General features: G+C 40.5%; 1 protein-coding gene, 1 long non-coding RNA gene and 1 pseudogene across 2 annotated transcripts; 2 read left to right on the top strand and 1 right to left on the bottom strand.

Moving 5' to 3' along the window:
* Nucleotides 1–12,956: 12,956 nt before the first annotated feature.
* Nucleotides 12,957–54,489, bottom strand: LOC147462503 (uncharacterized). Its single transcript, XR_015184451.1, has 2 exons — nucleotides 54,142–54,489; nucleotides 12,957–13,252 (listed from the first exon to the last, which is right to left on the bottom strand). It is a non-coding gene; the product is annotated as an uncharacterized LOC147462503 (long non-coding RNA).
* LOC147462504 (uncharacterized) lies at nucleotides 22,435–23,930 on the top strand. Its single transcript, XM_086484176.1, has one exon. It carries the CDS (start codon nucleotides 23,195–23,197, stop codon nucleotides 23,921–23,923), a length of 729 nt encoding a protein of 242 aa, XP_086340302.1. The 5' UTR covers nucleotides 22,435–23,194; the 3' UTR covers nucleotides 23,924–23,930.
* On the top strand, nucleotides 23,990–25,021 carry LOC147462505 (uncharacterized; annotated as a pseudogene).
* Nucleotides 54,490–72,089: the final 17,600 nt, after the last annotated feature.

Consider the following 72,089-nt stretch of genomic DNA (forward strand, 5'->3'; position numbering starts at 1 on the left):
GAGACGCACCATTGTAGACCCTTGGTTAGTGCTGCATACTCAGCTTCATTGTTAGAATGTGAATCTAACAAATGGCCAAGAAAAAATACCTTTACCCCTTTGTCATCAAAGACCACTATGCCTGCAACAACTGCTTTGTCGGATGCTCGCTTGTAAGCTCCATCAAAGTAGAGAGAGTGTGCTCCTTCTACCATCGGTGGTATTGGAAGTGATTGAACTTCTTCCCTCTTAGATTGCTTCTCTTTCCTCTCAAAGCATTGGTAGGTCATGAGTCCTCCCAAGCTTGCCCTTGTCGTGCTTTCCACTTGTACTGTGTAGTCAAAATCTTGCATACGAATTAGCCACTAAGTAATCCTAGCAGACACATCCATGTGTTGTACAACATAGGGAAACATCTCATCCGTGGTTAGAATCACAAATTGCTTAGGCAGCAAATATGACCTAAACTTTGTTGTTGCAAAACTAAGAGCCAGGACCAAGTGTTCCATATGGGTGAAACCTTTCTCTGTTGCTATCATCATTCGACTAGAGAAGTAGATTGGCCTCATGAAAGATGTAGTTGTATCTTTTTGGAGTAGCACAACTCCCAATGAGTCATCACCCACACTTGAGGTGACATAATTTTTCATCCCACTTAGGTGGTGAGGTAGTTGGCAGGGTCGCTAAGACCTCTTTCACCTTGTTGTAGTGATGTTCGCTTTCCTCATCCCAAATGAAAGTTGATTTTTGAGTGAGCTGTTGCAGCGGTAGAACAAGTTGTGATAGAAGATGTATGAATCTACTCAAGTACCTCACTTTTGTAGAAAAGAGACCAATTGTCGTGCGGTTGTTGGTTAACGTAGGGCTATGAGTGCAGATACCTTACTTGGATCAAAATTGATACCTTTTTCTGAAATTTCATGGCCTAGTAAAATGACTTAATTACTCTCCCCAATGTGGCATTTGTCCACATTTAATTACCCACCTAGGCTTTGCAACCTGGCCAAATCTTCAGTTACCTTTTCTAAGTGTGAAATGCAAGAGCTATATATATAGAAATCATCAATGAACACTCTTATGTATGTTCCAAGAACGGTTGAAAGACATATGTGACATATCTTTGGAATGTGGCAGGTGCATTTGTGAGACCAAATGGCATAACTCTATATGCAAAACAACCCCATGGTGTGATCAAAGTGGTTTTTAGCTGATGTAAAAACCCGCTACTTCATTCAAAATTTCATCCAAGAAAGGGAGAGGAAACTGATCTCTCTTTGTAGCTACATTTAGGGGTTTGTAGTCAACGCAGACCCTCCACTTACCATTCTTTTTAGGTGTCACTACTATGGGTGACACCCACTCTGAGTTTTCTACAGGATAGATGAATCCTACTTCCAAAAACTTCCTTACCTCGGCCAAGAGTGCCTTTTCTTGTATGACTCCCCAGTCGTCGTAGCTTTTGCACCACTGGTTTAACCCCTTCCTTCAGCTTAATATGATGTTCTCGTCACTATGTTGAGCACAAGACAAGCAAAGTGGGGTGGATGACAGAAGGGCAAGGTAGGGCAACCTATGTGTTTGTTTTTCTCCTCCCATGTGTCTTTCTGTCTGCCTACGTGAGGATCAAGATATTCACGCTGCCTTTGTCTGCCTCGTCAATGGAGAGTGTAATTAGTTATGTTTGAAATTGTGCATAGTACGCTTGGCAGAAGGTAGGCAGGCAGTGACACAAGGTAGCATGGGAGTGTGTGCTTCACTGCATCTGCTAGTATTGTGACTATGCACACAATGTAGATGGAGAAGCCGTAGGAGATGGGCTCCCATGCCTTTTGAGGGGAAGGGCATATGGTGTAGCTGGACCTACACACTAAGGAATGGGAAAGATGGCGCCCTGATGTGGACATGAAGGAAGGAACTTGCACCCTCATGCTGACCAATCCATGCATGTTGCTTGCACATGTCAGTCATTGTGTGTAGGGGTGTGTGGGAATTGGTGGATTCATTGGAATCTAAGATGTCCAAATAGATTTAAGGTATCTTCAGAGATTCCAGGTAATTGGAGAGTAGAGCCAGTAGGTGTGACAAAAGTTTTTTCTGGGTTTGATTAACTAGAATCTCACTAGATCCTACTATGCATTTGGGGGTGAAAAGGGGGTGTATGGCACATGGAAGAGAGAGAGAGAGAGAGAGAGAGAGAGAGAGAGAGAGAGAGAGAGAGAGAGAGAGATGACATAATTCAATGCATAAGGGTGATCATAGGACGGTGTGTGTTGAGTTTGTCTCTTTCCTCGCTAGTCGTCAATGGAGGTTGTGCCTACCTAAATGTGTGGCCAGTTTCTGCACTAAGGAGTGAAGAAGGCCTAAGTGGAGAGAACTAATTTCCTATCATGCAATCAATCCTACTCACTAATAAAATGAGAAATTTGCAAGCTGACTCGACTAAGGCATCGCAACCATGTGGAGCAGAGAGAGACACATTGGGAAGTGAGCAAGGGTGATGGCTTGGGGGGGGGATGAAGTCCACATCAAAATTTACTTTTCTTTGAAATTTTTAGTAGGTCTCTGGATGATGTCATGGCTCGGCACGAGCATGGCAAGTCCTTGTAGTTTTTTGGGATGATCAATATAATTCACTCACAATTGTGAGTTTTGCTAAGAAAATAAATTATAGTAGGTGGGCTTAGGAGCAACGTTGTGGAAAACAAAAGTAAAAGAGGAAGGTTACGTGGAGATCACGGGGAGCCAGTCAGGGGGAAGAGGACACATGAATGTGAGCTAGATAGTGGAGCAGGTGCCATAGTTATTCTTTTTAAATTGAAACCACCGACTCTCTCTCTCTCTCTCTCTCTCTCTCTCTCTCTCTCTCTCTCTCTCTTGTGAACGATGCAGGTAACAGGAGGTCTCTGCTTGTCACGTTCGATGTAGGGACGTCCCTCTAATCCCTCTCTTTCGCTTTGCCTATCACTTTCCCCATCCAATTAGCTTTCATCCTATGGTGGTGTGGTGCCTTTGCCAAAGGTGCCAATGGCCAGTCTGCATCATACTCTCTCTCTCTCCCTCTCTCTCTCTCTCTCTCTCTCTCTCTCTCTCTAACATGTAAGACCCCTATGGCGAGCTTGAATCGCACTATTTGTGTCTCTCTCTCTATGTTGGTTACCCTTAGAAAATGTTATTGGATGGTTTGAAGCTTATTAAAAATAATAGAGGAAAGAAATGGTGAGTTTAGTAGATGAGAGAGAGAGTGTTAAAAAATAAGAACTCTCCAAAAGGATCTGTGCCGGCGCAGATCCCTTGAGGAAGTTTTTTTTAAAAACACAATCTCTCTTTTGAATAAGCTTTGATTTTACAATTCGATGTGTTTTTAAAAAAAAACCTCCCAAAGAGTTTTCAAAAGCTAATTTGCAATTGGTACAAAAGGAAGGTTTTGTTTTTACTGATCAATGTGTTTTAAAAAACCTCTCAAAGAGTATTCAAAAACAAATTTGCAACTGGCACAAAAGGAGAGAGAGAGTTTTTTTTAAAAAGACGCCCTCAAAGGATCTGTGCCGGCACAGATCCTTTGAGGGAGTTTTTTTCTTTAAAAATCTCTCTCTCTCTCCCCCTCTCTCCCTCTCTCTCTAGGGTTTCTAGAGCTACTCCGCTCACGGGTATGCTGCTTGCGAGTCCTTGTCCTCGAGGGTGCAAAAGAAGGGTTCTACGACAGGGCGAAGCTTGGGTGGGGTCAACTGGAGTCAACAGTATTGGATGCGTGGAGGGCAACGGGCTCTGGGGTGAGCCATCGGGTAGCTTCGGCCCTTTTATCTTTTTTTTAATGGTAGAGGCCACCCCTCCAAGCCCTACGAAGGGCGCAAACAGCGGCTCATCCTATCTGTTGCACAACAACAAAAATCTCTCCTTGCCTCTCTAATATGAAGTTGCACTATGAAGAGGATGGAAACACTTTCTTTCACCTACATCACAGTTTTCCCGAAGCAAGAAAAGAGAGAGAGAGAGAGAGAGAGAGAGAGAGAGAGAGAGATTTGCCTTTTTTTTAAAAACATTGCTATAGCCCCTGCCCATAGCAATCTTTGCACTTGAGGATGGTGGTGGCACTACTGGATGTGGATGTGGTGGTGAACAGTCTTGCTGAGAAGGGGTAGACTCTTTTTGTGTAGGCTACATCAAATGAATTGCCATAGAGTCACCAAAGACATGTTGCACATTTGTGTGTGTGTGTGTGTGTGTGTGAGAGAGAGAGAGAGAGAGAGAAAGAGAGAGGTTTCTTAAATTCAAAGAGAGGGTCTAGAGTCTTTGTTTATTGCATGCACTATGAGAGAGAGGGGGGATTAGAAAAAGTGGGAACAAAATCTTAATGATTTTTTTTTTGTGTGTGAAACTCACAATGGTGAGTAGATTATATTGCCATAACCAAACAATTTACAAGGTTTTGCTATGCTCGTGACACACCATGCCAACTTTACGAGGTCTTAGTTACATCGGCTGATTGGGGAGCCACCCCATGACAAGGGGTGAGCCCATTCCTTTACCCAAACAAGGTACCCAATGATAAGGGACGAGCCCACACTCTATTCCTGTAATCCATTCAGTACAACGCCAAGGCCCTCTTCCACTTATCAAAGTTATTCTATTTTCCAATGGCGATGATCGCCTCTTGGCTTTCTTGGATTATCTCCATAATGTAACAGTTTTCATGATGCTCTCAAAAATTCGACAATTCCTCGCTTTCCAAATATGTTTGAAGTAGTTAAATCTCATGATTTGTGTTGAGATAATCATTCATTGGCTCTCGAACACCTTCCCTCGTAAGAAGAGATCGTTCTTGAAGAATCCTATTCTAAAGGTGTTTTGCACCCATTTGAAAATCTTCCTTGCCATACCACATATCCCCGGGCATTCATTAATTAGGTGAAGGAGGTCTTTGCTATCCATTTTTCATTGTGAACATCTATCCAAGACAATTCCACCAGTGAGAACCTTCACCCCAGTCGATAGGGCTCCCCATAGTACTTTCCATATAAATACCTTCATCCATTAAGATTCTCCCTTTCAGGATTTTCTCAAAAAAATAGTGGCTACATACTCTTTATTTAGTTTTTTTTTTTTAATCTCCATCAAAAGGGTCTCGCTCTTTTAGCTACACAAAGAGACAGAGAGAGAGAGAGCTATCGTGTGGATTTGTGGGAAGCTCCCCACCTTCCCTTTTTTAAAAATATTTGCCTCAGCCCCTCGCATTGGTGCATGGGGAGGTGGAGAGAAGGGGGGGGGGGGATAAGTTGCGATCCCCTACGACTTAGCCGCATTGAATATCACATACAAAATTGTATCCACTAGTTGGGATCCTCTTTGAGATGGATGGTTCCTTAGTTGGAAAGAGGCAAAAAGAGGAAAAAGGCCAAGGCCAATTGACCTCTTTTTTTAATAGTCTAGAGGGAAAACAAGGTAGAAATTGAATTGAGGAAGTAAAGTGCATTGATGGATGCGATGACCCTAGGTGCATCCCACCCCATTAGCATTGACATCAACAAATAGGTGGCGGTCTCAATTTGCAACACCCTAAAATATTCACAATAGCCGGCTACTAAAGTTTCCCCATGAGCAAAGTTGAAAAATACTAAGGCTTGCTATAATTAAGCAAAGAGTTGAAACATATTGAAATATAGTGCAAAAGTAAGAGTGGGGGGGGGGGGGTGTCAAGGGTTGCCCGTAAGGTTGAGCGGTGATGCATAGGAAGGCCTACAAACAACATGCTAGCAATGTTAGACTAGTGTTCGAGAAAAATGATCTTCACAAACAGGATCACTTTGGAGATGGAAAATCTACAAGGTTTCTTTTACTTGATAGAGAAAAATGCAAGAAAAAACAAGCTCAAGAGTTATCCAGTGTCAAGATTGCTAGCAGGTACCTCTTGCTTAGCATAGCCTCTCTTTAATTTAACCGCCATCTTTAGGAGGTATAAGGCCATTTTGTCTAGCCTCTCTTGAGTGAACAAATGAGTGACTTACAGGAACTCTTGGCTATGTGTGTTTTGATAAAGTTCCTCTCATTAACTCGCTCGATTTTATCATCGCTCAAAAAAGTTCTCTCGGAGTTTGGGATTCCTCCCTTCTTTGAGCATAGCTTGGGCATGCTCTACAATAACTCTATTCTTTCTCTCAACCACTCCATTTTGTTGTGGAGTGTAAGCACATGTGTATTGCCTTTGGATTCCATGTAGCTAGAAAAATTATTCAAACTCCTTGTACTTGAACTCCCTACCTTGATCTGATCTAAGAGTTTTAATAAATCTTCCATATTCCTTCTCTACCATTGCTTGAAATTTCTTGAAATAAGAGAACAAATTAGATTTTTTACCCAAGAAGTAAATCCATACCTTTCTTGACATATCATCCACAAATGTCAAGAAGTAATGAGATCCTCTAATAGATGTGTTTTGAATTGATCCCCAAACATCCGTGTGTAAGAGCTCCATGGTTTGTCTTGCTCTATAAGTGCTATTATTGAATTTGGTTCTTTGTTGCATTTTGAATTGACAAGATGGACAAGGGTGTTGCTCATCATGGACTTGCAAAGCTAATAAACCTTCCACAAGTCCTTCCTTCTTCAAATGCTTTATGCTTTGAAGACTACTATGACCTAGTCTCTTGTGCCAATGAATAAGAGAACTAGATAAAGAATGAGAGTTGAAATTAGCATGTTCAGAAGCATTCAATTTCATCTTGAAAAGCCTTCCATTCCTCTCGCCATGAGCAATGACCTTACCTTGGTCATTCTCTACATAGAAACTTTGCTTAGTGAACTTCACTTCATAACCTAGAACAAGAAGACCATTTGATAAGTCCTTCACTTCACCTCTTGATATTTCCACTGAGATAGTTCCCTTTCCTTGAATGGCATGATGTGAATCATCACCCACGAGGGCTGACCTTTCTCCTTCAAAATCTTGAATTGATTTGAACCAATCATGATGATGAGTCATGTGGTTGGATGCTCGTAAGTCAACAAACCACTTATCTTCCACTTCTTCTTGAAGGTGAGCCATGTAAGTAGACAAGAAATATTCCCCTGATTGATTTGAACTTGAAAATGCATAATTAGATACGTCATTGTTGGATGGTCCATTTGTGATTTGTGGTCTACCATTGGTTTGATTCCTCCTACAATCCCTTTACCAATGTCCGACTAGTGACAATTGTAGCAATAACATGTTCTTCTTCCATTGCCTCTTCCTCTTGATCCTTGATGGTTGCCTCCTCCTCTCTCAAATTTCTGATTTGTTTGATGTGTTTGGGATGTATTTGATTAAGCCATAAATGTTGAGTTGTTGTTGTGATAAACGCTTCTTTCATGTCCTCCACGGCCTCTACCATTGAATATTCCCCCCTCTATGCATCACAAGGGTTGATTAATGATTCCTGTAAGTTGAATTTTCTTCACCAAATCTCTTCTCTTCTTGGAGTAGAAGTGAGGTGAGATACTCCAATGACGGAAGCTTCTTTCTTGTTGGAAGGGAAGTGACAAAATGATTGTGCTACATCTTGATTCCTTAGAGGATTGCTTGAATCATATCCTTATCCTTGAATTCTCCTCCAATGGATGCAACATCATCTTGAATGTTCCTAGGCTTAAGCAAGTACTCACGCACACTTTCACCTGACTTTTTAGTAGATTCATTTAGCTTTGCCTTCAAATTCATGACCTTAATGATACTTTTACCTTCAAATATCCTTGCAAGGATTTCCCAAGCTTCTTTGGTTGATGTAGAACTTCTCATGTATCCAACCAAACTATGCTTGACGTTGATGTTGATGAATACTTGAGCTTGAAGTACTCTGCTATCCCAATCATTCTTTTCATCACCATGCATTGGTCTTGGTTCTTCACCCATCACCATCTTCCACATGTTCTTGATCATCAAGAGCGTTTCCATCTTGAACTTCCAGAAGAAATAGTCATTTTGGTTCATCTTTCTTTCATCACCAAGAAGGGTGATAGCACTTGGGGCCATTGTGTGTGTGTGTAGAGAACACTCTCTCTTCTCTTGATTATGATATCTCACACTCAACTAGTGTGGTACTTACAAGAGCTAGATCAATACCTCTAGGATCTCAACCCATTAGCTTAAATTCTATCATCAGCCGAATAACCTAGAGCTCTGATACCATGTTAAAACAAATCTAGCACAAATCATAAACTAGATGCACCTCTCATGGTTCACTCTAGCTGTATGTAAGTTGTCATAAAATATAATATCTAACCAACACAAATAATTTTATCATATTAAGTTGATCATTTAATGTGGGAGAATAAACAGGAACAAGGGTTAGAATATAGACTTGTGCTTACAGATCTATCTTAACACAAGGCCAATGGTGAATGGATCCAAATGAGAGATGGTCTATCAAAGAGAAAGGCTAGCTAATGGAGCTTAAATACCCCATGGTTAGATTCATCAAAGACCTCCAAAGGGTATTGGTAAAAGTCCTGTGGCCTTAGGCAATCTAGGGTTGTGCTTGAGGTTGAAAATCTGGCCCAAGCTTGAGGTACTTGTCGTGCTTGTTGACTAAGGTACTTGAGGTGAATGTCCTTCTTGTTGCTGACTAAGGTGCTTAATGACTAAGGTTCTAATGTGCTCCATGACTAAGGTTCTTGAGGGATTAAAGTGTTCAAAAAGTTAATAAATATCCCTACAGAAGGGGGGGAGGGAAGGGGGGGGGCAAGACCTCATTGTAGGATCTAGAAAGAGAACACACACACCCTCACATAAGGCAAGGTTGGTACAAAGAAAGTATCTAGGACACTTGTCAAGCTCCTCCTGATGTTGCCCTCATGGTATGCCTAAATCATATTGGTTGGATTCCCAAGGGTCCAAGGATAATTTAGTTAATTGTTTATGCATTAATTAAGTTCTCTCTTTCAAAGGGGAAAGGGGGACACTTGTCCCATGGCTACCCTTGTTGCTTGATATGCACTAATCATGTGATTGGTCAGGCTTGCGGAGGTCCAATCAAGTGCAAGATAGTGCTAGAAGAGGGGGTCAACCAAAGCAAGGAGGGGGCTAGCTAGGGGGGTATACTCTCCTAATCTCTCTCTCTCTCTCTCTCTCTCTCTCTCTCTCTCTCTCTCTCTCTCTCTCTCTCTCTCTCACACACACACACACACACACACACACACACTGTGTGAGTTGCAAAGTGCAAGAGATCCATCTCCTTCTCCAATCTTGTAGAGAAGTTGAGAGCCCACACCAACACTCTTGGCTATCGAATGCAAATATAACCAAGAGCCATGTTTCAATGCTTAAGCTTTCCATCTTGTCCATCTTCATTACTATGGTATTATGTATGCTAAGCAAGAAGAGTGATGATAATTAAGGAGCTACTTTATTCTATGAATGTTTATTCTTCCTCTTTCCAACCCTCATTTCTCGCTAGCTCTCTGCACCTTTGATTTTGGTAGGTCATTTTCTATCCTTCAAGCCTAGAAAAGATGGGGTAAGTAGTGACTAGGAGGCTACCTTCTCTCTCTAGCTTTTCAGCATCTCCTAGAGAAAAGGGGGTGTCATAAAGAGGGAGAGGGACCCTTGTACAAAAAGAGAACCCCACCTTTCATGTTTTTTTAAAAACGCGGCAAAAAATAAACCCTAAAAATTTGAAATTTATTGAAATTTTCAAAAGTAGTCATTTCCTCCCAAAAGTGACCCCAAACCTATTCTAATATCAAAAGATCATTTTTTGCCTCCAAAATCCCTTTCTCTCTCTCCATGTCTCCTCTTTGTCTCTCTCACTCCCCTTCCTCAAAGTAGCCATGCCCACCATAGCCAGGACCTGCTGCATCTCCCTCTTCATCTAAACGCTAAATCCTCCTTCTCACTCTTACAGAATTTTGCATCTCCCTCTCCATCTACCTGCTAAACCCTCCCTCTCATTCTCACACACTCCTGGATCTGCCTCTTCATCTACCTACTAAACCCTTCGTCTCATTGTCACATTCCTCTCTTCTTTCTATCCATGTACCCTCTTCCATTGTTCACTGTCCTCCCTCAAAAATACCAAGTCTACCGTAAGCCAAGATCTACAGCAACTACCTCCTCAATATTCCATTTCAATGTCAACGTCCTCTCCCCTGACCCTACCTCTTCCCTCATACTCAACTTCCCCTATCAACCAAGCCCACCATGATTACAAGCTAATGTAGTTGTCTTCACATCCACCTTTGCCTCTATTGCATCCCACAACGCTAATACACAACCGTCACACAAGCTATGGAAAAGACTTTAGCATACCCAACTTCTTGCAAGCTATGGAATAGAATATTTCTTTTTCATGTAAGGTGGAGTCACATCATAAACTTTCTAGTTGGAAGGACACAGAAGGGTGCCCCTGCACCACAAGTGGAAACTCCATAGCCATGAGATAGAGATGGATCCCAAGCATAGGAAGGTCAAGTATGCCAAGCAATGGCGATGTTACTTTACACAAGGGCATTGGTTTCAAACCTGAGTGTATTTGAGGCAACATTTGAAGAATTTAGATATGTACTCTATACATGCTAAACATGTATCCATAATGCCCAAAGCTATCAACATAGCTTTTACTTTGTAATCTCAATCATGTTTGAGGTGGTCTACAATGGACATGGTTTTGTAACAACAAGCGCTATGGCTTTAATATATGAAATCTTTGATCTTGCAAATTATTTTCCATGTAGCAATTTCTTTAAATATTTAATTCTTATTGAGGGGTTTGATGCTTATACAAGTGTGTCACATGAATACGGTAAATTCTTGGTGAATTCTAGGGGTTCATAACTAATATAGAAAGTGTTGAACCAATGTTGAGAATTATTCTAGTGGGGAGGATTACCCATCACTCATAAGCCTGCATCAAGATGGGCCATGTAATTGCATCATGGTAGCATTTTTGAGGATGCAAAACTATATCAACCAATGCTTCAAAGGTAGGGGCTAGTTGGTTAGTTTAGGAGAGGAGGCAAGGGTGCCTATTCATGCATTGGATGGAAAAGAGGCATGGGATGGGTTTAGAAAACCTTTATTATCTCTCTCTCTCTCTCTCTCTCTCTCTCTCTCTCTCTCTCTCTCTCTCTCTCCCCCCCCCCCCCCCCCCAATATCTCTTTGCTTGCAGCTAGCTATCCATGTATGATCAATTATTTTTTACATAAACATATAGAGTAGTGTTTTGTACTAATAGAATATTGGCTCCTTTATGGGTAGCTTCTTTAAGAATCAATTATCTCTCTCTGTATCTCTCCTTTTTGTGGATGTTATGGCCATTTGCTTCAGCTCTATTTCACTAGTAGTCCTTTGTGAGACTAAAAAGTGTCTTGTACAACCAAGCAAAGCACCCCCTTTTTCTTTCGAGACCAAAACTAGAGCATACACACTATGGGGAACTATCCTGAAAATCAAAGGGGGGCTTGCAACGTGCCATGGTATGAGATAGCTATTATTGCATGGTTGAGTGAAGTTTGAACATCCTATAGGACCATGTCAACCATGCCAAAGAAAGCTGGCACAAATAGAAGTCAAGGCAAGGGATGCATAGTCCTTGGGAGGCCCAAAGAAATCCTGCCACAAGGGAGCGCATTTGGGCCTTCCATAGACCTATGGAAGGCCCAAATGCGCTCCCTTGTGGCAGGCTTTTTTTGGGCCTCCGAAGGCCTATGCACCCCCTGCCTTGCATCCTACTCTTTTTTCTTGCTTAGTTTTGGGCATGGTGGCCTTGGGCCTACAAGATAACCATGAACATCCATCCAAAGAAGCATTTTGCAAGGCAGGGGGTGCATAGGCCTTGGGAGGCACAAAGAAAGCCTGCCACAAGGGAGCGCATTTGGGCCTTGGGAGGCACAAAGAAAGCCTGCCACAAGGGAGAGCATTTGGGCCTTCCATAGCCTTCCACTTGGGAGGCACAAAGAAAGCCTGCCACAAGGGAGAGCATTTGGGCCTTCCATAGACCTATGGAAGGCCCAAATGCGCTCCCTTGTGGCAGGCTTTCTTTGGGCCTCCCAAGGCCTATGCACCCCCTGCCTTGCCTCCTACTCTTTGTGCTTGCTTAGTTTTGGGCATGGTAGCCTTGGGCCTACAAGATAACCATGAACATCCATCCAAAGAAGCATTTTACAAAACTATAGCTCATATGATATATCTAGAAAAAGAAAATTCATCCTCTACTACAAATAGCTATAGATGGCTCACCATGTGAATGATGCATTCTATACTCATTCTCTGCTACAGATGGCTCAAAGTATGCATGATGCATACTCAATTAGCAATCAATACAAGGAATAACTTGTCTTGGGTTTGATCCATGTATCATGTCATTTGTCCATCATAAAAGTGTATCCTCAATAAAGGGGCAGTGCCCTTGAGTTCCAAAAGGGTCTCTCTCTCTCTCTCTCTCTCTCTCTCTCTAGTTATCTATCTATGTATCTATCTTTGTGTTTTTTATTTGCATGTGTATCTATCTATGTATTTATGTATCTATCTATCGAATTATCTATCCATCTATCTATTTATCTATTAATGTATTTATCTATATCTATATGTCTGTCTGTCTGTTTATCCTCCATCTATGTATTTACAATATATATATATATATATATATATATATATATATATATATATATATATATATATATATATATATATATATATATATATCCCTATCTCTATCTTGTTTGTTCGTTCTCTTTTCTTTATTTTGATTTCATACTCTGTTTTCCTTGGGGATTTCAAAGAACACAAGCTTATGGTTGAACTTACACAAACTCATATCAAATACAACATAATAGCATACCATTGCATTATTGTACTTGCTACCAAAAAATCAATTTACTTCATCAATTCACTTATGAGCACCAAAAATTTGGCAGGAAGCACAATACACATACAAGATTAGATGAAACAAAAATTGATCACAAGCACAACATCATATAGTTGAAAATTAACTAGAGTGGACAAAAATGTAATGAAACAAGAGTGCTTTCTATTCAAGTAGTTTCATTACAAAGTTTGTAGCTTGTCTACAATAATAGGTTGGGATGTTATGTACTGGATCAAATACATTGAATGGAATATAGACTGAGGAAATTGCTATGCTCTTAGCAAGGCTTGTCTCATAATTGATAACTCCATGGACCTCCATATCCACAAGTATACACACCAAACAAACTGTTTAGAATGAGGTTCTGATTGGAGAAGTCACACTTTCCACTTGACACCAAACCAAGTTGAGCCCAAGCATACACTACAATAACATCCTGTAATACAACAAATATGGTGTTAGCTACTATATTTTAAATTAGTATACATTGTTGAGTTATATAGATTAGTTCTTATCTATAGCATGCACAACCATAAAGGTACCCGAGAGGCATTCAAGCGGTTGCTTTGCAAGTAAGCTGGATAAAAAAATACGTTCACAAATACCGTTGTCAAAAAATATGAACACATGCAAATTAAAGAGGACATATCCATAAGATGACTTAGCATTAGACTTACAATGAGGTGCAAATTGGTTTGAAGCTCTCTGCAAGTGGATCTCAGGTACACTATACACATGTTGAGTGATGGACACCATTCCAAATTTTGTTTTGAAAGCCATCAGTCTTCACTTCCAATGGCGTTCCAGTATGCCTCGACATTGTACTCCATGAGGACCAACACTGAACGGTTGCATGTAGACCCATGAGCCTTGCTAAATACCTGTGGGATCCATTCCACCTTTGAGCTCTTTGTGTTGTGCAGTATAACCTTTTGTATCTCCAACTTGGGCCGTCTATGCATGGTATGGGTGGAAATAGTGATTTAAGCACTCAAATTTGCAATTAAGGCTCGTAGACGCATAGTCATGAACCTCAAAAAAACAGACAATACTTACACTTAAATGAAAGAGAAAAGAGAGAGGAACACAATTCAAGTTTCAAACCTTAAAACGGATTACCCAATCATTAGAAAATTTTATTACAAGTTGGAGCAGCTTAGTAGCTCGAGCGTACGTACAACAGAGCTCTTTCTTTTGTCAAGATAAGCCTTCTCTCATATTAAAGTTATTGAACTTTATACCTAGGGCATTCTAAATGGCTGGTGGACGACTCACATGGACCTTTACAAATATCATTAGAGCATTACAACTCAGGGAATTGATCCACTATCTGGGAATCAAGATTTACACAGAGTATTACTACACTAGCCCAAAAAACTAATAGAGTACAAATGTGGTGTCCAGCTACGTGTCCGACCAATTGGGCATTGTGGGGGGATTTGTGTTTGAGGGTGAGCCGGGAAGGAGCGGGGCCTCTAGCTGTGAGAGGTGTACTGAAGAGAGTTGCAGCACACACAATTAATGTAGAAAATGTTTAAAACTGACAATGTTTGAATAAGATTATGAAGCTTGATTACCCAAAGTGGACAATTAACAACGCTATTTAAATTAAATGTTAATTATGGAGTTTAAGCTCCTTACATCGATTTAATCTGCCTTTCTTGGTCTGCCAAGCTTGCCTTGATAATATTCATCTCCTTCGTTCTTCCCCTGCTGCTTTAAGATAGATAGAGAGAGAGAGAGAGAGAGAGAGAGAGAGAGAGAGAGAGAGAGAGAGAGAGAGAGAGAGAGAGAGAGAGAGAGAGAGAGAGAGAGAGAGAGAGAGAGAGAGAGTGGGAGAGAGAGATCCCAAGGAAATGATTAATTATGTTTTATGGAAGAGATTTCGGCTTGGGTTATGGATGCTTTGATTATAGTGGCTATGGAAGCTTGGAAAAGAGTGGCTATGGAAGCTTGGATTAGGATTAGAATGCCCAAAGCTTATGGCTTCCTCCCCGTCAATACAGCATAGTACAAAAACTTAGATATCTTCTAATCGGTGCAGAAAAAGCCCATGTGCGTGAGACGCAAAAATGCTCAAAACGCCGTTTTCCTCATTCCTCAAGCCATTTTCGCAAAAAGCTATGTTTTACAAAAATTTTACAGACTAAGACTTTTTTGGCCTCCCTCATGCAGAGGTGTGAAGTCTCTCACACACTTTGCTTTTTACCATGACCACATGTCTTCCTATACCCAAGTTGCCTTGGAGGTCGTAAGAGCCTTTTCACATGTAAAAACCTTTTCTTCAAGCATGAATCTCTATGCTTAGGCCTTCATAACCATAAAACATACACTTCCTGGATCTCCTTGCTTGTTCTTGAGCCGTGGTCACTGCTCGATAAATATGTAAGCTTCAAATAGACATTTTTTGCTTCCCTTTGCTCTTTTCCCTCATGGAAGTGGAGCCGCACGACATCCACTCCCTCTAAACTTGCATAGCCTCCGGTCTCTGCCAACCGGTCTTCAATCTACATATGCTATAAGCACTTAAAGCTCTTTTCCATCCTGAAGCTCACATAACTAGTAAGTACATGTAAAGAAAAATAAGGCTTAAACCATATCATCAATGGTCTAGCTCAATTATTTGGTAGTTGTCCATAACAAATATTTGAACCGTATATGTCTGTCTCCAAAGAACTCAATTATGAAAAACCTATTTAGTGAAATCCGCCATACTCAAATGCTCCAGCTAATGATGCACACAGATTGACCATCAATATCACTTTAGGGAACCGTATCAAGCTCAAGTATACCTTACTCTGTCTACACATGGAATGACCGTCAAGTCCTTTACTTCAAGTTCTGGTAGAAGACCAACTCAAAAGATGTGAAGTCCAAAGGTGTCAATTGGAAGCTAGCCATGTAAGATTACTGAACACAGAACCCAAAACTCATTCTTCATAGCATAAATCCAAAAACAAACACTAGTGCCAAGTAACCTACTATACAAGAAAATAATTGATATCCTTAAATCTGGAAGTATCACCTCAATAGACCCCATGACCAAATGGGATAATAAGAAATTGCCCCAATAGTGGAGCAGCATAATACCCACATGAACATACATTTCCTATATCAATCAGTATCAAATATTTTTAGTATAGGTATGGTATTCATGGATCAAATAGCATGCAATCAAAATGCATATCCACAAGTAGCCATCCATATTGAACCTCCTTTTGAAGATCCTTAGAATCTCCTAGATCAAATACCATTAAGAGGACATAGCATTGATGGGCCCCACAATAGACTAGAGAATCACCTGAAGCATATTGCAACACTCACATCCCATAAAATTTTGGCAACTTAAGATCATTACCATCAAGCCTTAAAGAGCATCAGCTCCCTTTTATTGGGAGTCAAACTATCACTGACATAAGCATCATTAAGAAAAATAGCATTGAAATCCTACCATAATTGGCATACTGTCCAAGGAAATGAAAACCCCTGTGCACTTTTTGAAGTATCAAGGATGATTTAGCATCATCACCCCCTGTAGCTTCATAGACATTACAAAAAATCTTGAGACTCTCTGGACCTATATCATCAAAGGAATTTTTACCTGTTGGAATTTTAATTAGCTTGATCATGGAGGGAAACAGATTTAGCCTACAAATCTTTATCCATAGCATCCTCAAAAAAATCACTCTTCAAAATCTCACCATTCATAAAAAATGTAGGAGTTACCTCCTTTGGCAGTCCCTGTATAAGCATAGAAGTAGAATCTTCATGGATAACCTTCTCACAATAATTGACATGATCTAGACAATCTTCAAACTCATCAATGTTGTCCTCTTCTTCCTCATCTGCATCCATGTTACTTAGCAATCCATCATAGCATTGTAAAGGCTCATTTGGAGCCCCCTCTAAAGAGGTACACACATCATAAAGTTTTTCTATAATGTTAAAATCATCTCCTTTAGATCTAGTCAAGAAATCATCAATTATGGCATCTTCTTCTGTGATAACAACATTTGCAAACATATAGTTAGTAGCAATCTTAAGCTCATTGGCATTCTCAAGCTCATCCTATGTTGGGTCCGCAATCTCTGTCACTTCATCAGCTACTGTGTACATAACGGCTTTATTGACGCAATGATCTGTAGCAAACATGTTGTCCTGCTCAGCTATAGTGCTTATAGTTTCATTAGTATCCTGTAGAGGCTCATATTCTTCATGAATTCCTTGGGAATAACCCATGTCAATGTCAACAGCTTGTGAACCTTTTGTTGTACAGTCTACGTTTTCACTGGGACCATTATTGGAGGTGGCTTCCATGTGAGCAATCTTTGAAAAAAAATCATATAATTTTGTTTCAGCATTAAAATTCATCGTTTACCTTTTTTGCGTCGCTCAAAAGATGGTCCTCTGAAGTTGAATCTACTACTTCCAAAGTAGGATTTGCCTTGGCTTTATTCCTTGCAGAAATATGTTCCTAAAATTCATCATAGTTAACGAACTGCATCTCATCCCATTCTCCTTTACAAAAGACAATCTAGCTTTGTTCGGTAATCTCCTTATTTCCAGATCTAGAATCCTTGAGCTTTCGCAAATTAATTCTTTTGCAAAATAGTCCCACCGTGTGGGATATGCTTCTGCCAGTTCTTGACTCTACTTTTTAAAATCCGAGTTAAAAACCTCTTCAAAAGCTACAATCATCCGATTTTTTGGAATATTTACGGCTCTTCATCTCGGCTTCATAACATGCAATAAATCCTTTTGGATCATATCTTTGAAAAACATGATACTTCTCATATACAACATTAAGCACCATGTCTACTACATCATCAATTTACCTTTTCCTCTTCATAGCTTTTACTTCTTGCAAACATCCTTGAACGAATCTCAACATTTTTGGCAAATCTGCAACTGCTAGAGTTTATCAAATCCATTGGAATTGTAATCTTCAATAAACTGCATCAACTGTTGCGGCATCTCCATCTTGACCTCCCACCCCGGCTCGTTTCACATCATGTTCACCACCAAGAATGTCAGGGGATTTGTGTTCAAAAGGTGAGTCAAGAAGGTGAGGGGCCTCTAGCTGTGAGAGGTGTACTGAAGAGAGTTGCAACAAACACAATTAATGTAGACAATGCTTAAAATTGACAGCTTGAAGAAGATTCTAAAGCTTGATTATCCAAAGTGGACAATTAACAGTACCGCTATTTAAATTAAATGTTAATTATGGAGTCTAAGCTCCTTAAATCGATTTAAGTTTCCTTTCTTGGTCTGCCAGGCTTGTCTTGATAATATTCCTCTCCTTCGTTCTTCCCCTGCTACTTTAAGAGAGAGAGAAAGAGAGAAAGATCCCAGGAAAATGGTTAATTATGGCTTATGGAAGAGATTACGGCTTGGGTTATGGATGCTTCGATTAGAGTGGCTATGGAAGCTTGGGTTAGAGTGGCTATGGATGCTTAGAAAAGAGTGGCTATGAAATCTTGGATTAGGATTAGAATGCCCAAAGCTTATGGCTTCCCCCCTATTAATACAGCAGAGTACTCTTTGTTTCACCGCTATATCCTACCACACTAGTGATTCTCTCTCTACTGGGCTTTGCGAAATAGGAATCTCAACAATCCTTGAGTCTCCCCATTCTCTTGCTTCCCTCAGTATTTAGCCTAGCTATGGCTTGCATCCCACTCGGGATCTCCCGTCTCCCATCTCCTACAAGGCCGAACCAATGAGTACCTCCTTTCATGCACGACGAGGTTGTGGCCTCATCCTTTGAATGGCCTGCAACAAACAACAGTGCTCCATTATCTCATGCATTTCATGGCCATGCCCAAATAGACAAGCCCATGACCTCTATGAGCTACATTTGGTAGACACCAACATTAGAGAACATCTATGATTTGATCTTGTGGGTAAAAACTATAGGCACAACCTAGGTATATATAACCTACCTATTAACAACCTCATGATATTGTGGCCAAAACTATTGGCACAGAAAAGGCCTCTAGATTTTCATATACAATACCACAAGGTCTAGATATTAGACCTTGTGGTCAACACTCTAGGCACACTTAATACCTTAGTGAGCTAACTAATGATAGCCACCAAGGTGAGAGGAGCTCCATGATTTGACCTTGTGGCTAATTTTTTAGGCAAACCAAAGTCTCCTATAACTTAGCTCTTGATAACCACCAAGATCACAAGATTTGACTCTCTAGCTTAATCTATAGCATGAACTTGGTTGGGCTACCTCCTAACACACACAATGTCATAATATTTGACCATGTGCCCAAATGTTATAAGCATAAACAGTGACTCTAGAGGATATATATTGAGTTCCTTATGGTCTCAATATTAGACCTTGTGGCCAAAACTCTAGGCATACATAATATCCTAGCGAGTTATGTTATGATAGCTACCAAGGTTAGTGGAGCTATATGATTTGACCTTGTGGCTAAATCTCGAAGAATACACAAGGACTCTATAACTTACCTCTTTATAAACACCAAAATAACAACATTTGACCTTGTGGACAAATCTATAGGCAAACATACACCTGAATGAGCTATCTCTTGATAACCACAATGTCAGAATTTTTGACAATGTGGCCAAATGTTTAGGCACATCTTAAGTTTCACAAGGCCTCAAGATTAGATCTTGTGACCAAAACTCTATGCACACTTAATACCTCATTAATCTAACTTATGATAGTTATCAAGGTGAGAGGAGCTCTATGATTTGACCACGTGGCTAAACTTCTAGGAAAACCCAAGCCTCTTGTAACTTAGCTCTTGATAATTGCCAAGGTCATAAAATTTGACCTTGTGTCCAAATCTATAGAATAAACATAAACATAAACATAAAGTTAGATGGGCTACCTCCTAACACCCAAAATTCCATAATATTTGAGCATGTGGCCAAATATTTAAGCACAAGCAAGGCCTCCAAAGGTTACATCTTGAGTTCCACAAACTCTAGCGTCACTTAATACCTCACTAAGTTAACTTATGATAGCTACCAAGGTGAGAGGAGCTCTATGATTTGACCTTTTGGCAAAATCTATGGGATAAACATTAACCTCAATGAGCTACCTCTTTACAAATACAATGTCATAATATTTGAGCATGTTGCCAAATATCTAGACACAAACAAAGCTAGTAGAGGTTACAGCTTGAGTTCCACAAGCTCTAAAGATTAGACCTTGTGGACAAAACTCTAGGCACACTTAATACCTCATTGAGACCACTTATGACAGCCAACAAGGTGAGATGAGCTTTATGAATTGACCTTGCTAAATTTCCAAGCAAACCCAAGGCCCCTATAACTTATCTCTTGACGACCATCAAGATGACAAGATTTGACCTTCTGGCCAATCTATAGGATAAACATCAACCTAGAAGGGTTACCTCCTAATGTCCACAATGTCATAATATTTTAGCATGTGGCAAAATTTTTAGGCACAAACAAGGACTCTAGAGGATACATCTTGAGTACCTTAAGGTCTCAAGATTAGACCTTGTGGACAAAACTCTAGGCACACATAATACCATAGTGAGTTATGTTATGATAGCCACCTAGGTGAAAGGAACTCTATGACTTGATCATGTGTATAGATCTCCAAGCACACAGAAGGACTCTATAACTTACCTCTTTATAACGACCAAGATCATAGCATTTGACCTTGTGGCCAAATCTATAGGCAATTATCCACCTAAATAAGCTACCTCTTGAAAACCCCAATGTCATAATATTTGACAATGTGGAAAAATGTTTAGGCACAAACAAGGTCTTAGTAACTTTATGTTTTGACCTTGTGGCTAAACCCCTACACACATCTAAGGCCTCAATAACTTACTACTTCATAACCACTAAGATCACAAGATTTGACCTTGTGGCCAAACCTTAAATTCTATCATGAGAGACATGGGCATAAGATTTGACCTTGTGGCTAAATCTATAGGCAAACATCGTCCTAAATAAGCTACCTCATGACATCCACAATGTCATAATATTTGACCATGTGGAAAAATCCTGAGGGATTCACTCTATGTAAAAAATAGGAAGCCACCTCTGCGAGTGGAGAACTTTGATAAACCCTCTATATACAACTCATATTAGGGAATATGACTCCACTTTCTACACTTATACAAAAATCGATGAAGAAAACTATCATACCCCTATCTTACATATAAAATTTAGGTTTCACATGATGTAACTGAGTAAAACTAGTAAAAGACTGTGTAGCATAGCATCTGGCAATGTACTAAGGAACCACTTATGTTGATAACTAGATGCACCCTCAATGTGTCTTAGTTTGACTTTCTAATTCTGTGCCTGATCAACCTGCACTCTCGTTACTCATCCAATTCTAACCCATCCAAAGCTGGTGTAAAGCAACCTTTGACTTGCTCCAACTAAACCCTTATCTATGACCGGCTTGATGCAAAATTTGATGTGTGACCTGATAAAAAACTTCACCAAAATTCATACGATTTCTAGTGCACAATGGTGACCAATCGTTACAAGTAATCAACCCGGGTCACTTTAACCGCCCCCCCCCCCCCCCCCCCCCCCCCCTCCCGCATAGATATGATATACCCCTCCCTTATTTTTAAGCTTGGGAGATAAATTATTGGGGGCCTTCCCCTAACTTATACGCTTATGTTACTTTCTAAAAACCCCTCCCGTGAACTTACGTGGTGCGATAAGTTCTCCATGGTGAATCCCCCAGGGGCCAAATGTCTTGGCACAAACAAGGCCTCTATATTTTACATAGTGAGTTCATAAGGGCTCAGGAGTAAACCGTGTGGTGAAAACTCTAGGCACACTTAATACCTCAGTGAGATACCTTGTGCTAGACACCAAGGTGAGATAGCCTCTCTAATTTGACCTCGTAGCTAAATTTGTATGCACACACACAAGGCCTCTATAACCTACCTTTTTCAGTCTTGAGAGACAAGGATGGAATATTTGACCTTGTGACCAAATCTATAGGAAAACATCAACCTAGATGTGTTACCTCCTTTCATACACAATGTCAATAGTTGACAATGTGGCCATATGTTTAGGCACACACAAAGACTCTAGAGGTTACATATTGAGTTCCACAAGGTCTCAAGACTAGACCTTGTGGCCAATACTCTAGGCACACTTAACACCTGAAAGAATTATGTTATGATAGACACCAAGGTTAGAGGAAATCTATGATTTGACCTTGTGGGTAAATCTTTAAGCACACACAAGGATTCTCTAACTAACCTCTTCATTACCACCATGATCACAAGATTTAAACTTGTGGCTAATTTTCTCGCACATGGCCATGTCATAATTTATTACCATGTGTCCAAATGTTTAGGCACAAACAAGGCCTCTAAATGTTACATATTGAGTTTTATAAGGACTCAACTTTAGACCTTAATGCTTCTATAACGTGTCTCTTGATTACCACCTGCTCACAATATTTGACGTTGTGGCCAAATATATAGGGAAACATAAAGCTAATGTAGCTACCTCTTGACAACCATAGTCTCATAATACTTGACTACATGGCCAAATGTCGAGGCACAAAGAAGCTACATGTATAATACCACAAGGTCACAAGCTTTGACTTTGTGGCCAAAAGTCTAGGTCCACTTAAGACCTCAATGACTTACATCATTATAGCCACTAAGGTGAGAGGACCTCTATGATTTGAACTTATGGCTATACCTCTTGATAACAACCAAGATCACAAGATTTAGCCTTGTGGCCAAATGCATAGGCAGACATCAACCTGGATGAGCTACCTCTTGACAACCACAATGTCATAACATTTGACCATGCTGCCAAATGTCAAGGCGTGAACAAGGCATGTAGTAGCTACATCTATATTACCAGAAAGTCAGAAGATTTGACATGTGGCCAAAACTCTAGGCACACTTAAGACCTCAATGAGTCATCTCATGATAGCCCCAAAGGTGTGAGGACCTCTAGAATTTTACTTTGTGAATAAATCTCTAGGAACACCTATGGCCTCTATAATTTACCTCTTTATAGCCATGAAGTTGACAAGATTTGACCTTGTGGACAAACCTAAGACCAAATGCATAGCCACAACCCAGGCCTCTAAAAGTTACAATTTGAGTATCATAAGTCCACAAGAAGAATGCACCTTACCTAGAGCAACTTCAACAACTACATGATCAATGGATAGCATTTGGGTGTCCACCAAAGCCACGCCAAGGTTTTTCCAAGAAAAGGCATCAATGGGTTCCATGGATGGTAATGTTTCTTAGCTTTCACCAAATTCATATGTATATCTCTCATCATGTTCTCATCCTTAATTCTCTTGTAATTGTAGAGATTTGTGGAGTGCATTGGAGCAGGATGTACATCCCGAGACTATCACATGATAGTAAGCTCTCAAGAAATATTTGATGGGTGGGTGGATATTATGAAGAGATATTCAAAGGGTGAGATTCTACCTCAAGAGGATAGTTTTCCAAAGAAGGGAAGGTATACTTCACCTGCTGCATTTTGTTGCCTTATGGGATTGAAAGATTCAGACTTCCTTACACTACAAGAAAAAATCAATGAAGGTCGCATCATTTTTCTCATAAGAAAATGGGACAAAGAAGACGTGATTGACATGGAGACAAGTTCCAAACAAATAAACCAAGATAGGGTCTTAAGAGAGGAGTTGGTCACTCGCTTCAATGGATTTGACAAAGAAAATGGAAGTGCAGTGAAGACTTGGGAGGATCTTGCAAATGACTATGGTGTCAATGATGAATTCTATGCAAATATTTTGGGTGTTTGGAGTGATTGGGTGTCTAAGAAGCTTGCACGTGGAGCAGATGCAAGGCCCTTGCCAAGTGTTGCAAAGGATATAACTGTCAGATTTCTAATTGGAAAGAAGAAAAATCCACTACAATCAACAACAAGCTTGCCTTGGCATGTTTCTGTTGTTGGATGTAGCCTTGAAACAATTGATCTTATGCATAATGCATATAGAGATCCACTAACCATTGGAGTGGTTGTCCTAGATGCAGCACATGGAGTTGAGGGCATGAAATGGGACTTCATCAAGTTTGGAAAGGTAGTATCCACATTGTTTAAGATGACAAGTGAGCCTTAACAATTTCTACTATTGTCATTTGTCAATCGCAAACAGGGGGCAGCTTTGGAGAATGCTCTTGAGCAAATGCCTTGCAAATACATCATGCAAGTTGGAAGCATTGATCTTTTACCAAAATTAGAAAGCCTTGGTTTTGGAGCTATAGAATCCTTTGTGGCTTTGACGTTGGTAGCCATGGAGAATAATTTTGTTAACTTAGATTGATACGTATATTACATAAACTAGCCTTGGATCTTGGATAGTGAGAGCTTGGAGAAAGAGGAGGGCCTTGAAGAAGATGGTGATGAGCACAAAAACTTTATTAAAAGTGTCTTGAGAAGGGAAAAAAGGGTCATCAAATCTACAATCAAATATTTTAATGATGACCATGAGGTTGTCTTTATGTGTTTGCATGTGGCCTTGCATCCAAGGTGGCATTAACAAATAATCTCAAGACAATTGTAGTGTTTTGCAACTCACAAGAGCAAAGGGAGGTTGAGGCATCTTGTTGGAGGACCCATGAGAGAACCAATCCACATCAAAGTTCTCAAGGAAGGTGCTACTCTTGCCATTGATGCAGTTACCATTCCAGTAACAAAGGAGTTCATGGAAGAATCAAGCCAAGACATGGCAAGCCTAATTATGAAAGAGAAGTTAAAGACCTCTTCACATGTTTAAGAACTCTGTCTTCTAGTTTTTTAGAGTAAAGACATGGTGGTGTCTATTTTGACTTTGCTTAGAAGATTGATATCTATGCAATGTATTTTTTGTTTATGTTTTGGGATACATTTGAGATAGAGCTAATGCTTGGATGACTTTTTCCGGTGAAATATGATAGTTTATGATCCTTTATAAAAGCAATGCTAGTATGTTTGCTGCCAGTTGCATTTGAAAGAACTATAGTGCAATGATTATTTATTGTTAGTATTAGACACAAAGATAATTGTTTGTATCTTAAGCACTACCTATATGAATGGATATGAAAGGTGCAAAATATAGCTCACAAACACATATATCCTTCTCATAAAATCATGATTTTAACTACATTGATCACTTGGTTGATTTTATCTTTCTTTATTGTTTGGTTTGTAAATGAAATTTTTTATTGAATGAATTGAATTTTTAGTGCAAAAATTAACTTATTGAGCCCAATTATTTTCCATTGCTTGTCATGAACCATATCATGTAAGTAGAACTATCTTCACATCAAACGTTATTTGACATTTGAAGATGTGGTCTACATCCACTCATCTTCATAATCTAATTTGAAAATACACTATGTGTGTATAAAGGCTATACATTTTCACTTGAAGATTTGACCACAAGATTATTACTTTAGTACCAAACAATGTTTCTTTGTAAGGGGTATACTATATGTTCAAAGTATAAAATGATAACACAACCAAATGCTATTGTGCATAGTGTAAAATAACAATGAAGTTTGTATGGTACCTTGGAGATTTAATCATAAATGTTCAATGAAGTCACCTCAAAATTTTGGTGCATAGCTTATACATTTAACCACATGGTCAAAGTTTAATCACTCTCAAGATATAAATGCACAAGTGCAACACTTATAGTAAAAATGCATGGAATTCAAATTTGAAATGTCTATAGCTTACTAAGGTTCATTTTTGTCTCATTTAGTCAACTGTTTGTTGTCACAATTAAAAGTATGGTGTAAGCATTTACAATTGTGTGCTATTTGAGTTCTTTGTTGGAAAATTCTTATTACTTAGCAACAAGCAACTTTCCTATCATCCTGATGAGTGGCTAACAAGAGGTAACTAATAAAGGCCTTGCATGTGCCTAGAGTTTTGTCCACAATGTCAAATATTATGACCTTGTGGATATCAAGAGGTAACTCATTGAGTTTTTTTGACCTTGGTGACATGAATATGTCACTCATAGAGGTATCAAGCTTGAAAAAGTTTTGGCCATGAGTTAATTCTTCAGATCTTGGTGGTTATCAAAAGGTAACTTACAGAGTCCTTGGGTGTGCTTAGAGATTTTTCCATAAGGTCAAATTATAGAGGTCCTCTTATCTTGGTGGAAATCAAGAGGTGACTAATTGATGTCTTAAATGTTCCTAGAGTTTTTGCCACAAGGTCTAATCTTGTGGCCTTCTAGCACTAAAGATGTAAATTTTAGAGGCCTTCCTTGTGCTTAGACCTTTGGCCACATGGTCAAATATCATGACATAGTTTGTGGTTATCAAGAGGTATCTCATAGAGGTTGATGTTTCCCTTTAGATTTGGTAAGAAGGTCAAATCTTATGAATTTGTTGTTATCAAGAGATAACTCCTGGAGTTTTTATGTGTGACTAGACTTTGTTCATATAGGTAACTTGTAAAGCTTTAAGCATTTAACTCATAGAGACATTGGGTGTTCCTGCAGCTTTTGCCAAAAGGTAAAATCTTTTTATGTTGTGGCCATGATTCAAGAGTTCACACATATAGGTATTGGGTCCTTGTGGTTATCAAAAGGTAACCCATAGAGGTCGTGTGATCACATGTATCTAGATTTTTGGTCACAAGGTCTAATATGGTGACCCTTGTGGCTATCAAGTGGAAACTTGTAGAGACCCTATGTGTGTCTCTCATATTGTACTCTAAAATATGATAACTCATAATAGTCATAGATGTGATTGAGTTTTGACTTTAAATTCAAATCTTGTTGTACATTTTGGTTATCAAAATGTAACTCATTTAGGTCTTGTGAGTGCACTGACTTTCAGCCACAAGGTCAAGTATTATGTCCTTGATGGTTATCAAGAGGTAACTCATAGAGTCCTTGGGTGTAGTACGCTTAGATTTTGTCCTTGGTGGGTTTTAATAGGCATCTTAAAGAGTTGTGGGGTTTGACCTTCATGTAATTCAATAGGTAATTCATAGGCTTAGAGTGTGCACAAAGAGGTCTTGGGTGTTCTTAAGAATGATTGTGTGATATATAGAGTGCAAGTACTTTCTCATAAGACTCTTATGGAAGGACCATAAGTTAAATGTTGATTCAAATATTCTTGGTGATATCTGCTAGGAAGTCTAGACAATTAGATATTTTGTACTTGCAAATTATAGCTTCAAGCCATATATGTTGTAACTATAGCTAATGTGTAATGATTTATTGTTGTGAAACATTGTGTTTGACATAGCTATGGGATGAACTAAGTTAAGCATGTTTCACCATAATATATCATGAACTCCATTACAATTCAATGTGCTAATCTTAGTTATAGCTAGATTAAACCTTGAGATTGTGTTTTGGATCACTCAATATCTTCTAAACTTTTACATAGACAACAATAGATGGATTTGTTTTGGTGTTGTGCAAAACACAAGCATTGTACTAAGAGAGATATACTTGACTTTACAATAGGTTTGTCACTATCAAGTGAATTGGAACACCCGAGGTGTCCTCAAGGAGACATGCTGGACAACTATGCATCATACTTAATCTCAATGGTCTTCTCTTGCATCGTTGCTTTGCAAAATCAGCAAAGTTTTAAAGTTTTAGTATGGGCAAGCAATGGGTTGTACTTTGGCCTAGATGCATGCAGTTTCTTGAAGCCTTATTTGTAGTGCTCCATGTAGGGGTTTGATCTACAGCACTAGAAAAAAAATGTCATGTCAATTACTGAAAGTTTGGAGGTTTTCACAAAAAGAAAATATCCCTTTTTCATGGTATGGGGTCATAGATATCCATTGAAGACCATAAATAGTCCAGACAAGATGGGAGTAGAAGCAATGTTCAAGCCTTTAAAGCATGTGTGGAGTGAATTTGGAAATGTGTGTGATCATCAAATCACCATTCTCATAGATGATAGCCCATACAAAGGATGTTTGAACCATATGGAGACACATTTCATCTACCCTAAACCATTCAATGTCCACCATGAAAGCTCAATCTTGATTGATGAACTCTTACCCTACTTAACTCAGTTTAGTGGATCCCAAAATCCACTAGAAGTTGTCAGGCGCAATCGATATGGAGAAAAGAGCTAGTTCAACTTGGACATGCATTATAAAAACAACTCAAAGTTGTGATTGATGAATGGACCACATCAGATAATGAAGGGGTTTCATCATCTACATCAATTAAACCCATAATTGCACATAGTCAAAATGGAAAGTTTATCCAATCTTCAATCATCTCTTGTTGTAACAAACAAACTACATCACAAGGATCTTCATCAATGATTGCCTCTTGTCATCCATCATTGCCATTGAACATCTCACAATTGTTGATACAAAAGAAAATACCCCTTGTGACTACTTTGAAACATATGGAAGCAATGCACCTTGCTCATCGATTAGGCTATGAAAAAAAGCTTATAAGTGGTCGAACAACTAGATTGTACTTACAGAATCTACAAAAGTTAAAGTTACGAGAACTATAGTGATATAATACATCAATAATTTCATAAGAGTATGTTTTGATGTCTTGGTTGCAGGGCCAAAGCATGTATTGGTGGTACCAAAAAGGGGTATTTTGGACACTCCTTTGGTAGCACTTTACAAGCCCCACCTTTATAAGAAACTAGGAAAATAGGCTCTAGTGGGTCCTCCTCCCAACCTCCCTTTATAGGTGGGCTCCTAGCCCCTTGCCCTAGACGGATCCCCTATCCCCATTGCCTAGCCCGGCCCTTGGCCGTAGTCCTTGCCTAGCCTAGTTCTTAGGGTATAGGAACCGTGTCCTGACATTACTCCCCCCTTAAAGAAGAGTTTTCGTCCTCAAAAACAAAAGTGGGAAACTTCTTCTTAAGAACACTAATGTTTTCCCAAGTGGCACCTTCTTCAGGTCGGTCTTTCCACTTGATTAAGGCTTGTTGTCGTACATGATGGCATGTACGCAACTCATGATAATCCATAACATGTTCAGGTTCATGCGGTAACATAGGAGGTTTAATGTAGTCAACCAAAACCTGTTGATCGACGACGTTTTCTTCCTCATGTAATCGCTTGCATAAACGGCTTACATGAAACACCCGATGAATGCGAGAGTGTGATGGTAGTAGTAGTTTGTAGGCATGATCACCAACTCGCTTGAGTATTTTGAAAGTTCGTTACATGCTCATCCCTAATGAAGGTTACGTGACAACGTACTCTGTCAGCACACCTGGTAAGTCCTTGACGTATGAAAGTATTGACACAATCTCCAACCCCACCACAAGAGGTGTTCAAAGTCAAAAATCATACTTTAAGCAAATTCTAGAATAGGGAGAAAATCATCTATCTAGAAATGCGTTGGGCTAACATATGCTCTTAGCATATCCTTTAACACAAGATTACTCTTTGTAATCTTTGTAATCTACCTATCCCCTTGGATAACTGACAGTACTAAGGTGTGTTTTCCTCACAATTTACAGACACTCGTCCCAAATGACTGGTAAACGGGAAATCACATTAGTGTTTAACATTGGTGAAGAATCAACAATATCCAAAATAACCATTGTGGTTAATTTGAAAAAAATCCACAAACGCCCAAACCGAGCCATGACCTCTATTGGTGATTAGTGTATCCAAAAGTAATCTCATAGAGATAGTGCACGTAGAGTGCAAAATGCTTCATAAGCAACAATCTGTGGAATATGCATGCCATTCCAAATCAGCCCTTGCTAAACACTAGGGCCCATAACACCTAGTGTGCATGCATTTAGCAAAAACTAACCGAACTTGTATATCCATAATGATGTTTGCCAATACTTATGGAAAATGTGATGCGCCTAGCACACAATAAAAGGAATGTAAATAGTTCTGAAAAGAAACTAAATACTTTTAGTTTGCAATCTTTTGCAAGCCTTTCTGAAAAGTTTGAATCACAATAAAAGTTGAAACTTGATCACTTCTAGATACAGACAATGAAACTTTTTCATTAACAGCTTATAGCCTTGCTACATGTATAAACAACCATCTGTAATGTTTTTTAGCAATACTTGTACCTTAACTAGTCATTCTAAGTATCCGACAATTTTTTACCACGAAATTGCTCCTGATACGTCGTGCTAAAAGTGGTCTAGAAAACAGATGTGACCAGCACTTAGGGACTTTGTCGTCACACATATTTGACATAGGGGGCTCCAGTGGCAGTCCCAGAGACTCATATTCGCCACATGTGGAATATGTCTCAACTAAGGATATTTGAAAAAGAACATCCTACAAGTACAAGATGTACTTGTGTGTGGACTTGCCTCTCAAACACACAAGAAAATCACTTACATCAAACTAACACACTTTTCATAGAGAGCTCATCTCCATCTATGCAATGCCGTGACACAAATAAAATCACCATGAGAGGTAGCCACATGCATATATAATGAAGAAAAAGAGAGTTGGAGTGAGAAATTTTTTTAGACCAATTGAATAAGTGTGGAGAAACAAAACAATGGTAAATTGAGAATAGAACACTTACTTGATTTCTCGCACACCTTTTAAGGGGAGGAGAGACGCTGGCTAACCATCACGAATTGCGACACTTGAAAGTTTTGAAGATGATTTAATGATCATTAACATAACCATGAGAGATATCATGATGTATTTACAAGTTACTCAGGTGCTACAAATGATTTATTGGGTTGATGGAGTAAGAGATTGTAGAATAGAAAGAGTGGAGGATAGAGTTCCACTTCCTCCAAAGAGGAGGGTTAGGAGGGAAGATGTGAAAGAGGGAGAGTTGGGTTTTTCTCTACTATTGATCAAGAAACAACATGAAGTTGAAAATATAGGTGTGTGTCCTTGAGTCTCTCCAAGGGGGGCTATTTATAGTTGTGTAGGAGTGGGATTATGCTACACTTAATTAGGGTGAGTAATTAGCCCTAATTAAGTGTCCTTTGACCACTCATTGAATATTGGATATAAAAGGGACTATTTATTCACCAAAAATATCATTTTAGACCGTAAAGGCTCCATAGGGGTGCATAATGTAGGTGGGCCCCACAATGAGGCCCTACGGGTGGCTCCTGCGGGTATCTCAACTTGTCTGTCTTGGCATTTAGAAAGCATCTTTAGGTTGGTCCCATCACATGCAAGTGACCTTGAACACTCATTTCTCTTCTAGAAGATGAGTAGGGGGAAAATAAGATCTCACCCTCTTGATTTACTTGATTTACAGTTCCCTTTTGCTGCGAATTTGACAGATTTACACTATTTTGACCATAACTTTTTACCTGTAGCTCGGAATGACATGCTTCAAAAGGAAAATTTGACCTTCTCAACATGTTTGATATGAATTTGGACTATTCTTCACGCCCATGCACCAAGGAATTTGGTTTGGAAGGTCCTTACTAGGCTAGGGAACCTTTTGCTTCCAAGTCTTCTTGTATGGGCCCTTTGCTTGTATGCATCCAAGGGGAATCATGCTTTTTCAAAAGGGTATGATGCTTAAACAAATAGAGGAGGTCCCAATATTATTTTCTTGTGAAAAGAATCTACAATTTGAGTCTTTTTGAAAGGAGAAAAACTATATGTATATTCTTAAGAGATATTGGGCCACCTATGTAGGGGGCATAGAAGACTCGTAGAGATGGACCATAATCTTTGGTACCATGGTAATTTATCTATATGGAATGGAAGATGGATATATGATTTTTCTACTACTAATTCACAAGAGGTAAGAAAGTTTGGGGGTAGATAGTTGGTTATTGTATGCTTACTTTTATTTACAAAGCAAAAAAGAAAAAGGTGGTAATATAAATATATAACTAAGGTGACATTTTTGGGAAGAGTACAATGTATCTGTCGCCACAAAGGTTAAACGAAGAGGGGGAATTTACTCTAGATAACTTAATATCGTAGAAAAATATATACACATATGAGGAAGAGGACATTGAGTAGGCTGAAAAATGTTGCAAAAAAACGGTTACCATTTTATGCCACTCATATTAGCCCTCCCCCAAGCCTAGAGATATTCATATCTTTAGGAGGACGGTGTTGCTTCTTTTTCTTCTCTTTTTTTCTCTTTTTTTGTCATTTTTCCTTTTCCACTTTTTTTTTTCAATAAGAGGAGTGTCATGCACTCTTTTACTCCATTAGACCTGCTTTTCATTACCTCAATCCCATAAATCGGAGATGGGAGGGTTGCCTTGGGTATCTTCAGATTCCAATGCTGGTTCTTCTTTGCACATCAAAGCTTTAAAAATAGGATGAGCATTTGCCAAGCCAAACGGATCCATGCCAATTGGGAGCTTAGACGATGTAGGCAGATGACTTCCTATCAACGGATTGATACGTTGAAAGTAGGGCTTTAATCTCCATCCATTGACTCTGGTCTTGTGGAGTTTTTCAGATGAATCTGCTAATCTGTAACTACCATTCCCAAACTTTTTTTTTATCATGAAAGGTCCGTCCCATTTTTGCAAAAGCTTTTTGTCAAGTCGAGTATCAAGTTGGTTATCATAACGAAGAACCAACATACCTTCCTTCAATCCTTTCCCCTTGAGCTCCTTGTTGATTTTGTCCCTTTGGCTTGTCGCTTTCATGATGTAGTGATCAATGGACTCTTCTCTATCTAGCTCAAGTCATTGGAGATCTAAGATCCTTTCATGTAGAACCTCTTTTGGTTTTTTTGCCACTCTTGCAAGAACGCGCAAGCTTGAGAGCTCTACCTCAATGGGGAGAAGTGCCTCCTGAGCTTTTTGAAATGGGGCCTCTAAACCCAAACCAATAGGCCTACCCTCACAAAATGTTCGTAAAGAGGTACGCACACTACTTGGGGCACCACCTTCTTTTGGGAGTGGAGAAGGAAACCAATCAAAATAACACTTGCACTCACCCACTCAAGCAACACACTTTGAAAACCCCCTTACTCTATATACACTTTGGACACTTGAACACCATCAACGATTATGCAACACAATGCCATGCATCAAATGAAATATGCAATTTGTAGAATAGCATTCACCTTCTCCCCAAATGAATACCCATAATACATCCAAACTCCTCCTCTCTCAAGAACTCATCAAAAAATCATGCGCACAAGACTTGCCTCTCAAACACACAAGAAAATCACTTACATCAAACTAACACACTTTGCATAAAGAGCTCATCTCCATCTATGCAATGTCGTGACACAAATAAAAATCACCATGAGAGGTAGCCACATGCATATGTAATGAAGCAAAAGAGAGTTGGAGTGAGAAACTTCTTTAGACCAATTGAATAAGTGTGGAGCAACAAACCAATGGTAAATTGAGACTAGAACACTTACTTGATTTCTCGCACACCTTTTAAGGGGAGGTTAGACGTTGGCTAACCATCACGAACTGCAACACTTAAAAGTTTTGAAAATGATTTAATGATCATTAACATGACCATGAGAGAGATCATGATGTATTTACAAGTTACTCAGGTGCTACAAATGATTTATTGGGTTGATGGAGTAAGAGATTGTAGAATAGAAAGAGTGGAGGATAGAGTTGCACTTCCTCCAAAGAGGAGGGTTAGGAGGGAGGATGTGAAAGAGGGAGAGTTGGGGTTTTCTCTACTATTGATCAAGAAACAACATGAAGTTGAAAATATAGGTGTGTGTCCTTGAGTCTTTTCAAGGGCGGCTATTTATAGTTATGTAGGAGTGGGATTATGCTACACTTAATTAGGGTGAGTAATTAGCCCTAATTAAGTGTCCTTTGACCACTTATTGAATATTGGACATAAAAGGGACTATTTATTCACCAAAAATATCATTTTAGACCGTGAAGGCTCCATAGGGGTGCATAATGTAGGTGGGCCCCACAATGAGGCCCTACGGGTGGCTCCTGCGGGGTATCTCAACTTGTCTGTCTTGGCATTTAGAAAGCATCTTTAGGTTGGTCCCATCACATGCAAGTGACCTTGAACACTCATTTCTCTTCTAGAAGATGAGTAGGGGGAAAATAAGATCTCACCCTCTTGATTTACTTGATTTACAGTTCCCTTTTGCTGCGAATTTGACAGATTTACACTATTTTGACCATAACTTTTTACCTGTAGCTCGGAATGACATGCTTCAAAAGGAAAATTTGACCTTCTCAACATGTTTGATATGAATTTGGACTATTCTTCATGCGCATGCACCAAGGAATTCGGTTTGGAAGGTCCTTACTAGGCTAGGGAACCTTTTGCTTCCAAGTCTTCTTGTATGGGCCCTTTGCTTGTATGCATCCAAGGGGAATCATGCTTTTTCAAAAGGGTATGATGCTTAAACAAATAGAGGAGGGCCCAATATTATTTTCTTGTGAAAAGAATATACAATTTGAGTCTTTTTGAAAGGAGAAAAACTATATGTATATTCTTAAGAGATATTGGGCCACCTATGTAGGGGGCATAGAAGACTTGTAGAGATGGACCATAATCTTTGGTAAAGACAAATGGAGAGTTGATTTTCCATGGTAATTTATCTATATGGAATGGAAGAAAGTTTGGGGGTAGATAGTTGGTTATTCTATGCTTACTTTTATTTACAAAGAAAAAAAGAAAAGGGTGGTAATATAAATATATGACTAAGGTGACATTTTTGGGAAGAGTACAATGTATGTGTCGCCACAAAGGTTAAACGAAGAGGGGGAATTTACTCTAGATAACTTAATAGCGTAGAAAAATATATATACATATCAGGAAGAGGACGTTGAGTAGGCTGAAAAATGTTGCAAAAAGATGGTTACCATTTTATGCCACTCAGTACAAACTGCTCAACGAGCAGATAATGGTAAGCAACATAGTCAACCGTGTACAGATTGATTGGAATCAACTTGAAAATTGTGTCTGGTACCGTGTGGTAGATTGAGGAATTCTTTCCTTGAAAGTATAACTGGGAGAGATCAACGGTGATCCTCACTGCAGATCAAACTGTGATCCTTAATGCTTATGGGGTGATGTAGCAATCACCCGCCGGGTCTTACCCCAAAACAGTATGTCCATAGACACTCTGTAGTCCTATAGAGAGAGCAGGAGATCCACACAAGTGAGCTGCCGAGCGCCTATGGACAGTCTAGACTTTCTTGTAGAGATCCACTACTGTGAGTTGAAGATTATCAAAAACTTAACTTGAGTGTCGCACTGAAAACATGTAGTGCAAAAATGACACCCTAAACATCGTAATGACAAGACTCTTGCTTGGCCATTAACGTCGATGTGTACTTGCTTGGGTATATCTTGAAAACAATCACCCAAAGAATACCAATAGTTGGGTCTAACCCTTGTCCGGAAACAGGCTTATAGCCCTTATGCAAAATAGTGTTCAATCGACGAACCGATGAAGACTAATTTGAGTAGCATCTTAGCCACGTGCTAGCTGTGAGTTAGAGCACCTTGGCTCAAGCTGACTGGCAGGAGCAGAATATGTATCAAAAGCTTCTTAGAAGAGTTTTGTTATTCTTAAAAGAAATAAGAAAAACAGAGAAAAGAAGAGCATGCTGGGCTGAGGAACTTTCCTTAAATTTTTAGAGTGTGTGCCCAAAATGTGTGCTCTTAGACATCTTATGCCTGAATTGCAGCTTATTCTATAAGCATTCCACGATCTATCTGTATGAAGCTCTCATCGAGAGAGGCAACAAAAAACACAAGTTGAATCTTGACCGTCTACCGTGTAGGGTCATGATTGTATGAGGATGACTTGAAAGGGGCACCTTGCCGGTGAATCTAGACAAAATTATAGGTTCGTTTTAGTATTGTTGAGTGTTGATAGAAACCAACAATCCATCCGTACTCTGTCCTTGCATAAAGAATGGTAAGCCCTTGCGCAGAGTGATGGCCTCAACCGTGAGATCCAAAACTCTAAGTATCTTGCACAATTAAAGCTGGTAGGGATTCTGTGAGCTGAGATCCCCTATTTTGCCGGTGCCCTAAAGACGTGCTTCCTATAAAATTGCCAAAGCACTTTGCTTTGCAAGGACAGTAATTGCCAAGTGTAAACAGGAAGAAACAGGAAAAACTTCAACTTGGCTAACCTGGTCGTTATTGCTGCAACCAATTGTCATGATAGGTGGGAGAAAAACTCATTTCAGAATGGCCCATAGCCATATCTGCACAGACGCCCTCATATGTTGTATACACTCGTATGGTACATAAGGCCATAACCTACAAACTTGAATTCACGTGCAAACACCTTGCCTATTCTTTCCATATTATGTATGCTCATAGCATATGCCAGACGTGACCATCTTCAATGCAAGATGTAGAAATTGAAGCCTTGCTGCGTAGAACTCTGTCTGGCCTCATTGCCAACAAATGCTATTGATGACAGATGTCATAGCAAAGGGAGATGACCTTGTCCTGCATGCAAAAAAAATCGACCTTGTCTACTTTTAGATCTGCTAGAAAAATTGAATTATATGTGCAATAAATAAATACCATTTGCGTACCTCATGAAGTACGCCTACCGATGAAATGGCCGTTGTAAGAGTCGAACGAGTTGGAATCAAGGTTCATAGTTGTTTGACCTCATACTGCGAAGGGCCTTTCCCCATGCTCTTGTGGTGTTACACAGACCATACCCATGAGCATCTTTGGCGAGCCTTGCTAGCCTCATGGCCTATGTGGTAGCTTTTTCATGATCCTTGCAACCCATGTCTGACTTACCCGGAGGACCAAACATTGCCGAGGATCAAAAATTTCCAAGCCAAAACTGGGAATGTGACAGCTATAACTGTAGACCAACTCTTAGAAGTCCAAGTCGACCGGAAAACCGTAGGGGAAACATGTCCATTCGTGCTGGAATATTTCCCAAAGTTCGTGCATGCGGTGCCCTTATTGTGACAACACTGTGCATGGCTTTGTAATGGTGTTCGATCTCTTGAAATGCTATTGGATGCACCATGAGGCCTCTCCCATATACCAAACAACCCGTAACATGTACTGAATTCCGTCAAAAATCCTTGAAACTACGACCTTGTCGTGCATGGTATGCTTGGTAAGCCTTGCCCTTTGCTTGCCATGTCACTTTCAAATCCGGTGAAATCGTTGCTAAATATTGAAAGTTTATGCCATCAAAACTTGAAAGTTTTGACATCCGTAGCTTTTCCCAAATTGACTGTTCATGGTAATTTCCTGCAACCCGCTGGGTCGTCCACCCTCCCATGGTCACGCAATCCCCGCACGAATACATGTTTGTGTTTGTGGGGCATGTGAGCAGACTGGCCTACTACAACGGGTGGGAAAGACCCCCTTCAAAAGGGATGGCCAATTTACCCAAGCCCCAAAGGGCGGTCAAATGTGGGTGAGCCAAAAAATTCCATGGCTTCAAAGTAGACAGGCGCAGGCACAGTCGACGAGCATGGAGATGCCGCATCCGCTACAGGCCACTTCTCCCCCTGCCACTGTGACGAACCCTGCGCAGATTGCCCTCACAAACTCAGCCAAACCACCGGCGAGCGGTTCCATGCAGGTCAAACCTTGCTCCACTTCCCGACTAAGCCCTCCTTCCCACGGTTGCCTTCTGTTCGGTTTCTTGATCCCACCATGAACCTCCCCATAGAAGGGGTTATTCCTGCGCGCCGCCTTTGGCTGGCCCTTCCATGCACACCCCTCTTGGAAACGAGAGAGAGAGTGGGAAGGAGAGAGAGATATCATGCAACGTCGTGCCAAAGCATGAAAGGTTCCCCCTTCCTCCATAGCCCCTCCCTGCCCTAAGCTCTGATACAAATATAAGAAACTAGGCAACTAGTCTCTACTGGATCCTCCTCCCAACCTCCCTTTATAGGTAGGCTCCTAGCCCCTTTCCCTAGATGGATCCCTTGTCCACACTGCCTAGCCCGGCCCTTGGCCGTAGTCCTTGCCTAGCCTAGTTCTTAGGGTACAGGACCCGTGACCTGACAATCTTCATGTGCTACATGTAAAATAAACTAGCATGTTATATGTCAATGGATAGATTTTTTCATGTTGAATCTAAAAGTATAAAGTCCAACAAGTTTAGAGTTTTTCTGCAAAAAATTTACCGGTCTCCACTGTTTTTAAAGGGTACCACCAAAAAGTGCAAAAAGTGGTACCACCAATACATGCTTTTACCCTGCAAATTGTCTTGGCCTCATAGGAAAGTTTTTTTCTCCATTGTGTAACATGCCATGGGTGTTTTTAAATATGAACATTGTTATTGAAAAGTTAAACTTTATTATCTAGTTTTACTATGTGGTCTCAATTTCACTTTATCTCTTTTTTATCGTGTAAGCATCATGGATACGGAAAAGAAAGTCTAACAGCTTATTAGATCATACTTGTGGAAAATTCAACAAGATGTCATCATCAATTACATTTTAGTGTTCATTTTGCAATACAATTCCTTTATTCATAGATTCTAGTGGGCTATAGCAAAAATTAGACAACTAGATTGAATTTATCAAATGAAAACATTGCCGGTACATTGCACTACAATTCCTTTATTCATACTATAAATAGCCCCCCTTGGAGAGACTCAAGGACACACCTATATTTTCAACTTCATGTTGTTTCTTGATCAATAGTAGAGAAAACCCCAAATCTCCCTCTTTCACATCCTCCCTCCTAAACCTCCTCTTTGGAGGAAGTGCAACTCTATCCTCCACTCTTTCTATTCTACAATCTCTTACTCCATCAACCCAATAAATCATTTGTAGCACCCGAGTAACTTGTAAATACATCATGATCTCTCTCATGGTTATGTTAATGATCATTAAATCATCTTCAAAACTTTCAAGTGTCGCAATTCGTGATGGTTAGCCAGCGTCTGTCCTCCCCTTAAAAGGTGTGCGAGAAATCAAGTAAGTGTTCTATTCTCAATTTACCATTGGTTTGTTTCTCCACACTTATTCAATTGGTCTAAAGAAATTTCTCACTCCAACTCTCTTTTGCTTCATTACATATGCATGTGGCTACCTCTCATGGTGATTTTATTTGTGTCACGGCATTGCATAGATGGAGATGAGCTCTCTATGAAAAGTGTGTTAGTTTGATGTAAGTGATTTTCTTGTGTGTTTGAGAGGCAAGTCTTGTGCACATGATTTTTTGATGAGTGCTTGAGAGAGGAGGACTGTGGATGTATTATGGGCATTCTTATGGGGAGAAGGTGAATGCTATTCCACAAATTGTATATTTCATTTGATGCACGGCATTGGGTTGCATAATCGTCGATGGTGTTCAAGTGTCCAAAGTGTATATAGAGTAAGGGGGTTTTCAAAGTGTGTTGCTTGAGTGGGTGAGTGCAAGTGTTATTTTGATTGGCTTTCTTCTCCACTCCCAAAAGAAGGTGGTGCCCCAAGTAGTGTGCGTACCTCTTTACGAACATTTTGTGAGGGTAGGCCCATTGGTTTGGGTTTAGAGGCCCCATTTCAAAAAACTCGCCCTCATAAAGTGGTGCCCCCACTGAGGAACATATTTCCAAGTTACCTTCAAAATTTTTAGTGATGAATAATGGAGTTCCCATCTATCCATTTCATTTTTCACAACACATTAGAGTAAATGTTCACATAGATAGAAAAGTCTTTTTCCAGCAACCCATTGTTTTTATGTTTGGTGCAGAAAGACTTAGAGAAATACTGGCATCACCCAATCCAATTATACTTCCAATCATCAATTATGAAACTTCTTTTGATGTTCACATTTTCATTTTGTTTTAAAGGCAGGAACAAGGAGTGGTGAAGGGGTGCTCAAGGGCCATATGAAGAAATGAGGTCTTCAAACCAACAACGAGGAGTAGCACATGAATTATGATCAAAACAATCAACCTTTTAGGCCTATTGCTCGGCAATCCATTCATATAATCATTGCAACTAAGTTTAGGTTTCAATCTATCATAAGGAGGATATTTGGATCCACTCGCCTCAATGAAATCAATGCTTCAATTAATCCATTTATTCTACCTATGATAAAGTACAAATTAACAATAGATGTGTACATCTTCATTTGAATGTAATCAGATTTATAGTGTCAACAATCTTGTGCGGCCCGTAAGAGAAAAGTTTCTTTAAAAAAGAAAATTAAAAAAGTCTAAACAAAATGTCAAGTTCTTTTCCCACATTCTATGCAAGAAGTGGGGAAGATGCGCAAGAGTTTCTTGACAACTTGGAGATGGCACATCTCATATCCGGGAGAGATGAAGAGGAAGTAAAGCTACGATCCTTCCCGTTGGTTCTAAAAGCAGAAGCTAAAGCATGGTATGAGACCTTGCAACCCCAAATCAAGTCCAACTGGGAGAGACTGTGAGCAAGCTTCCTCTCCAAGTTCGGGCAAGGTGATACTTCTAAAGGACTATGGAAATGTCTTATTGGACATAAGCAGGTATCACTTGAAGACTATCCCTCTTATGAAGCAACCTTTGTCAATCTTTGGGGTAGGTGGGAGGCTACATTAGAAAATCATGGTGGTGCACCTAACTTTCTAAAAAAAGAGAGATTCATGGTTGGCTTGTATCCACTTTTAAACGTTAAACTAGAGCTACAATTCCCATCCACCTTCAAAGAAGCAGGTGAGGTAGCCATCATCAAGTTTAGAAAACTACACTTCCAAGCACATAGAGCAAGGGGTTTGAATGAAGTGAGTGAGAGGGAGTCTTCACAAACCATGGAAGCACCAATTAGGGCCCCTCTTGCACAATCTTCACAAATAGGAGATAACTCTCAACAAGAGGTTTTACAAAGGCTAACTCAACAACTTGAGAACCTCACTCTGAATCTAGTACAGGGCCTACCTCAACAACGACAACCAAGAGAAGGGAATCGCAATCAGCGAAGACAAGCTCAAGAGTTGCGATGTTGGAATTGCAATCCATGGAATGTACAATTGTCCACATCCAAGGGGACTTCCGGGAGACATATATCCCCCTAGACTGCCTCCTCTCATTGTGCAGCAAGAACTAGCTCAAGGCCCACAAATCCTTCGTCGACCACCACCACCAGCAAATATACCTCCCGTCCCACATGAGGAGGAAGAAAGAGGAGTCAACATCATCAAGCTAGAAGAGGTAATAGATGAGCATACTCTAAACTTTGATGTTATGCCGGCAGAAAAACGCACAAGAGCACATGATAACGATGAAGAAATGAGAAGTGAAGGAACAAATTCAGCTAGAAGGGACAAGAAAAAGAAGTCAAAGATGGAAGAAGCTGAAAGTAGCAGGAAGAAAAGATCAAGGCAAAGGGAAATTGGTATCAACTACTTCCCATTGGGAAAGGAGCTAGAGCCCTACAACATCCTGGAGGATTTACAAACCCAAAAGCCAAACATTTCATGGCCTCAACTTCTACACCTATCAGCCAAAGTAAGAAGGCAATGGCCAAAGTTGGTAAGTACAAGAATTCCAAAAAAGAAAGCAAATCCTTCCATTAAGGTTGTGGCCTCAAAGCTACAAAAAGATGTAGAACCCATTGTGGATGCTTACATAAGGGCTAAAAAGGTGTCTAATGTATATGTTGATGGTGGAGCTCAAATGTGTGTGATCATAGAAAAATCAATGAAGAGGTTAGGGCTTGAAATTACAAAGTCCTCTAATTGTCAAGCTAGGCTAGCCAACAACTCAAGTGTGAAGTGTTTGGGGATCATTGAAAATGTAAAAGTCTCTGTATGTAACATAGATGCACGAGTGGATATGTATGTCATGCCAGCTAACGGGGAGGGCTATCCCATCATCCTAGGGAGGCCTTGGCTCATTGCTGTGAATGCAGATAAAAAATGGGGAAGTGGTCGTTTGATTCTTAAGAAGGGTCAACCGGTGGTGTATGATTGGCGAGAAGGAAAGCAACTAGATATCAACTATGAAACCACGGCACATTAAGAGAGTGAGGAGGACAGTCCTTACTCAAGTGATGAGGAAGCATCAACCAGTGCATCAACCAGTGAAGAGGAGTCTTCTTTGGAGGTAATGGGAATTGTATTCAACACCAACACCAAAGATGTTTCTGTAGAAGAAAATCCAACAAACAATCACACACGAGGGGATGAAAGATGCCACCACCTTGAAGAAGGATTTGAGAAGATGCTTGCAAAAGATCTTACTTGTGAGGAGAAGAGGTCCTACATCAATATGTTAAGGAGGTATCCCAATTTGTTTATCACTGACTACTCACAAATAAGAGGTGTAGATGTAATAGCGAATCGAATTGAATTGAAACCAAGGACCAAACCCGTGGCTCAAAAGTTAAGGTGGCTAGGATCTGTGCAACAAAAGGCTCTCCTACAAGAAGTGAATCGACTCTTGAAGGCTGGCTTCATCTATCCAGTATCCAACTCCGAATGGGTATCACCTATTGTAGTCACTCCCAAGAAGAATGGTAAGTGGAGGGTCTGCGTGGATTACAAACCCCTCAACGCTGCGACAAAGAGGGACCACTTTCCTCTCCCTTTCCAAGATGAAATTTTGAATGAAGTAGCAGGTCACGAATGCTACATTGTGTGTGATGGGTATTCAGGATATTTTCAAATTAGAATAGCAGAAGAGGACCAACCAAAAACCACCTTCATCACACCTTGGGGATGTTTTGCATTCAGAGTAATGCCTTTTGGGCTCACCAATGCTCCTAGCACCTTCATGAGATTCCCAATATTTGTATTTCAGCCATTCTTTGGAAAATCTATAAGAGTCTTTATGGATGATTTCTGTATTTATAGTTGTAGATCACATCACTGCCAAAAGGTTGAAGAGGGGCTTAAGAGGCTCCATCAATTTGGGGGACAAATCAACCCAGAGAAGTGTCATATCGGTGAATCTCAGGTGGTTTTGCTAGGCCATGTGGTTTCTTCACAAGGAATTCAAGTGGATCCCTCTAAAGTAGAGGCCCTTTTGTCATTATCTCCACCAACAACAACTAAGGAGCTAATGACCTTCAACCACAAAGTGAGGTACATGTCTCGCTTCATCCATCTCCTATCAGAAGCCATCGCCCCTTTGCATAGGTTGGCAAGCCAATCTACATTTGAATGGGGGAGGGAACATGCAAAATGTTTTGAGGAAGTGAAGGGAATTCTTCGCTCTCTCCCAATCCTAATGCCACCAGATCCAAAGGAGACCTACTATGTCACTCCAAGTGTAGGTTTTGAAGCAATTGGTGTTGTTTTGATGCAAAAAGATCCTAAAACATCATACATGAGGCCGATATATTTTGCAAGCAAGGTGATGACTCCGGCCGAGAAGGGATACACTGAAATGGAGAAAGTGGTCTTTGCAATCTTGTTTGCGGTAAGGAAGTTTCGATCGTATCTTCTCCGTGTGCCATTTGTTTTTCTCACCTTAGATCACAATCTACCATATGTAGTACAACACATGAGCCTCTCATCTAGAATAGCAAAGTGGGTGCTTGAACTCCAAGAATTTGAATACACTTTCCTTGTAGAAGATACCACAAGAGCAGGACTTGCAGACATTCTCACCTACAAAGTGAGATAAAGGGAAAGATCACGACTACAAAGAGAGGAAGGCTCAAAATAGTTCAAAGTGAAGGAGATTGATAATGCCCATACTTTATGCTTTGACGAAGCTTATCAACGCCAACAAGACAAAGCAGCAGGGGGGAGGGGGGATCATCATTTTGAACCCACAAAAGGAGGTAATGGTTAGAAAAGGTATCACTCTACCCAATGTTCACTCTAACAATGAGGCTGAGTATGCTGCTCTAACCCTTGGGTTAGAAGAATGCAAAGAATTAGGCATACAAAGACTTATTATAAAAGGTGATTCTTTGCTATTGGTCAAGCAAATCCAAGGGACTTGGAGGTGCAAGAATCGTACATTTTTTTAGTGGCTTAGTAGTGTAGGAGCTTTGATGAAGGGTTTTAAAGCAACATAGGTACAACACATTGTGAGAACTCATAACAAGGAAGCAGACTTACTCGCAAATGAAAAGCTTCAAATGGCGGTAGGAGATGTGAAACTATATGAACCCAAATATCAAGGTCAAGAGGATCTAAAAGACATTATCTTATTTCTACAAGCAGGTGAGTGTCCCAAACACTTAGACAAGGTGCAAAGACATAGACTAGTTAAGAAGGCCACACCTTACCAGTTGATCGGGGATGATTTATATCACAAAGGGAAAGATTTGGTCTTGATGAGAGTACCAGGTGTGCAAGAGATAGAGAAAATTATTCTTTCATGTCATGATGATGTCTGTGGTGGTCACTTTTCTCAAGATATTACAAGTAGGAAGATTTTACAATCAGGGTTTATTTGGCCGAGCTTACATCGTGATGTCCAATATTGATGTAAGGCATGTAAGCCATGCCAAATTGCTGGGGATAGACTACTAACATATGAGCCTCGAGTCCCAATAATATCTTATGGCCCTTTTGAAAAGTGGGGTGTGGATGCAATAGGTCCCCTACCTCGTACCTCTACAGGGAAGGTTTTCATCATCATGGGTGTTTGACTACATGACACGATGGGCGGAAGCAACAAGCACAACCCGAATCACAGCCGAAGAGGTATCAAAGTTTATTTTTGACCATATTTGTAGTAGGTTTGGAACACCCCTAGAAATCTTATCAGATCAAGGCCCGGGTTTTAGGGCTGACCTTCTAAATGATCTCTTGAGGAGGTTAAAAGTGAAACACCTGCATTCCACACCCTACTATCCTCAATGCAATGGATTGGTGGAAAAAGTGAATGGAATGATATGTAAGATCATTTCTAAGCAGATTGTGGATCGGCCTAATGATTGGGATCAACCTTTGACGGCTGCTCTTTGGGCGTATAGGACATCTTTCAAGGTATCTACCCAATTCACCCCTTTTCATCTAGTTTATGGACAGGAGGCACTTCTCCCCATTGAGGTAGAGCTCTCAAGCTTGCGCGTTCTTGCAAGAGTGGCAAAAAAACCAAAAGAGGTTCTACATGAGAGGATCTTAGATCTCCAATGACTTGAGCTAGATAGAGAAGAGTCCATTGATCACTACATCACCAAAGCGACAATCCAAAGCGACAAAATCAACAAGAAGCTCAAGGGGAAAGGATTGAAGGAAGGTATGTTGGTTCTTCGCTAGGATAACCGACTTGATACTCGACTTGACAAAAAGTTTTTGCAAAGATGGGAGGGACCTTTCATGATAAAAACAAAGTTTGGGAATGGTAGTTACAGATTAGCAAATTTATCAGGAAAACTCCACAAGACCAGAGTCAATGGATGGAGATTAAAGCCCTACTTTCAACGTATCAATCCGTTGATAGGAAGTCATCTGCCTACATCGTCTAAGCTCCAAATTGCCATGGCTCCCTTCGGCTTGGCAAATGCTCTACCTATTTTTAAAGCTTTGATGTGCAAAGAAGAACCAGCCTTGGAATCTGAACATACCCAAGGCAACCCTCCCATCTCCGATTTATGGGATCGAGGTAATGAAAAGCAGGTCTAATCGAGTAAAAGAGTGCACGACACTCCTCCTATTTAAAAATTTAAAAAAAAAGTGGAAAAGGAAAAATGACAAAAAAAAAGAGGAAAAAAAAGAAGAAGAAAAGAAGCAACACCGTCATCCTAAAGATATGAATATCTCTAGGCTTGGGGGAGGGCTAATATGAGTGGCATAAAATGGTAACCATCTTTTTGCAACATTTTTCAGCCTACTCAACGTCCTCTTCCTCATATGTGTATATATTTTTCTACGCTATTAAGTTATCTAGAGTAAATTCCCCCTCTTCGTTTAACCTTTTTGGCGACACATACATTGTACTCTTCCCAAAAATGTCACCTTAGTCATATATTTATATTACCACCCTTTTCTTTTTTTCTTTGTAAATAAAAGTAAGCATACAATAACCAACTATCTACCCCCAAACTTTCTTACCTTTTGTGAATTAGTAGTAGAAAAATAATATATCCATCTTCCATCCCATATAGATAAATTACCATGGAAAATCAACTCTCCACTTGTATTTACCAAAGATTATGGTCCATCTTTACAAGTCTTCTATGCCCCCTACATAGGTGGCCCAATATCTCTTAAGAATATACATATAGTTTTTCTCCGTTCAAAAAGACTCAAATTGTATATTCTTTTCACAAGCAAATAATATTGGGCCCTCCTCTATTTTTTTAAGCATCATACCCTTTTGAAAAAGCATGATTCCCCTTAGATGCATACAAGCAAAGGACCCATACAAGAAGACTTGGAAGAAAAAGGTTCCCTAGCCTAGTGTGGACCTTCCAAACCAAATTCCTTGGTGCATGGGCGTGAGGAATAGTCCAAATTCATATCAAACATATTCAGAAGGTCAAATTTTCCTTTTGAAGCATGTCATTCCGAGCTACAGGTAAAAAGTCATGGTCAAAATAGTGTAAATCTGTCAGATTCGCAGCAAAAGGGAACTGTAAATTAAGTAAATCAAGAGGGTGAGATCTTTTTTTTCCCCTACTCATCTTCTAGAAGAGCAATGAGTGTTCAAGGTCACTTGCATGTGATGGGACCAACCTAAAGATGCTTTCTAAATGCCAAGACAGACAAGTTGAGATACCCCGCAGGAGCCTTATCTTTAGGAGTTTTTTTTCTCTAGACTTGTATATATGCGACTCATCACTCTAGAGCAAGCCTTATCTTTGTATTGGCACACACTCGGCAATGCCACTTCTTGTGCTATGTACTCTTGAGCTTCTCCTTCGTCTTCTCCATCTTTACGTGCATTCTTGCAACCCAATATCTATCCAAATAGCCGATAGCTGGCAACATAGAGAGAGAGAGAGAGAGAGAGAGAGAGAGAGATGAAATGAACTGGAATGACATATTAACGTCTTCAAAAGGTCAAAATGACCTGTGATACCAAACCGATACAAACTGGTGAATCTGGTACCATGTTTGGGTACGTAAAATAGGATGAGAGAGAGAGAGAGAGAGAGAGAGAGAGAGAGAGAGATGAAATGTTATATTGATGTCTTCAAAAGGCCGATATAGATAGAGGGAGGGGGGGTTGACAAATGAGAGAAAAAAGGTAATGAGAGGGAAATACACACACACACAGGATGAAAAGAAATGGAGAGATAGGTATAGAGAAAAAGAGGGATAGGGATACAAAGAGAGAAATTAAGAGAAGCAGGGATACAAAGAGAAGTGGAGAGAGAAGAGATAGATATGGAGAAATAGAGGGATAGATATGGTGAGATAGTGTGTGTGTGTGTGTGTGTGTGTGTATAGAAAGAGAGAGAGAGAGAGAGAGAGAGAGAGAGAGAGAGAGAGATTCCGGCCCCTCCCCTCGGACACGTGTCTATAACTCTTCACTCCAGCGACTTCAGGCAGTGTAGTCTAAGCGAAATAGTGGGGGAGAGAGAGAGAGAGAGTTTGAAGCTTAGAAAGCTGGAGCCTGGAGCTTACAACAGGGAAGCCGTCAAATTGGCCAGAAGCATTGACGTAGCCATCTTCTCTTCGATCATGCCGACTGTGTGTTTGTGTGTGTGTGTGTGTGTGTGTCAGAGAGAGAGAGAGAGAGAGAGAGAGAGAGAGAGAGAGAGAGAGAGAGAGAGAGAGAGAGAGAGAGAGAGAGAGAGAGAGAGAGAGAGAGAGAGAGAGAGAGAGAGAGAGAGAGAGAGAGAGAGAGAGAGAGAGAGAGAGAGAGAGAGAGAGAGAGAGAGGGGGGGGGGGGGGGGGGGGGGGGGGGGAGAGATGCAGAGCTTTTCGTAGCCGATAGAGAGAGAGAGAGAGAGAGAGAGAGAGAGAGAGAGAGAGGGAGAGAGATGTGTGCGCCAACGGGCAGCTATGAAGTAAGCTCTCTACCCCGTCCAGTCAGCTACACTCTTCTTTAGCTGCAGAGATGAGGATGAGTCACTGAGAATGAGTGCACCTCGCAGAGAGAACCTGTAGCCTTTCGCTCACCATAGAATGCAGGCAGAGGCCATGAATGCAAGACCGTTATGCTTTAGCATAGAGAGAGAAGGCACAGTTGCGAACTTTGGAGCGTCTCCCTCACGCTGGCCTTGGCAGGAGCCTGCCTTGCTTCTCCACAATCGTCTGCTCAGGTACTCATGTAAAAATCATTTTTCAAAATATACAAAATTTATTTCCTTTCTGAAGGTCACTATACTTGGCTCCTTCCTTGGGATGAAAGTTTAAAGCCAAAGTTAGGTAGGGATCTTAGAAAGAGAGGAAGATGTTTTGTGTAACCTTGGGTGTTTCTTTTGCAATCGAGACCCCTTGGTTTAAAGCAACATTGTAAAACCTCGTAGTTAAACGCTGCATGAGAAATGTTCAACAAGCAGCCACAGCTCTTGGCCAGGGCTTTGCCCCCCTTGGGTTTGTCGGTGGCATTTCAGTACTTTTAAAGTTGAAATATTTCCACTACCCCTTGGCACTTTGAGGACTTCTTTCCTTGAAAATTCAAGTGTTAAGGTTCCAAAAAGTGACCATCAACCCATACAAAGTGATTTAATAGTAATCACGCAATGGGCGTACCCCAAAGGTGACTCATATAGGCACTCTTAGTGCTATTATGAACTCCACTAAATTTGGAGTTGTAATCACAACTAAATCTTGTTCACACCAAAAAATCCATCATCTTGGTTATCGTGAACAGTTGTGTTGTTGAAAATGCTGGTGTCATCTATATACCTTGGTGGAGATAATCCCTTACGAGTTTCACAACTCAAGTTGACGTTCACAAGTAAAGTGTGTAGCTTGAAAAGAACGCCCCACAATTGTAATGGCAAGACCCTTGCTTGTCCATTAGAAGCGATGGGTACTCTACTAAATAGTGTTGGTCGATTTTGAAAGCAATCACTCATGGATTACAAAAAGATGTCTCTTAGCCATTCCAAATTAAGTGTCAATAGATGGCGCTTAGCCTTACTGTTACCTATTGACATAAAAAGATTTTAATAAAATCATGCCTAGTTGTATTCCTTTTTCAAATGCTCTCGTACAGACCGTGCATGTGTCATAGCCTATCCTATAAGCGTACATCAATGTAATTGTATGATGCCCTCATAGAGAGAGGTACCAAAAGTCACGTCTTGACCCACTTACCTTGTATGTGATTGTGACTGTATCAGGGTGCAGATGTATGGCACATCGCCTGTGAATAAACATAAAAATAAAATGTCTAAAAATAGCAACAACGGAGCTCATCCTTTAGAGAGTAGCTAGTGCTATAGCAGAAGCGTATGCAATGATGGGTGTTGTGCATCCATCAGGCTAATATGCCATGCATACATATCAAAAAATAGAATGATAAGCCCTTCGCTGCAATGAAAGTCTTGACCATGTGAGCCACTGGTATACGTGCCGTGCACGATCACGCTGGCATGGATACATCACAGTGCACCGTTGCGTAAACTATGAGCTTATATCCACATAGTGCCAAAGATGTGTGCCATTATCATTGATTCAAAATCAATCGATAATACTATGGCACATAAGAGAAGTCGTGCTTCACATGAAGACAGGCAAAGCATTTTGCTTTGTATAGTTGCCTCGTATGGAGTTTGCCCAAGCACCTTTCTTTGCAGAGCAGAGAGATCTTGTCTCAAATGAAAAGTAAAACATAGAAAAAAAAAATATAACTTGAAATTGACTAACCTTGTCACCCATGGGTGGGTAGGTGTTTTGTAGTGCGCTCGACTTCGACTCATAGTCATATATGCGAATAACTTGAGAGGTGTCGGATGTCCCACACTTGCCGTCATGGCTTTGAAACCGCTATGCAATAGGTTTGAAAACAAAGCCTTCCTTCCCAGAAGTCCATCAGAAAGATGAGACATAACTGTCTTGAGTGCATACAACGAACAAATATTGCAATTGACACACAAATGTCAAAGAGAGGCAATCATGTCGAGCTGGCATAGAAAAACGGCCTTGCCAAAGACATGTTATTGAGAATCTTGCGATTGCTCAATAGTGAAAAAGATAACTTAGTTCGCCTGTAGTTTAGCAAGTTGTATAGGCATAGAAGTGACCTTGCATTGAATGCAGATAGAGATAGAGCCATGATCTTGTAAGCTGTGTTATTGCCAAGAAAGTCAATGGCCAATGTGAGCTATGGAGCCGTGCTCCTCTATCGCGGATGACCCAAATCAAGCAACAAATCTCTTAGCCATGGAGCCTTGCTCCTCTGTCGTGGATGACCCAAATCGAGCAACAAATCTCGTTGTTGCATCAAAAAGATGCTTGCTAACGATCATAAACCTGGTTGATTACATTCATGGCAGACAACTTGCCTTGGAATTTGATCTGAGCCTTGCTTACCAACATTGTGAAATAATAATTAATGATTGTCCTTGCCGAGTACCTTGAGTGGACAAAGGGCAGGCCTTTCCTGATTTAGGCTCATACGTTATCGAAAGTGCTGGCAATCACATGTTGTTGAATGGTCTTTCATCCCTGGCGCGTTAGTCCTAAAAAGCCTTGCTTTTGCCTAGAGTTGTTGATAGAAACTACAAATAGTAGGAAAGCAATAACACAACAAAGATGTAACAAGCCATGCTCGTTAGCACCCGTGTACGGAGATGTGCTCCTTGCAATACCAATCACAGCTGGACGGACCATTATTGCTAGGCAAATACGCCACCCTGCATAAACTATGAGGGTAATTAATTGAGAAAAAACAAATATGAAGAGGTTATCTTGAGTCCGTTCTCATAGAAAACTTTTAAGCTTAGTTGAAATATAGTGGTGAAGCCATGCGTCGCCAATCACGTGTTGAACTTTATCGAAGTTGATCGAGCCTTGAGTTTCAAAAGCTTTCCGTATTGAAGATCTTTGTACCCCACTACCTGCATGTTCTTGGATGTAATTGGATGCAAGTTGTATGTGGCTTGGTCAAGTTCGCATGGCTTAAATGAACCCGGATATTGCGGACCGTGGGCCAAAACCCTTAGTAAGGTAGGGAAAAATAAAGAAAATTTTAAAAAAAAATATTGTGTTTGTTGCAGCCACCATGGCCGATTGCATCGGGGACGAAGCGAGAGGAGACAACCAGTGGGATGGTTCTTTGCAGGCGGTCAAGTGACAAAAAAAACATCCCCTCTGCAGCGCAAATCGCACCAGCTAATCTACTGCCGATTTCATGCATGTCTCAATTGCATGCAGGAGGTCGTTCCCGCGGGGTTGTCTGTAGGGCCCATCCCTACCTAGCGGTCCCTTGCATGCGGTGCTTAGCGGTACCTTCCATGCGGGTAGCTAAGAGAAGCTTTCTCCACCCAAGGGGCCATGCCCTCCCTGCATCATTGAGAATAGTGTTGTCCTCATGGAGCTTGCCCACGGCCGTGGAGAGAGAGAGAGAGAGAGAGAGAGAGAGAGAGAGAGAGAGAGAGAGAGAGAGAGAGAGAGAGAGAGAAGAGAGAGGGAGAGAGACAGACCATGCAATGCCCTGCAAGCATGAGTCTTCTCGTTCCTCCATGGCTACTCCTCCATGCCCTTCGCCCCTGAGCTCTGATACCAGTGAAAGACCATAGGGAGATAGACATTCCAATAACCACCCAACCATACCTATATATAGGCCCTTGGCCCTCTGGCTCTTAGCTATGTATAGCCCTTGTACCACATGTGTATCCATCGGCCCTTGGCTAGGGTCGTGCCCTCCTATAGTCCTACCCTTGGCATGACATCCACCTCCGAAGAGCTGGGAGGGCTGCTAATCGAGAGAGAGAGAGAGAGAGAGAGAGAGAGAGAGAGAGAGAGAGAGGAAAATAGCCTTTAGTGTCTTCGTAGTTCCCCCTATTGACGTCCTCACACACGAGAGATACCTACTATTTTTTTGGATGTTTTTTTTAATGTTTTTCGAGGTCCTGTTGCATGGTGTTGTAGCACTGCAGGGCGGGTGTGCATGCTCTATTTGATGAGACATTGGTAGATGTCACCCTCCAAGAATGCCTCTCTGTAATCCCTTTTGAAGCTATCTTTTGCGGCAAAAATTGGTGCTCTATTTTACTACCTGATCCCTTAATTTACTGCTTGATTTCTTCCTATGCAGGAGGCTTTGTAGCTAATAGAACAACTCTTTCGGAGGAGCTCACTGCATGTTGATTGTTGGCAGGAGCACCTTGATCCGGTTGGTTGTTCGACATTGTTGAACTACCAAGCTTATGCGAGCTTTCACCCCGTCGATTCTTCCCTCTCTCATGGCATGCACGGCTGTTGCAACTCTATCGTCTTCGACACGCGTTTCCTTGGACCTCTCTCTCTCTCTCTCTCTCTCTCTCTCTCTCTCTCCCCCCCCCCCCCCCAAACCCGGTACCCTCCAACAAGATTGGCGTCGACGTTGCTCCCATGCAGCCTTTATCTCGCGGTGCAATCATCGCACAACTCAACATGTTTCCATCCTCGATCCCTAGGGTTTTTCTTAAATGATTTTCATTATCATGCACACTAAACCTAGATTTTTAATACTCTTGTCCGCCAGTGCTCGAATTATTATTATTTTAACTAAACCTTGGATGAAGAATTCTGATTTTGATTATCAAAGACCTAGTGCACAGAAAATGGCTCTTTATGAAGTTTAAAAAAATGACTTCAATATCTATCCAAATTACCGATAGCTGGCAACACACACACACACACACACACACACACACACACACACACACACACACACACACACACACACATGAAATGAAATAGAATGACATATTAATGTCTTCAAAAGGTCAAAATGAACTATGAGACCAAACCGGTACAAACTGGTACCATGTTTGGGTACATAAAATAAAGTAAAATAAAATGAAAGAGAGAGAGAGAGAGAGAGAGATATGAAATGGTATATTAATGTCTTCAAAAGGCCGATATAGATAGAGGGAGGGGGGATTGACAAATGAGAGAAAAAAGGTAATGAGAGGGAAACACACACACACACACACACACACACAGGATGAAAATAAATGGAGAGATAGGTATCGAGAAAAAGAGGGATAGGGATAGAGAGAGAGAAATTAAGAGAAGTAGGGATACAAAGAGAAGTGGAGAGAAAGGAGATAGAGATGGAGAAATAGAGGGATATATATGGTGAGATAGTGTTATATATATATATATATTTATATATATATATATATATATAGAGAGAGAGAGAGAGAGAGAGAGAGAGGGGTAGAGAGAAAGGGGGAAATAGAAGGGTAGAGAGAGAGAAATGAAAAGAAGGAGGGATATAGAGAGGCCAAAATGACTGTTACAAACTGGTGAATCTGATAACATCGTTGGGTATGAGTGATCACTGAAACTAAATATTACATTGAATTGTGATAACCATTTTTTGCATTTTTGTGATGGAGATAGAGAGAGATTTGGGTAGTGGCGAATATAGAGAGAGAGAGAGAGAGAGAGAGAGAGAGAGAGAGAGAGAGAGAGGGGGGGGGAGGGAGGGACGGAGGAGGAGGAGGAGGAGGAGGAGGAAAAGAAGTCGAGAGATAGGTAGAGAGAAGAAAGAGGGATAGGGATAGAGAGAGAGAGAGAGAGAAATGAACAGATGCAAGTATACAAAGAGAAGTAGGGGAATGGAGATTGATAGGGATAGATGGAGAGCACAAAAATATTTAGAAAGAGAAGAGATTACACTAAACCTATGATAAGAGGGAGGTGGAGAGAGAGAGAGAGAGAGAACCTCTATTGATCTTCATTTATGAAATTCGTCAAGAGCGAAGGGTTTGAGGGGCCATGCCGCTGCCGAAGGCGGCGCTATTTTACTAGTGCTATATATATATATATATATATATATATATATAATATATTATATATATAGAGAGAGAGAGAGAGAGAGAGAGAGAGAGAGAGAGAGAGAGAGAGAGAGAGAGAATTTTCAACACCATAGACCTCACAGATCTATCCAATGAGGCATAGGATCAATTCAAAGAGACTTTAAAGATCTCTATGTTTTGAGCTAAAGGGTGTTACTCAAGAGGGACCATGGATAACCAAAAAGAGAGAATCATATTACCTTCATCAGAACAATCCGAAGAGACCTATAATATAAGTTTAATCTGAATCCTACACAAGTTGATTAAGGACTGCATGAGCTAAAGGATGCACCACAACCAAGCAGAAGGATCAAACGAATGAGCGAGAGCATAAGATGAAGTGAGCAAAATGTGTGCTCTCTCTAGAATAGATTTACATCGAGTTAATTGGACTTGTTTTGTATAGGAAGTAAATGAGGTATATTATAGAGGAACAAAGATTTACATTGGCTTGAATAGATTTACATTGAGTTAATTGGGCTTGTTTTTTTAAGAAGTAAATGAGGTATATTAGAGAGGAACAAAGATTTACATTGGCTTGAGTTGGAGCTCAAGTGAAATGAGTGTGGGTAGTAATAGTTACACGTGAGGAGAGCAAAATTATAAGACATTTCGGTAAAATAAGAAAAGACGTTTGCTAGTAAAATGGTGGTGTTCGGAGTTGGGAAGAAAGTACCTTGTTTAGGGAAACCCACGTTGAAGACGCTAATTGTAAGCTCGGTGAAGAGAGCAGCTGCAGCATCATCAAGATTCTCATCGCAAAACTCTATTACGCGGGACAACAGAAACAGAAGAATAAGGAATGCAGGGCGATAATGGCAGAGCTTTGAGCTGAGAAGCCTGATGATGCTGCAACTTATACCCACCTGCACGTAGGCTAAGTATGGTTATAAACAAAGGCTTTAAGACGCTACCACCTATATGCATCGTACTAATTGACCTGCAACGTAGACAAAAGCATCTGTATTAAAAGGGATAGCGATCGCTTGAGAGAGAATGAAGGCCCAATGCTTGCATTAAGACAAAGAGCGCGCTTCTGCACACACACACATGCATGCATACTCTCTCTCTCTCTCTCTCTCTCTCTCTCTCTCCCCTTTTTCTCATGATTTATGCCCTTGAGACAAGACGCTTTAACAAGCTCCAAGCACCAACAAGCCCCCCCGCTCCCACTGACCTTCAAAAGCAGCCCATCGCCCACGTTGGGACGGTGCCTTTGCACACCCCCCCAAGCCCCCTCCCTCCCTCCCCCGCCCCCCCCCCCCCCCCCTCCCTTTTCACTTGCTTTCATGTTATTTCCCAACACCGCTGTCCCCAATCCTCCAACACTCCCCACCACCACCCAACGCAAACTCCACAGCAAAAGCTCAACTTATTCATTTAAAAACATGTCCATAAGCCTTTAACGAACAATGCATGCACTCAGGGTACATGCTTGTCCCATAACCTCACCCAAAAGTTGCCCAAAAACATGTGGATGGAAGAGTGCAATGCAAGGCATTAGCATCCCATCTCTTATCTTACCACAATGTAAAGCTCTCACTTTCCCGTTGCTTCCCTTTGTGCACATCTACACCTCTCATTTTCATAGTTAGTTCATGATCATGCACTTACCACCATCCACCATCTCACCATCACTCATGGACCATTATGACACTTTTCTTGTATACAACGCTACAACGTTTACATCGAACTTTGTTTCATCTACTCATTTGTGCACAATCTGGGCAATGGAGACCTTGTTTTACATGACTTTGTTAGGTCAACTTGATGTAATTTGAGTTTAATTGGATGCAAATTGAACCAATAGAGTCAAACAAAGTTTGATTCGTTCAATATTGAGGGCTATAAAGTGGGCTCCATGGAACGATGTGAAATGGATGCACTTGAAACAACTCTCGATCAAAAGAGTTGGGTGGTCCCAATTGCTGTTTTCTTGACCAACTTGAAACCAATTGGTTGCATCAAGGAATCAAACTGTGTTTACTTGAACACAATTAATCACACCAAAGACTTAACTTGATTTCATGCAGTCACAGCAATGACTACAATGGATGATACTTTACATGCATTTCCTCAATCATCTTTAAGCGCTATTGTAGTGTGCTCTTGACTCTCCCCAAGTCCCTTTTATGGTTTGTTGTATATTTTCACTTGATAGCGCTACTTTTCAAATACCACAAAGTGTCTGTCTTCGCTGCTTGCTTGGTGATTCCCTCTTGCACCATAGGCAAGAGCTCATTCTGGCGTAGCATCAATCCTCAGTGACTCGATTGAATCACTTTCTCGGGTTGTCTCAGGGCCACCTACGTGCACCCATTATTTTGACCTACTCTCAGATCTACTACCTTTGGTTGCACCCTCCGATATCCTCTTGGCTGTTGACAACCCACCCTTGCCAAAACCAACTATGGGCTATTGCACAACTCTCAACCATCTTCATTAAAACACCTTAGAGCTATTGCAAAATTTCTTTCTCCCATAATTTTGGCTAGCCTTAGGAAGTGGACCACCATGCATGTTTTTCTTGATTCTCCTGCATCATGGCTTTGTCCCCAACCTAAGCTCAACCATCAGCCAAGCCTTCCAAATATCCCATCAAAGCTTACCCTTCAACATGAGAGAAGCCACCATCAAGCTAATGCTCAAAACCACTCAAAACGGTTCAATTTTAAGCAATCGGCTTCAACCATTAGCCAAATTTTGCATTGGCGTGGAGATCAAATAGCCGAGGCACTGTTCCATTAAATAAAAAACTGGCTTCTCAACAATTGGAATCAAATTTACAAAAGCTTTTTCATATATATGCAGAGGTTCTCATAGAAACCCAAATTTTTATATGAAAACTCATTACTTTGTGTTTTATGTTTAATGCCTCATCCTATTCCTAAAGCACTCGATCATGAGGATTGTGCACCTTGTAACACATCATGCATGTATGCTCTCCTATTTGGAGACGATCTTGTCAATGTGTGCCTTAGATAATTAGACACTGTCGTAATATTACAAACAATCAAACCTTTCTCGTGAACACATTCATGTGTATGATGAGCTCTCCACATCTACTAGGTCACACTCATTAAGGGAAGGAAACTTGATCACCGCAAGGGATACATCAAGCTTTGACCATGAACAAGATGATCAACTAATCAAGATGATTATGAAGAGGCTACATCAACATAAAGATCAAGGTCAAAAACACGAAAACAAGGATGATCCAAGACTCCATGTCAACAACATGAATCGAACATGAATATTCCACGAAAAATTAAATGAATTATTAAGTGTACAACTAGGCATTAGTTGAACCTAGGCACTAAGTGATCACCTTGTGAACCTATAGAAATGAATCAAATTGAACCTCCTAGATCTATCAGTGAATCACACCTTAGATGAATCATAATCCTATGTACACCATGACTAGGTTTAAGGGGAGGATTGCTGTAAAGTAGCCCTAGGCATTGGTACTCACCCTATCTTCAAAAAGCACAATATGTGTGCCACATATTTATGAGGTCAATACCATGATCCATGTGAGTCTAAGAACATGAGGATGTGCATGGCCAATTAATGTTTGTGACACATCATAGATGACATCACTCAAACCCATTCTCAAGCTCTTTATAAACCCCCTTGTATGATCATTATTCGTAGATGCATCAATCCATCACTTTGTGCCTACATTGTATTACTCTCTCTCTCTCTCTCTCTCTCTCTCTCTCTCTCTCTCTCTCTCTCTCTCTCTCTCTCTCTCTCTCTCTCTCTCTCTCTCTCTCTCTCTCTCTCGCTCAGACACACATATACACACACACATACACAATCCTAATCTAATCTTAACGCTATTACCATGAACGGTAGCCTAGTGAAGCGATCATGAAGGGGTCCCTATTCCCAATAGCAACCCTAGCCATGGATACTCACCCTATCTCCCAAACACACAATATGTGTGACACATATTTATGAGGTGAACACATGTGATTCTAAGAGCATGAGGATATGTATGGGAAGTTAATGTTTGTGACACATCATAGATGACATCACTCAAACCCTTTCTCAACGTCTTTATATGATCATTATTGGTAGTTGAATCGATCCATCACTTTGTGACTACATTTTATTTCTCTCTCTCTCTCTCTCTCTCTCTCTCTCTCTCTCTCACACACACACACACACACACACACACACACACACACAATCCTAATCTAATCCTAATGATATTACCATGAATGGTACCCTATTGAAGCCACCATGAGGTATGCCCAACAACCCTCCAGCGCTACATGTGCCTTGAGGTGGCAAATATTCCATAAGGAGCTTGGGCACAACCACAACTGACACCAAAACACGAGTGCTATGAAAAACCTCTTGAGTGGTCTAAGTTGCTCAATGAATGGTGCCACTGTTTATCGTTAACTCTAGACCCTATTTAGCTCCTATAACATGAATGAGCTCAGTGAATGGTTCCACTAATTATTGTTAATTCTAGACCCTATTTTAGCTCCTATAACATGAACGACCTCAGTGGTCAAATGCACAATATCATCAAATTGAGACACAACTAGTTTAGCCTCAAACACTATAAGAGGAGAAGTCTATAACCGCTAACATTGCCGCAAAAAACAAAGGAAAATGGAGAGAGAAAAAATTGTGTGCGCGGCAATAACCGTGGTCCACAACGCGCTAGTGGTTTGGAAGCAATAAGCGTGGTAATAGCAGCAGGTATATTACTGCAGATATTACAATGATTGTTGCCGCTATTATTACCGTGCTAATTACTACTAAACGGCCATTCAAAAATAAAGGTGCTCATTTGGGCTACCCAAAATTAGGTGGCCCAAATGAGCACCTTTATTTTTGACCTAAAACAATGAAACATCAATTGTTTTTTGAAAAAGTATAAAAAAAAACGAAAGAATTGAAATTGAATTTACTTTACCTTGACAATTTAACACTAGGTTGGTAATGGGACACTTTTATGTCCTGTTAAGTGACCATTTTTCTTGAATTATGTCAAGAGTTTCAAAATGGATTTTCAGGTGCTATATGTCTAGAAAGTTGTCTCATGAGCTGAAAAAAAACTCGACATTTTTTTGGAATATCAACTCTATCTTTAACCTTGTCCTTGCACAACATTTCACAACCTAAACTGTGTGAAAAAACGGATCCTGTTTTTGGATTTTTTCAACTTTTTGCAACTATACCACTCTAGAATTCATGTTTGTGAGGTCTATAATGCTATAGAACTATCTTTAGTAGTCCTCAACATGTCCTGATGCTTCTAGGGAGAAATAAATGTGAAAGTTGTAAGTTATGACCAAATTACAAAAATTGTCAAATCCTATTTTTTAGCCAATTTTAGCTCTTCTATGATTTTTTTGGTGGCTTTCATGATATCCAAATGCAGTTTTGATTTTCTATGTTGCATATTGTAACATAAAGCTAATATTCCTTGAGTTTTGGGGCACCTAATACCCTATTTTGCATAGCAGACAACGATGGCTCATTTTTTCAATTATAGAAGAAAACGAAACATTCTAGTATATCAAGTATAGCTTTTTCAATATTGTTAGTTTCTTGTGACAACTAAATGCATTTTGTAGGTAGTAACCATATCTAGTCATAAGGATCAAATTTGGCTAGATATTGAATAGTTTCTATGGGATTCTACAACTCATAATGTTGAACCTATTTTTTTCATGTTTGCTGTAATTAGCACTTCATCTTTGTCCCCAAGATTCCCCTTGGTAAGAGATGTATTATTCTTTTGACATGCTCCATGGCTCCTTATAAACCTAAAGGACAATAGGGAACTAAGAAAACATGCATATATTATTTGTATTGAGCGTGGCTATAGAAACCTTGATGATAGGTTAGCAGAATGGTAAAAATCCAACTTTTTTGTACCTATTTCTTTTGGCAAAACAAAAAATAGTGAGTGAGAAGCAATCATATGTTCAGATCACCAACCCATTGAAGTTAACTAGGGAATTTATCTCAAGGCCTACAAAAATCCCTAATCTTATTTTTATGCAACAAAACGTAAGAAATTACTGTTTTGATGAAAATGTACTGGTCCATCAACTTTGGAGGCTTGGTGTGACCAAAAAATGAGAAATTTTACAAGTTTCTTATTTTTTCCATGTGTAGTAGGCCTTGAACTATAACCTCATGAAAGGATTTTACAAAATGAGTGGATCTACTATGGTTTTGGAGGTTTTTTTCAAAACCCTGAAAGGACACTTTTATGTCCTATTAGGTTACCAACCTAGTGTTAATGTGTAGAAAATCAACTATTTAAAAAGGTTACCAAAAAAGGTAAATAGTTGTATATACATTGTACATTGGGACTTTACGAAAGTTTGGATAAATATTTTTCTATTGAATCCTCCTCGTTTATTGTCGTCGTCTAGAGGCATGCACATTTCACCACCTTGACTCTAGATAAACCCAAACCAAATTAAACAGTTATCAACAGCTTAAAACAATTGATACAAAATTACTTGTTTAAACTAACCACTTGTAGTGATCCAACTCCTGCGTCGAATTGCTCGTGAGAGATGTGATTGTTCTCAAAAAACCATCGCCAAGTATCAAATTTTGTATATCGCTCCTTAGACTTGACCATCTCTCTAGTTGGTTAAGAGTGATATTTTCCTAAGTTATCAAAAACAATAACAAATCATAAACTACAATATTTATAGTCACCGATTTAGATTATGATTTAATCAATCTTACATATTTGTCCTTCCAAGCCGCTTTGCCTCTGAGCCATAGTGCATGGGCGTTTGCTAAGCGCGAGCTTCGCGTTGTTGTTTGTAGGATGAGCCCGTCGCAGCATGATCGCTCTTTTCTTGCATTTTCCACTCCCACTCCGCGGCAGTTGGTCTCTAAACTTTACAAAATAGTTCTTATACATTGAATGTATAAGAATTTGAAGATGGCGTAGAAATGCTCTGTCCTATGTTGTACCAAAGATCACCTCCCCGTCATATTTTACCCTATAGTAGCGTCCATGCATGTCTGGCACAAGTGTGTCAGTATCCTCTTCCTCTGCATTAGTGGAAATACGCTTTGAAATAGGGGACTACATTCCCCCGCCACACTACCAAATTAGGCGAAGCCACAAGATCTGTCGTCGCTTCGTCTCTCCCGACGCTCGCTACTTTGAGACGAGCGTAGGTGCGTGCTGCTAGAGGAAGTTGTCGACAGTGGTCTGGCAAAGCAAGAGTGGAGTGGAGTGGCGTAGAACCCTCTAATTCCATGGGAGTGGAACCGTGCGATGGAAGGGGAGTAGGACCCTGTGATGGAAGGGGAGTAGGAAGATAAGAGGGGGCTGTAGACTGAGGTGCCTTCACTGCGAGGCTCTGGAGGTAAGGAGTCCCTCCTTGATTCCCCCATGGTCTGGAGTATGGAGAAAGACTGTAGGATGCAAGCTACTGCAGAGTGTAGCGGCCAAACAATCCTTCCGTCGATAGAGGTACTCGTCTTGTAAAGAGAGAGCCCGTTGTAGGTCTAGATCTACGACCGATGGAGGAACCTGAGTAGAGTAGGTGTAGGATGGCCATGCCTGCAAATAACAAAAATAAACCTATGACACTCATGGTTTAGGGTTAACTAGATAGAAAAAATCTTTATTTCTTTGCTTGTTCTCATCGTCTCAAGAATCGTGTCCACTGGAGGTGATGTCTACCCTGGGTGGGAGCCCACTTGGATGTGAACCAACGAAAAGAAGATCTAGATGGATGCTCCCCATCAGGTGGTCTCTCGTCTGACATCTACATTACAAAGAGCAATATGAGATTTAGCTTTCCCCCCTACTCACCCATTTATAAATATGTACACAAGTATATTAGCACACAAGCGTGTACATACATATACATACTAGTAGACCTAAGTAGAGGCTAGTGGTGCCAAAGGTCAAGTGGCACCTCTTTGATATCATCACAGTCTCAACCATGGTAAAACCAAATGTTTGAGGACAAACCGAACGGGTGTCCACCTGGCCAAACACGTAGCAGGACACCACATTTGTAGTCTATTATTTTGTCAAGCTAGTGTAGTGATACTCTATGTAAATCCTAATTCTAGAGTAGTAATCAATTCCGTGAGTTGTAATCATGTCATGACAATTGTAAAGGTACATGTGAGCCGGCCACTAGCCATTTAGAATGCCCTAGGTATAAAGGTCAATAACCTTAATGTGAAAAGAGGCTTATCTTGAGAAGAAGAAAAGAGCTCTGTTGTACGTACACTTGAGCTACAAAGCTGCTCCAACTTATAATCATTGCAACTAACGATTGGATAGTTCGTTTTCAATTCCAAAACTTGCATTGTGTTCCTCTTTCTTTGCTCTTTCAATTAAGTGTAAGCATCGTCAATTTTTGTTGTGGTTCACTACACGTATCTGAGTCTTAATTAAAGATTTGAGTGCTTAAATCATTGTTTATAGTTGTTTTGACCATAGGAGAGTGTTCTTAAACCATAGGGTGACGTTTCTGGTATGTTCTATTGCAAATTTGAGGACCTTTTTCATGATAGATCGTGATTTTGGTACCTTGTTGAATTGTGACTAGACTTGGTAGGATAGTGCCCCTAGGTGTCCTAGACCTCCTCCTAAAGTTTCTTTTCATTTCGAGTTCGTTCAAGTGCCGAAATGGTGTGATAACCTAGCGCTCTGAGAAAGGACATAGGCAGATTTTCATGATCATTGAGTGTTGGTTTGCTTGTAGATTTGTTGTGTTTGCTTTTTATGGTTCACTTCTTGAGATTGACAATCTCAAAGAGTCTCCGTGCCCCATCCGAGTCACTTCCGTGAGTATTGATATTATGTTAGTACCAAAAAGCTATGCTGCAGACGTCCGTCGCGGCGACCCACAAACATTGGCGCCGTTGCCGGGGATATGATCCTTAGATGGTGTATAACCTATTGTATATTTAGAGCCTTCTTTTTTGAAGATATGTCTTCCATTCCATCTACACTTTAGCAGTGAAGCAGCTAGACACGGGGTTTAGTGCTTGATAGATCATAGAAGTCGAGGACTTGCTAGATCTATTCTTGAGAAGTAAAGAGGGTTGTGAGTGAGATAGCCAAAAGCATTTTATTCTTCTCCAATTTTTCTCATTACTTTCAAAGTGTTGTATCTTTAGGAAAAACAGGGATTCATACACAAAATTTGGGATTTTTTAACTTTTTGGGATCCAAATTCAAAAAGGGGTGAGCTTTGGCTTCTACATGGGATAGAGAACCTGTAGAACAAAATTCATGAAAAAATGTTGCCAAACATGGATCGCGATCCATGTACCTTTTTGACATTTGGGACTAAAATATGTCAAGTACATTCTTGATAACTAGTGGAGCAACTTTGCCAAAATAGAGCATGTCAAAAAGTTGAAAAAGTTGGTCAAAATAACCAAATACAGAAACTAGTCAGAAATTGCAAGACAGACAGAAAAACTTGCTTTTGAATGACAAAAGCGGGTCCAAATCTAAAACTTTTGATACCATAGCATTTAGTAAACATACTGATTCTAATGGTACCAAGAAAAGTGAATTTGGCTTCCAAACATGGATCACAATCCTTGTATTTCATGAAATCAATTTGAATTTTTTTTTGCTGAGATTTGAGCAGTAGCTAGCTGGTACCATGTGGAACAACTTTCGCAAAAGAACCACATGCAAAAGAAGTTGCAAAAAGTGGTCAAAAGAGCCAAAAACAGAACATTGTCAAAACTGTCGTAGCAGACTATAGAAGTCAGATTTGGTAGGGCAAAAATTATCCAAATTCAAAAAAATACAATAAAATGTGAGCAGTCTACAAACATCATAAGCTATCGGCACACCAAAAATTCAAATCCAAAAGTGGTGGAACATAGATTGCGATCCATATACCTCTGATACTTTTTTGGAAAAAAACTTTTCAAGCCTATAGAGCAGAGATCATTGTGAACAAAAGTCCCCAAAGAATTTTTGTCAGAAAAGTTCAAAAAGTGGGTGAAAAGAGTGAAAAGCAGTTCAAGGTGAAAAACCTAAAACAAACTTGTGAATTGGCTTTTGCATGGCCTAAACAAGTCCAAAGTTCACAAAAACAATATAGCTGGGATCAAGAGACCAAGGGAAAGCTATGTGCCAAGTTTCATTACCATCTGACACATAGGTACATGGATCGCGATCCATGTTCCCTTGTCACGGATTGATATCAAACTTGCACCTTCGCTAGAGGACATCACAAGGAGTTTAGTGGTCTTTTCAAAACTGAATTTGGATATCAAAAACCAAACCAAAATCCCAGAACTACCAAGTAATCTGAGAAAGTGTCAAAATTGACCTTACTTTCAATCCAGAGGTCCATTTTTAGAAAACTTGATACCATATGATCTACTAATCATGTTGAATCTGATGGTACCAAAAAAAGTTAATTTGGGCTCCAAACATGGATCGCGATCCATGTACCCATAGTGACAGCTTGACTTAAAACTTTTTAGATTGGTAGAGCATACACAAGGAAACATATCCCCAAGTCTAGTTTTGGAAAAAAATGAGTAAATTTGGGTCAAAAGGGAGCAAAACAGGTGACAGATTGAAAACCGGTGTGCAGACCTAGTGTTGGGCATTTGACCTATCAAACCAAGTCCAAATCCAAAACGAAATGAGATTTAGCTTGTGGACATAGTCAGGAACAAGCTGCCAAGAGATCAAGTCCAGTTGTGGTTGAACATGGATCGCAATCCATGTACCTCAACCTGAGAATTTGATGAAAATTGGTATAGAGTCTGCATATGACCTTGTCTACACACTGTCAAAATTTGGGAAAATTTGGAAAAAACAAATTGACAGAGGAACATGGATCACGATCCATGTACCTCAACATAGTGGGGGTATTTGATTTGATGATCTTGTAGACATACTTGAGGACATCCTAACTCTCAAGTTTGAGCTAAAAATACCTTCGGGTGGCCAAGATACAAGCCAAAGTTCCTGTGTTCTGGTCTTGAGGCTATTTTGAGTGTCGTTTCAAGTGCAACTCACTAGAAGTGCTCTAACTTTTGATAGACAACTCCAAATTGATTCAAGTATAGCTAGGAAGATAGCTTGCGGGCAAGAGCTGAATTTTTTCAAGTTTCCTAATTCCAAACTTTTAGGGTACCCATAACTAGTTTTCAGAAACCAAAAGAGTCACAAAGACCTAACTTGTGAGAGACCTGATGAGGGGCAAAAAGGATAAGTTGCACTAAGCCAAAGTGAGCTTGTCAAGGACAATCTTGAGAATCTTGAGTGAGCCTTAACCATGACAAATCATCTACCACCAGGGTTCTCTACTCCATTTAGTGTAAGGACATGGGTCGTATGGGCAACGCCATCGGCAAGGTGTCGTGCAGCTCCACTGCCATGTAGAGAAAAAGAGAAAATAAATGCAAGCTAAGCTTCTTTGAAGCCTACTTGATTAATGGTCAGTGATGAGGGCTTATTAAGAGGCCAAGCTTAATGATTAATGTATGCTAGATGCGGGTTAAAAGGGCCAACAGATGCCTTAATGTTGCCAAAAATGATTATGCTTGAAGTGAGCACAGATAGGAGTTTATGATCTAGAATTGTAGTGCTTGAAGTGCTCTACTGGCCTATCTTTACGGCTCGTCGATTGGAGCTACGATGAAGAAGTTATGGCAGTTTAAAGTTTAAGTCGATTGCAGATCCGTACCGGATTGAGCAACTGCAAGCTGAGGTGAAAAAAATGGGATGAATGCACGGGCTTGAAGTGCTCACTTTGTGGAGCGCGTTGGTGTTTTTAGATCAGTGTTCGGAGTCTCGGTCGCCAAGATATTAACCGCCGTTAAAGATTCGCCGAGGGTCGGTTCCGTGCCAGGCCGGTCCGCTCGGTCGGAATGCCATCTGAGAATTTGGCCTCCTTTGTATGCATTCTATGCAGTTTAAGAAGTCTAAAGGGATTCACGGCTTGGCAGGCAGAGTCCGGGGTCAGTTGTTGTCGGCGTTGCTGAGCTCCGTAATTTTGACATTATTCAAGATGCTGTTATGGGCAATAAGATGCACGAAGATATTGTTAGTCAAGGCTTGCTGGAGAATAATGTTGTGCTTGGCATTGCTTTGGCCGGCATATGTATCAAATGTGGTTCCCAAAGCAATGAAATAAATCCGCCAAAGGGGATTCGAAGTTGATGTGCTTGGCGATGCTTTAATCGATATGTACGCCAAATTTAATGCCTACTGCATAGCTTTGGCCGGCATGTATGCCAATGCCCGCCCAATGAAGGAATCTTGGCAATGCCTTGGTCGATATGTATGCCCAAATGTGGTTCTCTTAAATGGTGCCCAAGCCGAAGTGTATGCCAAATGTGGTGCCCTACAAGGGCATTAAGTCGCCCGCCCGCCCAAAGGCTCACTGAATGGCCGCCAAATACATTATTAAGTGTGTGAATAAAAGGAGAAAGAGGGAGATGGCGGGCAGGGGCGTCGAACAGCGCAGCGCAGGGAGAAAGAGACTCATGCCGTCCTGTATGAGGAGTGGTTTAGGGCGCCGCAGAGACGGAAAGTCCTCAGCTTGCCTAGGCGCTCAAAATCGGCCTTGCTCCCGCGACATTTGGTGCTACTGCAAGCTCAAAACTGCCACGTCATAGCGCCCATTCCCGTGCCACATCAGTAGCAACGGCGCTATTGAAGGAAGGGGGCACGCTAATAATAGGGAGGGGCTTTTGCATGAGATTCATTAGGGAAGCAAAACGTGAGAAGAGGGGGAAGGAGATCGAAGGCAAGGAGGTGAACGAAGCAAGAGAGGGGAAGGCTCTTGACCTCAAGGGGGGGCCTTGCCATCCCTCTCGTTCTCTCTCTCTCTCGTATTGAAGGGCAAAGAAAATCTTGGCGAGGACCGAAGCAAGGCTCAAAGAAAGACTCGAAGGAAGGCTCTTGAAGTAGAGCTCTGATGAACGAGCAAGGCTATCTCTCTCTCTCAAGTGATCAGTTAAGAAAGGAGAAAGAATTAGGGCAACCACACTAAGGAATTTAAGTTACGCAGAATACGCTCATCAAATGAAAGTAGAGCGGGAAACTGAAGCAAGGGGGAGCTGCTTCTTTTGCATGTGTGTTGGGAAGAAATCGAGCAAGGAATTAAGCAAGGAGAGAGGATAATCTCTCTTACAAGGGTATCGACCAAGCAAGGGATAAATTTCCGGCTAGCAATTGAAGAGCAGGAGAAGGTTAAAGCCTGTGAGCGGCAATTAAGCCACTGCAAAGCATAAGAAGCAGAAAGCTGCATAATAATCGACAGTAACTGAAGCATGAAAACTGAGGCATTGAACAGAATTGAAGCTTCTTGAATCTAAGGGAACTCAAACCAGATAAAGCGACATGAGGGAGTCACTATCATCAGCTAATGTTTGATTAATCATTCTGTTAAGCCCGATGTCGTTAACGGCCTGGTTAATTCTGTAAAGCGAGAGCTTAGACTCCTAGTTAGCAGATGATCCAAGTGACAGTGCTATTAACAGCCCGCCTTGGCTAAAGATTAAGTTGTACTCAAATGTATTAATCGATTAATTGACGATTACGGAGATTGCCAGAGTCAGTTGCATCTGTTGTTCTCATTCTCTCTCTTTTACACCTCCCACAGTCAGAGGCCCGGCGCTTGCCACCCGCTCACGTAGCGAACACATATCCCCCAACATCTTTGGTGAACCCAACGCGAAACGAGCCGGGGTGGGAGGTAAAGATGGAGAATTTAGAGCAGATGATGAAGATGATTGCAGAATTAAGTGCGAACGGTTTTGATGATAAGTCAACAATTCCAGATTTTGCAAAGATGCTTCAATTGGTTCAAGGATCTCTGCTTGAAATAGAGAACGTAAAGAAGAAAAATTGGATGGATGAAGCTTTGGATGCAGCTTTAGATGCAGTATACGACGAAAGACGACTCTTTGATGGATACGATCCAGAGGGCTACCTAGAGTGCTATGAGCTGGAGACCAAGGTAAGAGGGATACCAGAAGAGTTGATGATCAAATCTTTTGAGCAGTTAGTGAGTTCAGATGTGAAAGAGCAGATTCAAGAGGTTACCAGAGCTTGCAACGACGACTGGGAGTATTTTGAAGAAGCTATTGTGCAAGTACGTTATGAGCAGTATGAATGCTATCAAGAACAGAGTTCAAGTCTACCAGTCTACGTAGATATTTGAGGACAAGTACGATCAAAGTTAGAAGCTGTGATTGATGAGTTTATTGTGCAGGATGCTACCTTCTTATAGGCTAATGATGAAGACATAGTCAAAGCTGTGTATGCAAAGTTGGGATTTGCAGATGCCTTGCATGAAGTAGAAGTCCTTGAGAGTGAGTCTCTACAGCCTCAACTTACACAGGATGAATTTTGTCAAGAACATATACCTGTAGTACGAGAGGAAAAGAAATCAGGGAATCAAAACAACGAAGTGGAAAAAGCTCAGGAAGAAATTGTGCAGGTGAATGAGTGCAACCAAATTCAAGTAGACATGCAGGAAGATTCGATTAGAGCTGATACTTTTGCTATTGAACCAGAATTAGATCAAAATTTTTATGGTACAGATTCTACCATAGAGGTGATTGAAGATACTAGTGGAGGTTTTGCCAAAGAGTTGATTAATGATACATATGTCATAGGTCAAAGCAGGGATGCTGTTGAGAGCAGCAGGACCATGGATTTTGGTATGCCAGATTTATCGAATTTGGATGTACCAGATTTTGAGGGCTTGACTAAGCAAGAGTATGTGCTTGAAAATCTGTAAAATGTTGATTCAGAGGGGGTGCAGACTTCTTCATTGACAAGATTTTGTGAAACACAGCTACCAAATTGGAAAAGTGATCTTGAACGTGATTATGATGATTCAGAGGGGGTGTAGACTCCTTTGACACGCTTTTGTGACCTAGAGCTACCGATCTGGGAGACTGATCCTGAATTTGATGATGGTGACACAGGGCTCACACTATGGAAAAATGATCATGAACTTCATGATGTTGATTCAGAGGGGGTGCATAGTGAAGTGCAATCTCTTGTTGATGAATATAATTGGTTTCATTGTGCCGATGAGATAGACAGGGTAGTAGATGAAATTTTCAATGTGCATGCTGAACTTTGTGCTACAGAAGTGCAAAGATGTTTAGCTGAGGGTGAAAGACTTAAAGAGTAGTTTACAGCAGATGTATTTAGTATGCATGTCACATGTGGAATTCATAGTTTACAGCAACCTGAGATGTACAAGATGGAGGAGCCTTCTTTAGTGGTGGACCTAGACCTTATGTGCTTATTGGATGAATCTTTGGAAGGGTTCTCAAACACAGATGCTAAGGATACCAATCAATTCACAATCATACATGAGCAAGTTTGTTCAGATTCAGCAGATGATAAACTTATGCAGTTGTTAGATGATGCACTACTTGATTTTGAGCCTCTACAAGATAGAGAATTGTTTTCAGATGCATCTTTTGAGCTTAATGAAGAAAGTTTTACCAGAGACTTGATGTATTCATATATACATGATTGTGATTCCAATACTAGTGCGAGTGAATGTGCAGTGCCAATGCTTTTACCTGTGAATGATGATCAACAATTGGATGAGCCAATTGCACAGGGGATATGGCAGTATCTGATGCTACCTGATGCTATATGGAATCTGATGTTACCTTATGATGTAGGGGATTTTGAGCAAGCTTTTGATCCACGAGGTCACAGGTATATGCATAGTTCATGGCAATTGACTTATATGCCATATGATCCAGGTGGTTTGTATGAAGGTTTGTGGGCTAATTTATGTTATATCTTCCCGAGATTTTCGTGACACAGGCCTGATTTTCCTCACCTTTGATCCCGATATAATCCGCATACCACTTGTTGATCGAACCGTTTGTCATTCCGGCGTCGTATGACCATTTGATGCGATTTTGGCGAAATGTAGTCATGGTCATTAAGGCCGAAATTTGACATCTTCATATTAGCTTCATATCTTCCATGCTTGATAACCTTATCATGATACTTCGGCGTTTGCTTCCAGAACTTGATTCCGACACTTGTGAGCGAGATTTTTTAATTTTTAATGTTTATTAACGAAAATCAAACAAAATAAATTGAAAATACTTATTAACTGGCAAAAAATAGCCAAAATTATTATACTCACCCCTAAGCATATATTTTCTCTAGAAGCATCCCAATGCTCCGGATTTTGTCATTACAGCTCATTATTATGCTGGTCGGATGATACAAAAACGCTAAAATTGCCAGGTTTTGATCGAATATGTTCGAAATTGAACTCTAAATAATGAAAAAAAAAAACACACATTATGTACATATATACACGTTGGACCCCTTAATGGCCCTGACTGTTGCTAGATTCATCAATTACTCCCCCCTTCCTTGTCTAAGTCGTCCCGGACGAAGGTTTGGTGCATGTGCATGGGTTTTGGAATTTGTATCTATGCATGGCCATGTAATGTGGCCCTATTCTGATGTTTGAGACAATGCGTTGGGTAACAATATGCTGTGCAAGATGTGGGAACTGAATGTAGTTTTCAGTGGATTTTGATGGCGAGGGTAGGTGTTTATGGAACAAAAGAGCTTGAAGTCGAATTACTCTTTCCTTGATTGTGGGTGTTGTGCTGGCAACTATTTTTGGAACCCATCTGTACGATTCTGCTTTAGTTTTCACAGGTTTCCAGTGCCATTTTGGAGGTTCAGGCTTCTTGTTTTGAGTTTTGGGTTTGCTTTCGAGCTCGGTCACCGAATCTGTAGTTTTCTCCAGTTTTGGTTGCCATTTCCACTTTGGAGTAGCTTCTGAAGGTCTTTGAGATGATGTTGTTGTCGTCTGGAGTTTGTCCTTAGGTAGCCATATCTTGCTCGGTTTGTTGGTCAGCAAACTTTTCTTTATCCATACTTTCCAAATAACCTTTTGTGTTGTTTTTGGATGATTCTCCGGTTGCTTTTTGTCGATGGGGATGCTTGGCCACGAGTGATCTGTTTTGGCGAATGGAGTCATGTACACGTTAGAGTTGTGTGTGTACCTTAACGCATGTTCTGACCATTCAGTGTGACTGCATTGTACGTTCTCATCCATGGAACTCCCAAGCATATTGATTCTCTGGTTTCTCTATCTTTCATTACGAAAAATTGATCAGGACAACTATTTCCATCAAGATTGATTGGTAAGTTTACTATCCCCAATGTTGGCTTTGTTGCACCGTTTGCTACTTGTAGATCACGAGTGGATTGCACGAGGGGTTCATCTGTGAGCATCCTGTAAGTGGAGAAGTTGACCGCATTGACTCTTGCTCTTGTGTCAATCAATGCTCGTTGATATCTGCCATGCGGGAGTCTGACATTGATGCGAATATTAGTTTGAAGTATAGACAAAGGAATTTGATCCGTGTCTGCTGGTTGAGGAAGTCTTTGTTCTTGTAAGGTTTGTTTTTGTTTTAAAATCCTGATGTTGGCCTCCTCCTGCGCTTGAGCTTTTGTTTCCTTTGCTTTGTTCTTGCGCTCCTTCGCAGCGTGTATTTTGGTAAGCATCTCTGTGGTGAGTGGTATGTTGTATTTCTTTAGTCTACAACCACTAATCCAGTTAGGCATTTCCTCTCCCTCTAATGTCGCAAGTTTAATGGCTAGATGATATGTCATGAATCACATAGGGTCCATTTCCTCGCTTTTTGAGTTTCCGGGAATGTTGTTTCAGGGTATATATTAAGATGTAATCCCCAGTAGCAAATTCCTCGTTGCTGATAACACGTTGATCAAAGAATGATTTCATGTTTCATTTTTGCACGTAGATTGATGCAACGGCTCTCAATCTAGTTTCATCCACTTTTTCCACGACATCTACCTGATTGGATAATTCATGGCCCGTCCATTCTAATTTTTTAGCGACTCGAAGCGTGAAGATAAGGAATTCAAGTGGCAAAATCGCTTGAATTCCATAAACCATGTTGAACGGAGTCGTTCCGATCGATGTTTTTTAAGCTACTCTATATGCCCATAAAGCTGAATGCAACTTTTGATCCCAATCAGCTCTCGATTCGCCAACAATTTTGGTGAGAATTGTCACCAAAATCTTATTCGTACTTTCGGCTTGGCCGTTCTCTTGTGGGTGGTAGGGAGCGGATTTCCTGTGAATTACCATGAATTCATCCAATAGGAATTCGATCACTTCATTGATGAAGTGAGTTCCTCTATCGCTCACTAGCTCAATTGGTAAGCCATATCTGGTGAAAATGTTCTCATACAAAAATTGTGCTCTCGTTTTTGCATCATTTCTGGTCGTCGCTTTGGCTTCCACCCATTTTGTTAGATAATCTGTTGCCACAATAATGTATTGAGCATGTGTTTTATATCCCCAAGGCGCTATCGGTCCTACAAAATCTATTTCCCATTTCGCAAACGCTCTTGCCCCCATCATTGGCCTTAAGGGCGTATCATCTCATGCTCTAGGAATTTTTGTTTTCTGGCAATCGTCACATTGTTTCACAAACTCTTCAGCGTCCATGAATAGTGTAGGCCACCATATGCCTGCAATAAGAATTGCTTTGGCCGTTTTGTCAGCTGAGAAATGTCCACCAGCTTGTCCACCGTGTGCTTGCTCTAATATAGGAATGTATTCTTCTTCA

This window comes from Adiantum capillus-veneris, chromosome 2, assembly GCF_014529385.1.
Source record: "Adiantum capillus-veneris isolate H3 chromosome 2, ASM1452938v2, whole genome shotgun sequence".
NCBI lineage: Eukaryota > Viridiplantae > Streptophyta > Polypodiopsida > Polypodiales > Pteridaceae > Adiantum > Adiantum capillus-veneris.

Coding starts and splice junctions, on each gene's coding strand:
- LOC147462504 (XM_086484176.1), top strand. CDS start 23,195: ATGATAGTAAGCTCTCAAGAAATATTTGATGGGTGGGTGGATATTATG.